Genomic DNA, 72,089 nt, shown 5'->3' on the forward strand with positions numbered 1-72,089 from the left:
CTAAAATATTTACTGTCTGGTCTTTCACACAAAAGTTTGCAATCCCTGTTCTAGAAGAATCTAACTGTGTGGCCATAGGCAAGATACTTAATCTCATCCTATCTGTTTTCTCAAATGCAAAATGGGGATCACAATACTAGAGGATTAAAAGAGTTCAATATCATGTGGGGTTTGCATCTCTTTTTTCTTTTTTTAAAAATGATTTTTTTTTTCTTTGAGTAATTTCTACACCCAACGTGGGGCTTAAACTCATGACCCCAAGATCAAGAGTCACATATTCTACTGACTGAGCCATCCAGGTGCCCTTGTGTTTTTTTAATTTTAATCCTTTTTGACTGTAATTTACAAAACCTACAAGAGGAAATACATACATACATATCTAAAACTGCACATGTTTTACAAAGCAATACCTACTCATATATTTACGTACTCTGAGGATTTCAGTATACCCTTCATGCAGCATTCCTTAATGTTACCATTTTACATCATCATGGCACATTAAACTGTTATTTTTCATTTTTTCTATTTCCGTTTTTTAAAAAATAGATAGGGAGGTGGGTAGGGAAATGGATGAAATAGGTGATGGGGATTAAGGAGTATACGTGTCGTGATGAGAACTGGGTGTCGTGTGAAATTGTTGAATCACTATATTATGTGACTTATATAACTAATATAATGCTGCATGTTAACTGTATTGGAATTCAAATAAAAAATTTAAGAATAGAGCTTAGACCTAGTTTGCCACGACATGGCTAAACGCACCAAGAAGGTCGGAATCCTGGGTAAATGCAGGACCCGTCATGGTTCCTCCCTCAGGAAAATGGTGAAGAAGACTGAACTAACAAACGGAGAATGGAATGAGAAAAATAATAACTTTATATAGAGACTTGACAGACACTACCTTAACCAAGTGATCAAGGTTAACGCAGAAGTCATATTGGTATCATGAACACCTGATCTGATATGAAGCAATGCAAAGGACACCTCACCTCTGTGGCATTCTTCGCAAAAATCTATCACTTGAGGGTAATCAGGAGAAAACATTAGATAAACCCAAACTGAGGGACATTATATAAAATACCTGAGCAGTACTATTCAAATGAGTCAAAAATCATAAAAAAAAAAACAAGGAAAACAGAAACTGAGGCACATCAAAGAGTCTAAGGAGACATGACAACTAAATCCACTGTGGGATCTTGATTTGGATCCTGGGATTTTTAAAAAAGGACATTAATGGGAAAAATGAAAAAATGCAAATAAAGTCTGTAGTTTAGTTAAAAGTTTTGTACTAGTGTTCGTTTGTTTGTTTTTTTCTAGTGTTCATTTCTTACCATGATTTCTTACATCAGAAAGCTAGATGAATCTAGATGAATAGAAAAACTCTCTTTCCTATTTTGCATCTCTTCTTTAGGTGTAAATTTATTTCAAAATAAATTTTAAAAAAACAGCAGGTCATAACCCACTAAACTGATTTCTTTCTTTTTTTTAAGGTATTTTTTAAAAAGATTTTAAAAACATATTCATTTGACAAAGAGAGTGCACAAGCAAGGGGAGCGGTGGGCAGAGGGAGAGTGAGGAGCAGATTCCCTGCTGAGCAGGGAGCCCCATGCAGGGATCAATCCTGGGACCCCTCTTTTTTTTTTTTTTTTTTTTTAAGATTTTGGGGGCGGTGTCTGAGTGGCTCAGTCGTTAAGCATCTGCCTTCGGCTCAGGTCATGATCCCAGGGTCCCCGGATCGATCAAGCTCTGCATCCCCGTTTCCCTGCTCAGCAGGAAACTTGCTTCTCTCTCTCCCACTCCCCCTGATTGTGTTCCCTCTCTCCCTCTCTCTCTTTCTCTCTGTCAAATAAATAAATAAAATCTTAAAAAAAAATTTTTTTAAGATCTTTTTTTTAAAGTAATCTCTACACCCAACATGGGGCTCAAACTTAGAACCCCGAGGTCAAGAGTAGCTCATTGACTGAGCCAGCAGGTGCGCCATGATTTCTTGACTCTTTAATGCATCTGAATCTTCAGGTTGAAAAAGACTAAATTAATTAGTACAAGTAAAATGTTTAGAACATTGGCACATGGTAAATGGACCATAAATATTAGCTATTATCAATATCCCATAATGTTAATTTTTTTCCAATGGGGTGCCTGGGTGGCTCAGTCGGTTAAGCATCCAACTTTCGATTTGGGCTCAGGTCGTGATCTCAGGGTCCTAGGACTGGGCCCTGCATGGGGCTCTGTGCTCAGTGTGGAGTCTCCTTGCAAATTCTCTCCCTCTCCTCTGCCCCTCCTCCCACTCACAGGCACTCTCTTTCTCTCTCAAATAAATAAATTCTTAAAAAAATTTTTTTCGGGACACCTGGGTGGCTCAGTTGGTTAAGTGTCTGCCTTCGGCTCAAGTCATGATCCCAGGGTCCTGGGATCAAGTCCTGCATCAGGTTCCTGCTCAGGTGGGAGCCTGCTTCTCCCTCTGCCTGCCGCTCCCCCTGCTTGTGCTCTCTCTCTCTCTCTCTCTGACAAATAAATAAAATATTTTTAAAAATAATAAGAATAAAAATAAATTAAAAATAAAATACAATAAATTTTTTCTTCCAGTTTCTCTTTTTCTTTTGTTCAAAAGAGACCTGCCCTGAGGGCAGCTGGCTGGCTCAGTTGGTAGAGCATGGGACTCTTGATCTTGGGGTCATGAGTTCACGCCCCATGTTGGGCATAGAGCCTACTTAAAAATAAATAAACTTCAAAAATAATTTAAAAAACCAGAGAGACTTGCCTTTAGTGACTGAAAATACATAGACCTCAAGATAGACTGTTATGTATCATCTGTACCAGTCAGAGTAAAGAGTCCAGGGTAAAATGGGAAGGAGACACTGATTTAAGGGGTTAAAATAGTTCATTACAACTGTATTTCCATGCTGTCCAAGTTGTTATGCCTAAAACATTGGGCCTGAAATATCCCAGTTTCAAAATATACACTTCCTAGCATTAAGATACCAAAAAGAACCTACAGAAAAAGACCCAGAGGGAAAGGAAAAATTTAAATAGTCTAAGCTAGACTTCAAAAACATCTGCCACCATGACAGTAGTGTGCTTGCTGTCAGTTCATAAGAACACAGATTCTTGCCTTGCAGATAATAGTTAAAAGTAAGTAGGGAGTAGGGAAAGGATGGGGGCATGGGCAAAATGAGTGAAGGGGAGTGGGAGATTCAGGCTTCCAGCTATGGAATTAATAAGTCACAGGGATGAAATATCAGTATAGGGAATATAGTCAACGTTATCGTAATAGCATTGTATGGTGACAGAAGGTAGCTACACTTGTGGTGAGCACAGCATGACATATAAGCTTGTCAAATTACTATGTTGTACACCTGACACTAATGTAACATTGTGTGTCAACTGTATTTCAAATTTTTTACGTTTATTTATTTATGTTTAATAATCTCTACACTCAACATGGGACTCAAACTCATGAGCCCCAAATCAAGAGTCACATGCTCTACCAACTGAGCTAGCCAGGCACCCCTTAAAACTTTTTTTAAAAATAAAAATTAGAAAGACAATTTATTAACAACCTGGGGGAAAGCTTTAGAGCCATACTGCTCTCCTTATACCAAAATGATTTAAAGAGGGTAAGGGTTTACACTGACTGTAAAGGTAAACATTTACTGTCTATTAGGCACCGTGCTGTTCATGTCCATCTTATTTTTATCCTAATTACAAGTATGCAGGCAGGTATTCTGACTTTACAAAACAAAGAGAAGAGAACACATTAAATAGCAGACCCAGAATTCTAAATTTTGACTAGAAAGTCTGTGCTCTTTCTACTCACTTAACCGGGCTGCCACTCTATATAAAACTGTTAAATAGTTTTTTAAAACATTGAAAAGCTTGGGGCGCCTGGCTGGCTCAGTCAGAAGAGCATGTGACCATGTGACTCTTGATCTCAGGTTCATGCATTGGAAAGCCCCATGTTGGAGGTGGAATTTACTTAAAAAAAAAATCTGAACAGCTTGAAGAAAACAGAAATGGCTATAAGTAATGGACAGGCAAAAAAGGAAATAATCAACATATGAAACTACTCATTTCTATTCTTAAAAATTTTATTATTTATTTATTTATTTATTTATTTATTTATTTATGAGAGAGTATAAGGGGTGGGGAGAGGAGCAGCGGGAGAGGGACAAGCAGACTGGGAGCCCAACTTAGGGCTAGATCTCACAACTCTGAGATCATGACCTGAGCCAAAATCAAGAGTTGGATGCTAAGCCACCCAGGTGCCCCTGAAACTACTCTTAAATAGAAGACTTTTGTATGTAACATTAAAAAAATTTTTTTATGGGTGCCTGGCTGTCTCATTTGGAAGGGCATGTGATTCTTGATCTCTGGTTTATGAGTTTGAGCCCCATGTTGGTGTAGAGATTATTTAAAATTAAAAAAAAATTTTTTAAATAAAAATAAATTTCAGGGGCGCCTGGGTGGCACAGCGGTTAAGCGCCTGCCTTCGGCTCAGGGCGTGATCCTGGCGTTATGGGATCGAGCCCTACATCAGGCTCTTCCGCCATGAGCCTGCTTCTTCCTCTCCCACTCCCCCTGCTGTGTTCCCTCTCTCGCTGGCTGTCTCTACCTCTGTCGAATAAATAAATAAAATCTTTTAAAAAAAATAAAAGTAAAAATAAATTTCAAGGTAAACAGTAGATCTGGGGGGGAAAACAAAACAAGTTTTTGAATGATAGATATTTTTACAATAAACAAAATCTCATACAAATTGACAAGAACAGTGACATTTCTATGGATAAATGGGCGTGCCTGGGTGGCTCAGTCAGTTGAGCTTCCGACTCTTGATTTTGGCTCGGGTTGTGATCTCAGGGTCGTGATCTCAGGGTAATAGACTGAACCCCGCATCAGGCTCCGCATTCGGCAGGGAGTCTGCTTGAGAGTCTCTCCGTCTCCCTCTGCTGTTCCCCTGGCTTGCACTCTCTCTCTCTCTCAAATAAATAAATAAAATCTTTTTTCAAAAAAGAAAGAAGGAAATTTCTGTAGATAAATGGACAAATCTTATTGATGATTCCTAAAAGAAGAAGTAGAGGTAATCAACAAACATGGAAAAATGTTTTGCCTCACAATTTTTTAAGCGAGCTATAGCAATAACATGCATTTTGTCTATCAAATTAATAAAGAGTCAACATATTGGTGTTACCCAGTGCTAATTAATTTATATCTAAAGAGGCACTCTCATGTATCTTCAACCAATGGTGTTGGGAAAACTGGACAGCAACATACAAAAGAATGAAACTGAACTACTTTCTCACCTCATACACAAAAATAAGTTCAAAATGGTTTGAAGACCTAAATGTGAGACCCGAAACCATAAAAAATCCTAGAAGAGAACACAGGCAATACCTCTTTGACATCAGCCTCAGCTACTACTTACTAGGTGTGTCTACACAGGCAAGGGAAACTAAAGCAAAAATAAACTATTGGGACTACATCAAAATAAAAAGCTTCTGCACAGGGATGCCTTAAAGGGATACATGCACCCCAATGTTTATAGCGGCATTATCTACAATAGACAAATTACGGAAATACCCCAAGTATATCATACACACACACACACACACACGCACACACACACACACACACACAGGAATATTACCGAGCCATAAAAAAGAGCAAAATTTTGCCATTTGCAACAATGCGGATGGAGCTAGAGAGTAGTATGCTAAGCAAAATAAGTCTGTCAGAGAAAGACAAATACCATACAATTTCACGCATATGTGGAATTTAAGAACAAAACAAACAAATAAAGGGAAAAAAGAGAGAGAGGCAAACCAAGAAACAGACTCGTAACTATACAGAACAAGCTGATGGTTGCCAGAAGGAGATGGGCGGGGGGATGGGTGAAACAGGTGATGGGAATCAAGGAGTGCACTTGCTGATGTGAGCACTGGGTGATGTACGGAAGTGTTGAATCAGTATATTGTACACCTGAAACTAATATTACACTGCATGTTAACCAACTGGAATTTAAATTAAAACTTTAAAAAAAAGGGGCACCTGGCTGGCTCAGTTGGTTAAGGGTCTGACTCTGATTTTGGCTCAGGTCACGATCTCAGGGTCATGAGAGCAAACCCCACATCAGCATTGGGCTCTGTGCTCCTCAGGGAATCTGCTGGAGATCTCTCTCTCCATTTCCCTCTGCCCCTCACCCTGCTCACACTAAATAAATAAATAAATAAATAAATAAATAAAATCTTTTTAAAAATTTTAAAAATAAAGAGGCACTCTCTTATTTGGCTAATAGAAATACAAATTGGCATAAACCTTTTGGAAAACAAAAAGTCATTATGTATTAAAACCTCTTCACTATTCTTCACAAGTCTAGTACTCTGCCCCAAGGAAATAATTTTATTTTTTAAAGTTTTATGTATTTAAGTACTCTGTGCACCCAGCCTGGGGCTCCAGCTCACAACCAAGATCAAGAGTCTCATGCCCGGGGCACCTGGGTGGCGCAGCGGTTAAGCGTCTTGATCCCGGCGTTCTGGGATCGAGCCCCACATCAGGCTCCTCCGCTATGAGCCTGCTTCTTCCTCTCCCACTCCCCCTGCTTGTGTTCCCTCTCTCGCTGGCTGTCTCTATCTCTGTCGAATAAATAAATAAAATCTTAAAAAAAAAAAAAAAGAGTCTCATGCCCCTCCAAATGAGCCAGCCATGTGCCCCAGGAAATAATTTTAAATAAGGAAAAACTGTCATGCAGAAAAGAACATTTCTCACAACTTTATTTATAATAGTAAAAGATAGGAATCTCCTTTCATGTCTGAGTGTAGAGAAATGGTTAAGCAAATTATGTCATTCTTACTAGATCTCATATTATACAGCCTTTATAAATAACATTTACATTCCCAGGACATGGAAAGACATTTTTTTAATACTCTCAGATATAAAAAGCCAAAACCAAATCACTGAGTGAATATAACTATGTAAGAACACTATGCATAAGAAAAAAAGACTAAAAATACATCAAAAGTATATTAATATGGGCCACGTATCAATAATGGGATTATAGGTAACATTTTCCCATTTCACTTCTATATTTTCAAAATACATTTATTTTATTTTAAAGATTTTATTTTATTTTTTAAAGATTTTATTTATTTATTTATTTATTTATTTATTTGAGAGAGACAGAGAGAGAGAGAGCACAGATAGGGGAGGAGCAGAGGGAGAAGAAGGGGGAAAGAATCTCAAGCAGACTCCATGCCCAGCATGGAGCCTGACTGGGGGCCCAATCCCACAACCCCAAGATCACGACCTGAGCTGAAATCAAGAGTCAGACACTTAACTGACTGAGCCATCCAGGTGCCCCTAAAGATTTTATTTAAAAAAAATTTTTAGGGTGCCTGAGTGGCTCAGTCAGTTAAGTGTCTGCCTTCAGCTCAGGTCATGATTCCAGGGTTGTGGGATCGAGTCCCACATTGGGCTCCCTGCTCTGCAGGGAGCCTGCTTCTCCCTCTGCTTCTGCCTCTCTCTCTGTCTCTCATGAATAAATCAATAAAATCTTTTTTTTTTTAAGATTTTATTTATCAGAGAGGAAGCATGGGAACAAGCAGGGAAAGCAGCAGGCAAAGGGAGAAGCAGGCTCCCCCCTGAGTAAGAAGACCGATGTAGGACTTGATCCCAGGACCCTGGGATCATGACCTGAGCCGAAGGTGGATGCTTAACCATCTGAGCCACCCAGGCATCCCATATCTTAAAAATTTTTTAAAGATTTATTTATTTTAGCACCTGGATGGCTCAGTTGGTTAAGCATCTGCCTTCGGCTCAGGTCATGATCCCAGAGTCCTGGAATCAAGCCCCACACTGGCTCTTGTTCAGCAGGGAGCCTGCTTCTCCCTCTCCCTCTGCCTGCCACTCCCCCTGCTTGTACACACACTCTCTCTGTGTGTGTTAAATAAATAAAATCTTTAAAGATTTATTTATTTTAGAGAGAGAGTAGGGGGAAGGGTCAGAAGGAGAGGGAGAGAGGAATGCCAAGCAGACTCCCCACTCAGTGTGGAGACCCATGTGGGTCTCAATCCCAGGATCCTGAGATCATGATCTCAGCTAAAATCAAGAGTCGGACACTTAGCTGACTGAACCACCAAGGTGCCCAATGAGGATTTTATTTTTAAGTGATCTCTACAACATGGGGCTCAAAACCACAACCCTGAGATCAAGCATTGCATGTTCCATTGACTGAGCCAGACAGGTGCCCTTCAAATTACCTTCAATACTCAGGTTTTATATAATTTTAAAGACGTTTAAATTAAATATTTACAGCGGTACTAAAAGTTGTATGCTCTAAGAGAGGAATCTAAGACATATGGTTATAATAACCTATGGGATGAATTATGTCACCCTCAAATCATATGCTGAAGTACTAACCTAGTACTACGAATGTGAGTGTATTTGGAGATAAGGTCTTTAAAGAGGTAATTATGGTTAAATGCGGTCATTGGTGTGGGCAGGAATCCAGTATGAGTGAGGCAGAAAAAGGAAGGACCATGTGAAGGCAAAGGGAGAAGACAGCCAACTACAAGCCAAGGAGAGAGGACTCCGAAAAAAACCAATCCTGCCAACACCTTGATCTTGGACTTCTATTCTCCGGAACTGCCAGAAAATAGATTTCCGTTGTTTAAGTCACCCAGTCTGTGGTACAGTCTTAGAGTAATGCTAGCAAACTAATATAGATGAGATGTTAGGGTTTACTAAGCAGGAAGAATAGGGGCTTGCAAAGAATTATCTTCCTTCCTCTTGGAAGACATTATTTTAGTTCGGGTAAGTCCATAGATTGTGAAGTAGAACGACCTTGGACATTACTGTCTGATTAAGAACAGAATACCCCTTAAATAAATACAATACAATACAATACAATACAATACAATGAATAATTAAAAAAAAAATAGAACACCCTTACCCCTTCACTTTCTACCCAACCTTCAGTGGTCAAAGACCTCTTTTAACATATGAATGTTTTCTTAAAAGATGTAAGCCTATCTGTCTTTTCTTTTTTTTTTTTTTTAAGTAGGCTCCATGCCTAGCGTGGAGCCCAACGTGGGGCTTGAACTCATGACCCTGAGATCAGGACCTGAGCTGAGATAGAGTCAGACACTTGGGGCGCCTGGGTGGCTCAGATGGTTAAGTGGCTGCCTTCTGCTCAGGTCATGATCTCTGGGTCCTGGGATCAGGTTCCTGACTCACCAGGAAGTCTGGTTTTCCCTCTCTCTTTGCCTCTTCCCCTGCTTGTGCTCTGTCTCTTTCTCTCAAATGAAAAAATAAGATCTTTAAAAAAAAAAAAAAAAAAGAATCAGACACTTAACCAACTGAGCCACCCAGGCACCCCAACATATGTCTTTTATAGAGCGAGTGGATTTTTTTTTAAAGATTTTGTTTATTTATTTGAGAGAGAGTATGGGGGGGTTGCAAAGGGAGAGGGAGAATCAGCAAGGAGCCTGATGGGGGGCTCCCCGAGTAAGTGCAATTTAAAGATGTTTACAGGGGCTCCTGGGTGGCTGAGTTGGTTAAGCAACTGCGTTTGACCCAGGTCATGATCCCAGGGTCCTGGGATCAGGCCACGCATTGGGCTCCCTGCTCAGTGGGGAGCCTGCTTCTCCCTCTCCCTCTGCCACTCCCCCTGCTTGTGCTCTCTCGCTCTCTCTCTGTCAAATAAATAAATAAAATCTTTAAAATAAATAAAGATGTTTACAAAAATTACTTTTACTTTCCCACAGTAATTCTGAAGTACTATTATATTTTTAATAATGATATATTTTACTTCATTTATTAATTTTTTTAAGTAGGCTCTGTGCCCAGTGTGTCACCCAACACAGGGCTTGAACTCATGACCCTGAGATCAAGACCTGAGATCAAAGTCAGACGTTTAACTGACTGAGCCACCCAGGTGTCTCTTATTTCATTTTTTAGATTTATTTCTTTTTTTTTTTTTTTTTTTTTTTTTTTTTTTTAGATTTATTTCTAAGTAATCTCTACACCCAGCGTGAGGTTTGAACTCACAATCCAGAAATCAAGAGTTACATGCTCTCCCAACTGAGCCAGCCAGGTACCCCCTGAAGTATTATTTTTATAATCATCACCACCCCTCAGAAAAACTTAATTCAAAAATCCTAATGCTACCAAGTTGCAGAGTTAGTGGTCAAGTCCAGGTTTCCCTAATTCCAAACACCGTGTTTTATTTTCTCCAGCATCATTAGTGTTTCTGCTTGTCTCTTCCCCCTGGACTGTAAGCTTCTTGAGACAGGGACTGTGTCTTTTCACCTATGTATTTCCAGCACTTAGCATAGTATCTAACAAATAATAAGCATACTCAATAAATATTTTTAAAATGAAGAGTGATGGGACGCCTGGGTGGCTCAGACAGTTAACCGCCTGTTCATGTCCTGATCCCAGGGTCCTGGGATTGAGCCCCACATCAGGCTCCTTGCTCAGTGGGGAGCCTGCTTGTCCCTCTGCCTGCCACTCTGCCTGCTTGTGCTCTCTCTGTCTCTCTGACAAATAAATAAAATCTTTGAAAAATAAATAAATAAAAAATGAGGAGTGATGCTTTCACATAGTTATCTTGTAAAAGTCTGTTTTTCATTTCTACATTTTGCTTACAAAGGAGACACGGAAACCTATACACACGCACCTGTATATCCAAATCAGGATTTAGCAAATTCTAGAGATGAGAGGAATAAGAGGCAAATTTTACTGGATGCCTACTATGTGCCCAGCTCTATTCTGGCTGCCGTGAATAATTACCAAAATAAATAAATAAATAAATCCCTGACACAGTGCTTCACTATAGTAGGTGATAAATAAACATCTACTGAGAAAAGGAAAAGAGACAGGCTAGAGGGTAAGTGGCCAGAAAGGCAGGAATTCCAGGCAGGGGAAATTGTGTGAACAACAGGAAGAGGGAAACAAGTGCAAGCAAGGCAGGCTCAAAGACCAGTTTGGATGAAGGGAAAGTTCTTTGGGGATCAACATAGCGGAAGACAAAGTTATAAAGGTCAGTAGCGTCTGATTGTATAATGTCTTGAATGTTAGGCTGAAGAATTTGTTCCCTCCTGTTACTAATCCCTCCTAAAATGCTCTTTCCTCAGGAACTGGAATGTCAGTAGGGTCTCTAGCAGCAGAAAAGCCTCCTCAGAGACACTGAAGAATTAAGCTCTAATGGTGGAATGACAGGTGGAGGGGTGGATATTTTAGATGAGGAGGCCACCCCCTCAGATCCTCTGCTGATGTGGCGCCAGTTCTGCCAGCTCGAGGGTGGGCCAGCTGTGGTCGCTAAATAAAGAATATTTTCACTGAGCACTCATTTGCACGTCAATTTTTTGTAAGTAAGCTCTGTGCACAACATGGGGCTTGAACTCACAACCTGGTTGTGAAGACTCTCACGCTCTACCGACTGAACCAGCCAGGTGCCCCACATGTCAGTTTTTTAAAAAAGATTTATTTATTCATTAGAGAGAGCGCGCGCATAAGCGGGAGGGGCAGAAAGAGAGGGAGAGAGAATCCCAAGCAGACTCTTCACTGATCCCGGAGCTCCATGCAGGGCTCAATCCCAGGACCCCAAGATCATGACCCCAGCAAAAACCAAGAGTCGGGAGCTTGACCAACTATGCCACCCAGGCGCCCCACCCACATACCATTTTTTAATTACTGAGTGAACTTAAAACTTTCTTGTCGAGCTTCCAAGAACATACACGTGGTAGTCACCAGGACAAATCTGCTGTGATAAGCATGAGTAGAATTCCCAGCCTGGCTATGGAAGAAAGTGCACCTCCCACAGCACGCTAGAGGAGGGAAGGGGGGCGCTTAACAACCTGTTCACCTCAGACCTTCCCTGACATTCCTCCAGCCAAACGCTAATCTCCCAGCAGCTTGGGCCATGTTCAGGCCAAAGATAGTTGCTATGGCCTTTTGCAGGGACAGAATGGCTACACCTGTTGGCTTCTCCCCTGCACGCCCCCCACCCCGTTGGCTTCTTAAAGTAAGATCAAATGCCTTCGGGTTGAAGGATAAAACCACAGTGCTTCTCAACATTTCGGATACCAGGCTCTGCCCTAGGGGAAATTGTGAAGTAGGTCATGTATCTGGGAAATGACTATGAGCTCATCAACTTCGACTTCCTGGCAGGCAAGGAAACATTAGCCTTATTTTAAAGAGGAGCTCTGAGGCCCAGGGAAATTAGCTGCTAAGCTTTTCTCTCCCTAAGCCGCCCCTTAAATAAAAATTGTTGTTGCCTACTAGATAAATGCTTGAGACTATATTAAGTGATGGGAGACAATGAATCAGATTCTGCCTTCAAGACTTTCATAATCTAGCCAGGCGACAGATATGTCAGTTATTTACCCCCCCTCCAGCTTTATTGAGATCTGGTTGCACATATAACATTGTGCAGATTTAAGACATACAATATGATGATCTGATACACATACATTGCTAAATATTTACCACAGTTAGGTTAGTCAACAAATCCTTCATCTCATGTAATTACCATTTTGTCGTTGCTATGGTGAGAACATTAAAGCTTTCTTCTCATAGCAACTTTCAGGTATACAATACAGTATTGTTAACTGTAGTCACCATGCTCTCCCTTAGATCCCTGGTATTTATTCGTCTTATGACTGAAAGTTTGTACCCTCTGACCAACATCTCCCCAGTGTAGATTCTTTAAGTGTACGGACATAGAGAATCAGTTATGCCAGAGGGGACGGGGCACCAGCTAAGAGGTCAGAGAGGAGAAACTGTACAAGCAGAACGTGAAAAGATGTAAATTTGTCTAGGTTAGGAAGGAATAGAGGGCATTCCTGGTAGGGACTGTAGCATAGGCAAAGCTCTGCAGACAGGATAGTGCAGAGCAAGTTCAGGGAAAGCGTGAATGGCCTGGTAAGGTTGGGCATGAGGGTAAGAATGTAGCGATAGAGATTAAGCTGGAAACATGAAGGACCTAGATAAAATTTAGAATTTTATCTTTTTTTTTAAAAAAAAGATCTTATTTATTTGAGAGAGAGAAAGCATGAAAGGGGGGAGGGTCAGAGAGAGAAGCAGACTCCTGGCAGAGCAAGGAGCCCGATGTGGATCTCGACCCCTGGACTCCAGGATCATGACCTGAGCCAAAGGCAGTTGCTTAACTGACTGAGCCACCCAGGAACCCTAGAATTTTATCTTGAGAGGCGCCTGGTGGCTCAGTCAGGTAAGCATCTGCCTTCTACTCAGGTCATAATCTTAGGATCCTGGGATAGAGCCCTGCGTCAGGCTCCCTGGTCAGTGGGAAGTCTGCTTCTCCCTCTGCCCCTTCCCCCACTCATAAATAAATAAATAAAATAAATAAATAAATAAATAAATTTTTTTAAAATAGAATTTTATCTTGAAGGCTGGGAGACATATCAGAGATGTAGGCTGAAATGTGTTTTTTAAAAATAATAATGATGGCAGCATTGCGAAGAATGACTGAAGTGATAGTGTTACAGACATTTCCACTCTCCTCATTCCCAATCCGGAGATTTCAGGCCCCCCTGACCAATTTACCCCTCTCATCCAACCTTCTTCCAGATTTCTTTAGACAAGACGAAAGAGTCTAACAACAGCTCAAATAGTGCCCAGCCCCTACTTCCCCTTACCAAAATGTAGTCAGGCTCTTTAGGTGTCAAGGAACTAAATACCAGTAAAATCACATTCATTTATTTATTCAAGAAGCATTTACTGAGTTCATTACATGTTATCTTCACAGAGCTTATAGTCCAGTAAGGAAACCAGGGTGTGCTGGAGTGGGCTCTTGGGGGCTCATGACAGCCATTTGCTAAATTTTCAGGAATTCTGCAGGTTGTCAAGAATTAAATAGCATACACGCAAAATTAAATAACTTACACTAAAAAAAAGGTGAAAAATACTCAGATTCATTCTGTTGTAATAATTTCACTATTATCTATGCTATTTTATCTGTACGGTGGAAAACTATATACTGTGCATTTCTCCCTAATTTGTGTTCAGTGACATCATGCTGGTAGCTTGAAATAGTCTATGTTGGGATTATTTACACGCCAGGAATCAGCAAATGCTACAAATCAGGCTTGTTTCTTTCACTGTCTGGACTTGGGAAAGTGACAGAAAATAGGTTAATAATGCAAATTAAGGGGCGCCTGGGTGGCACAGCGGTTGAGCGTCTGCCTTCGGCTCAGGGCGTGATCCCGGCGATCTGGGATCGAGCCCCACATCAGGCTCCTCCGCCGCTATGAGCCTGCTTCTTCCTCTCCCACTCCCCCTGCTTGTGTTCCCTCTCTCGCTAGCTGTCTCTCTCTCTGTTGAATAAATAAATAAAATCTTTAAAAAAAAATAATGCAAATTAAACTTAAAAGTGTGTCGTGCCTGTAGCTATTACACTGTGAATACAGCAAAAATTAAATATTTGTTTCCAGTATTCCAAAACTATTATTCAATTCAGCAAGGAAGTTACTCACTTAACTGCCGACTAAGTTCCTACACTTTTCGCGCACTCTGCTGTGTAATAAGGGATATATTTGGTCCCTGGTTCCCGGCACAGAGCTCTAAAACCTTTGTTTTTCCCAAGTGATAGGAATGTCTTTTGTTATTCGTAACAAGCCTTTTCTCTTTCAACTGAGTTTATGCTAATGGTGAATTAGGATGGGGTCCCTACGTAGCCGCAGGATGGGGCTGGTTACCCGAAAGACCCAGTGATTAGAGGGTTGGAACTTTTGGTTCCACCCACCGACCAAAGAGTCAAAGGGAAGATCTCTGAGCTTCATCCACCTGCAAGGTAGCCCGCTCCCGTTCCAGTCCTGTACTCAAGGACCCTTCTGGACCTCACCCTGTGTACCTTTCTATCTGGCTTTTCATCTGTATCCTTTAAAATATCTTCTTTTATAATAAAACTGATAAATGCAGGTAAAGGCTTCCCCGAGCTTTGTCAGCTATTCTAACAGATCACTGAACCCAAGGAGGAGGTCCTGGGAACCGCCGATTTACAGCAGGTCTGTCAAGAGCAGAGGTGACAACCTGGACTTGCAGTTGGCATCTGAAGTGGGGCAGTCTTGTGGGACTGACATAGGTAGACAGTGAGTGTCAAAACTGAGTTAAATTGTAGGATACCCAGTCCGTGTACACCTGAAAATTAAAGAATGGCGTGGTGGTGTTGGGAAACACTCCACCTGTAAGTGAAACTCTCAGCCCCATTTATGTTGGAATACATTTATTAGTTGCAAAAACAGATTGGCTATGGTTACAAGAATTTGGCAAATATTAACAAAAGCACTCAGTGAAAATATGGAATTTACAATAAAGAGTATGTTTTGCTATTATTTGCGAACTGTGTTGAATACATCTTTATGTCAGTGAAATTTATAAACACGATTATGTGTGTCTGTCTGTGCATTCCTACTTTTCAGAGAGCTAGTTGCCAAACATTTTACCAGCACAACCACTGGAAGAAACAGACAATAAACAAACATAATTTAATGTGAGGTGTAAGGACTAGGAAGAAATCATAAACAGTCTGGGGCCAGCGTGCCAGAAGAATATGTTATTTAGCATGCGCAGGCGATCTCTGTACTAAGATAGCAAGTGGGCAGAAACCTGAAGGCACTGAGTGAGCCACGTGCAGAGCGTCGTAGGTAGAGGCACCAGCAAAGACGAAGGCTCTGAGGTAGGAATGTGCTCGTGTGTTCGGCCGAGTCTGGTTTAGCCAGAGCCTCGTGAGCCACGGAAACGGAGTAGACGGAGATCCAAAAGGTGGAGAGGACCTTGCAGGCCAAGAGCAGAGACTTTGAGGTAAATTTTACTCTAAGAGACAGTCAGCATTGGAGAGCTTTACACAGTTGTATCATGCCGCGGACTTCACTTTTTTTCTTGAGAGAGAGCGAGCACACATGAGTGGGGAGGGGCAGAGGGAGAAGAGAGCGAATCCTAAGCAGGCTCCATCTCAGGACCCTGAGATCATGACCCGAACAGAAATCAAGAGTCAGGTACTTAACTGACTAAGCCACACAGGTGCCCCTGAACTTGACGTTTTTAAAAGATCACTCCAGGCAGCTTTGGGAACAGACTGTAGGGAGAGGGCATGTGAATGTGAGGAAGCTGGAGACCAGTCAGGTGAGAGATGATGTGGCTGGGACGATGGAGGCAGCAGTGGAGTTGATGAGAAGCAGATATTTAAATTTTATTTATTTTATATATTATATACATTTTTATATATTATATATACATTTTATACATATACATTTTTATATATTTATATATTATATATACATTTTATATATATTTATACACTCATTATATATATATGTGTGTGTGTATGTATATATATATATTTTTTTTCTTTTTTTAAGCAGTTAGATTTTAGATATATTTTGAAATCTACCTGACAGGAAATACTGATGGGTTGGATGTGGGATGTGAGAGAAAAAGATGAGTTAAGGATGACACCAAGGTTTTTGGCCTGAGCAACTGGAAGACTGAAACACCATTTACTTGAAAGAAATGAGAAAGTGGTTGGGGAAGGGCAGGATGGGAGCCTTGGTGAAAATGTATTGGTTAGAGGCTTGAATGAACTTTCTGAGGTCAAGGAAATGTTCTATGCCTTATCTGGAGAGGTGGCTGTCTGGGTGTATACGCTGTGAAAACGCAATGAACTGAGTATTTAATAACTGCATTTTATTTTACATAAATTATGCCTAAACACAACCCCCCAGTGGAATTTACCTTTTTTTTTTTTAAAGATTTTATTTATTTATTTGACAGAGATAGAGACAGCCAGCGACAGAGGGAACACAAGCAGGGGGAGTGGGAGAGGAAGAAGCAGGCTCATAGCGGAGGAGCCTGATGTGGGGCTCGATTCCAGAACGCTGGGATCACGCCCTGAGCCGAAGGCAGACGCTTAACGACTGAGCCACCCAGGCGCCCCACCATTTGTTGATATGAGGAAGCCTTAAGAAAAAAGGGGTTTACTTTATTTTTTTTGTGTTTTTTTTTTTAATAATCTCTACACCCAACGTGGGGTTTGAACTCGTGACACTGAGATCAAGAGTTGCATGTTCTTCTGAGCCAGCCAGGAACCCTAAAAGGATTTTACTTTAAAGGTTACACATGAGTGGGAATGCCATCCATCTGGAAGCTATTGAGGTCCAAGGCTGCTTTGGGGGCAATCCTCCCATCTCTTTCATGGGGTCTCTGCATCTCCCTAAGCCTCTGCATCTACATCACTTTTTTTTTTTTTTTAAGATTTTATTCATTTATTTGAGAGAGAGAGAGAGAAGGAGCCAGGGGAGGGGTAGAGGGAGAGGGAGAAGCAGACTACCTGCAGAGCGTGGAGTCCAACTTGGGCTCGATCCCAGGACCCTGAGATCATGACCTGAGTCAAAATCTAGTCAGACGCTTATCTGGCAGATCCACCCAGGCGCCCCTACATCACTTTCTTCAGGCTTGATAATCAAGAAAACAAGCCTGATTTGTAGCATTTGCTGATTTCTGTGATATAAATATTCCCACCACACCTATTTCAAGCTACAGGACACATTAAGCTACATCAAGTTACAATATAATCCTGATGGTGGTAAAGTGAGGTAATGGAGAACACAGACTCCAATGCAGGCAAGTTTCTTTGCCCAGTGAGCCTCGGTTTCCTCATCTGTAAAATGAAATGATAATAACTAATGCTTCCTCCACAGGGTTGTTGTGAAGATTTAATGAGTTGATATATGAAAAGCACTCAGAGCAGAGCCCAGCATTATGTACCTTTTAACTGTTATTAGCTCTGCTCTTAATTTATTTGTGTGACTTCGGGCAAAACCATTCGTCTCTCTGGATCTTAGTTCCTTTATTTGTAAAACAAAGAGGTTTATTATGTATAATCTTTGAAGTCCTTCCAGCTCTAGAAATCTTAGGGCCATCTATGACTCCAGTTAAAGACAAATCTCAGCCTCCCTTTCTTTTCTTTTCCTTTTTTTTTTTTTTAAAGATTTTATTTATTTATTTATTTGAGATAGAGTAAGCAAGAGAGAGCGAGCATGAGCGGGGCGGAGGGGCAGAGGGAAAGGAAGAAGCAGGCTCCCTGCTGAGCGGAGAACCCGATGTGGGGGCTCAATCCCAGGACCCTGGGACCACGACCCGAGCCAAAGGCACATAGACACCTCGCCAACTGAGCCACTCAGGCGCCCCATCTGGTTTTCAAGCACTTTCCCTGAAATCACAGGTATAAGGCACCTCAGTGGTACAAGAGACAGCCAGGTGAATTCTGTCCAAAATAAATTCAGCCCCATGTGTAGAGTTAAAATTAACGGTCAGCTTTGGTCTCAGCGTGGGAAAACTTCTTCAGGCCAAAAGTTTCCAGCATCTGGGACTTCTTCACTGCAACTGGCAGCTCCAGGTGCTGGTCAGGCTGCCTCATTTGCATGCGGGCCAGGTGCCTTTGTTTAAGAACTTCCTGATTCTCGTATGGTGACTAACATAATATAATAAAAAATCATTAAAAAAAAAAAAAGAACTTCCTGATTCTCCCCTGCTAAGGAGGTGCTGAGGGAAATGTTTTCTTTTTTCTTTTTCTTCTTTTTTTTCCTTTTCTTTGTTTTAATGGAAAGAAACAGAAATAAAAAGAAGGAAAAAATACAGAGAGAGACTAGATATATAGAAATAGATGAAAAGAAACAAATTGAGAAAAAAGCATTAGGAGAAAATTCTTTTTTTTTTTTTAAAGACTTTATTTTGAGAGAGAGGGCATGAAGTGGGGGGACAGGGAGAGGGAGAGAGAATCTCAAGCACAGTCCATGCCAAGCACAGAGTACAAGGGAAGGGATACCTGACAGGGGTCTGCAGGGACCCTGCTTTTAGGAAGGTGGACTGTACCATGGGGAATAAACACTCTCACATCCCTCTCCTTCTTCCCCCTCGTCTCCATTGGCTAAATATAATCAAAAGCTAGGGTCAAGGAACCTTGTTATTAAGAGACAAAATAGAAGCACTGAGGAGCACAGAAAGCAGATCTTGAGGGGTACAAGGAAAGCATACCTCTCATCATTTTATTTACTGGAATTTCTTTTTCTTTTCTTTGTTTTAAGATTTTATTTATTTGTCAGAGAGCGAGTGAGCACAAGCGGGGAAGGGGCAGAGGGAGCTGGAGAAGCAGGCTCCCTGATGAGCAAGGATCCCGATGCAGGACTCGATGCCAGGACCCGAGCTGCAGGCAGATGCTTAACTGACTGAGCCACTAAGGCGTCCCTGGCATTTCAAACAATGCTGTTTATGCCCCGCTGATTTCGCTTGAAAGTGCAACAGAGCAAACCACCAGGAACTAAGACACAACAGGAGTCAAGAAAACTATGGGTGGCGCTCCTGCTCAGCAGGGAGTCTGCTTCTCCCTCTCCTTCTGCCGCTCCCCCCACTGGCGCTCTTGTTCTCTCAAATAGATAAATGCTTCTCCCTCTTCCTCTGCCCCACCCCCTCGTGATCTCTCTCTCAAGTAAATAAATAACATTATTTTAAAAATGTAAAAAGCAAGCTCAGTTCCTGACCTTAAGGAGCCTGAGTCAAGTGTTACGGAGAGTGAGTCCTGACCGTAGGTGACCACTCCTGGAGAGCTGTGCAGTGGTGCCGGGCGGGGAAGACTTCTCTCAGAGCACAACTTCCTGCACGATCAGAAGTGACCCAAGCTATAGGAGAGACTGGAGCCTCTGTTCTGGGACCTGTGACGAGATAGGTTGGTGGAATCTGAGGGAAGCCTGGAGCTCCACCCCCCACCCCCTCCAGAGTAGTTACCTGTCCAAGGATTTCTTGACTTCACGGTTCCCTTTGGCGGTATCTTGTCCCCCCTCCCCCACCCCTCCAACTCCCTTCCCTGAAGCTAAAGGAGTCTGGGGTGGAGCCAAGACTCCCAGAAGCCAGTTAAACCAGTTCCTGCGGGCCTGAACACGCCCTGCTGAGGAATAGCCCCTGCAGAGGACTACTGTCCCCAGCTGTAGCCACAGCCAGCAGAGACCTGGGGTGGGCAAAGAACTCAGGGAAAACACAAATCAGCACTTCCTCCAAACACAGGTGGACCCAACCTGGACCTATAGATGCCGAGGCCTTGCGGGTGGGGCAGAGCTGATGCTGGTCACCCCCTAACCCTGGTCAGCAATGGCAGAAGTAGGACTATGAAATGTATGAGTACCAATGTCTCTCTCTAATTCTCCCAGCTCAGCTCTTAGCAGAGTTCTTAGTGTTATCTGAGAAGCTGCCTGTCAAGGTCTCAGAGAGCCCAGAGCTCTCTCCAGCGTTGCTTAGGCCCCCTGTGTCTTGGGGGAAGGGCCACACAGGGATTCTTTCTCCAGCATGGGCAGTCTTGGCTAAGCCTCTCTCCTCTCTGGTTAAAAGCGGAGGTGGCAACCAGGAGGGATACAGAGGCTTATGGTTCCTGCTTTGGTAAAATCCTGGCTGGATGCTCGAGGACTTGAAGCTTTTTGTCAAAGTAAACACCAGCTAGTCGCTATGCTCCTGGCTGCCCCAGAGTCACAATCATTTGGACTGAGCTTAAGTGAAGGAGACCTGCCATATCCCTGGGCCTGTGAAATCTCAACAGATGGCTCAGGCTGTTGGGAGCCGTGGGAACGCTTTACAGTTGTGCTCTATTTCAAAGCACCTTCGGATCCCTTATCGGGGAAGTTCACAATCAACCCAGACAGATTCAAACACCTTACAGCCAAAGAGCTGGTTAATCATTAGAGACAGGATTTAACGAGAACAGACCCAGCACTTTTCCTCCAAGCTGCCTCCTACCTGACTTTTAACTACACACACACGCACACATGTACACATACCTTTGAGAAGTTGTGTGTATATCTTTTTGTAAAGAATCTGTTCATAAATGTAAAGAGGAACTTGGTTTAAGGATTGCTACTCCGAAAAGTTCCTTAGAGCAAACCCACCCCCAAACAAATAGCAAAACTCTCCTTCAAGACTGATACTAAAGCTCTGCCTGCCCCTTCTCTTTCCCTGCNTTGGTCAGCGGGAAGCCTGCTTCTCCCTCTGCCTGTGTTCCCTCTCTCGCTGTCTCTCTCTCTCTGTCAAATAAATAAATAAAATCTTTATTACCGAAAAAAAACCCCAAAACCCCACTTACTAAGCATATCTTGGCTCACACTGTACTGAGTTAATGCAGGGGTGGTACCTCCAGAGTTTGGGAACTAAGTTCTGGCTCCCCCTACTGGGTGGATGATGGATTCATTGGCCCAAAGGAGAATTTACCCAGTCTCCTCAGAAGTTTCTGGATCTCTCAGGAAAATCTTGTATTTGCCTGTGCTTGGAAAGACCCCAAAAAACAAGGATCCCTGTGAAGGAGTGTGATCATGGAAGATTTTCTAGAAGATTAGGACCTGAGCTTGAACGATTTTGACAGGAGTTTGTTGTGAGTAATTTCTTTTTTGATTGGGAGCAGTTTTGACAAGGAAAGTGCCCTGTGAGTTGAGAGGATGAATGAGCTAGCTGGTTTAAGCAGAAAGTTCATACCAAAGGAAAGGAAGTGAGGGATTTTTGTTTTAGGTTTTTGTTTAGTCTTGTTTTAAGTAGGCTCTATGCCTAAAGTGGGGCTCAAACTCATGAGCTTGAAATCAAGAGTTGAGTGTTTTACAGACTGAGTCAGCCAGGTGAGTGAGTGAATGAATGAATGAATAAAAACATGACCACAATATCATTATCATACCTAGAAAAAGTAACAATCACTACTTTTAAAAAGTTTTCTTTCTTTTTTTTTTTTTTAAAGTAATCTCTATGCCCAACATGGGGCTTGAAATCACAATCTAGAGATCAGGAGTTGCATGCTGTACCGACTGAGTCAACCAGGTGCCCCAACAATCATTATTATTACCTAATAACCTAATATCCAGTGTTGATTTTCTTTTTACAATAGCATTGTTTTGCATTGTTTTGAATCAGGATGTAAACACCATCTACACATTACATTTGCTCGATGTCTGTCTCAAGTCTCCCTTAATCTATTGCAGTTGTCTTTCTTCTTGCTATTTGTTTGTTGGAAAAAAACAGGTCATTTCCCCTACGTCCTGGATTTGATTGTTTGCATCCCCATTATGCCATTAATATGTTCCTCTAGCCACTGTATTTTCTTTCTTTTTTTTAAAGATTTTATTTGTTTATTTTTGCGAGAGAGAGAGAGAACGAGTAGGGGGTAGGGAGAGAGGGGCAGAAAGGGAGAAGCAGACTTCCCACTGAGCAGGGAACCCGAGCAGGGACCCTGGGATCATGACCTGAGCCAAACAGAAGCTTAACTGACTGAGCCACCCAGGCACCCGCCACTGTATTTTCTTAGAATTGATGGATCGGTGCTTGTTTAGATCAAGTAACAAGATTACTTGTTAGTGATGCTGTTAACTTCCTATCACAGGGGTGCCTGGCTGGCTCAGCTGGTGGAGCATGTGACTCTTGATCTTAGGGTTGCAGGTTCAAACCCCATGTTGGGTATAGAGATTACTTGAAAATAAAATCTTAAAAAAACGAAAACAAAACTTCCTATTGCAACCCTTCAGGAGGCACATAATATCTGGTGGTCTCTCTTTCAGTGATGAGATTAACCAGCAAATATATTTTTTTGAAGATTTCATTTATTTATTTGTCAGGGAGAGAGACAGACCATAAGCAGGGGGAGCAGCAGGAAGAGGGAGAAGCAGGCTCCTTGCTCAGGAGCCCAATTCAGGACTCGATTCCAGGACCCCGGGACCATGACCTGAGCTGAAGGCAGACGCCTAGCTGACTGAGCCACCCAGGTGTCCCAACCTGCAAATATTTTAAGTAGGCTCCATACCCAGTGTGGAGCCCCACATGAGGCTTTAACTCACGACCCTGAGTTAAAGACCTGAGCTGAGATCAAGAGTCTGATGCTTGGGAGCGCCTGGGTGGCTGGGTCCATTAAATGATTGACTCTTGATTTTGGCTCAGGTCATGATCTTAGGGTTGTGGGATTGAGCCCTCCATCGGGCTCCCCACTTGGTGAGGAGTCTGCTTGAGATTCTCTCCCTCTCACTCTGCCCCTTCCCCTGCTCGCATGTGTGTGCATTCTCTCTCTCAAATAAATAAATCTTAAAAAAAAGAAAAAGAGTTGAATGCTTAACTGACTGAGTCACCCAGGTACTCCATGACCTGCAAATACTTTACATTTTCTTTTCCTTTTCCTTTTTTTTTTTTTTTTGGATTTTATTTATTTATTTGACAGAGAGAGACAGCCAGCGAGAGAGGGAACACAAGCAGGGGAAGTGGGAGAGGAAGAAGCAGGCTCCCAGCCGAGGGGCTCGATCCCAGAACGCCGGGACCACGCCCTGAGCCGAAGGCAGAGGCTTAACGACTGCGCCACCCAGGCGCCTCTCCTTTTTCTTTCAATTTTGCATTTAGCCATTTCCTTATTAATAGACTTAGGATACTTCCAGGTGTTTTTATTTTTTATTTTTTATTTTATTTTATTTTATTTTTTAAAGATTTTATTTTTTTATTATTTATTTGAAAGAGATAGAGACAGCCAGAGAGAGAGGGAACACAAGCAGGGCGAGTGGGAGAGGAAGAAGCAGGCTCATAGCGGAGGAGCCTGATGTGGGGCTCGATCCCATAACGCCGGGATCACGCCCTGAGCCGAAGGCAGACGCTCAACCGCTGCGCTACCCAAGCGCCCTCAGGTGTTTTTTTTTTTTAATTAATGCTATGACAAACCATCCTTAAACATCTACCTGCATGCTTGCCTAGAACATTTCCTAAAATTCCCAGAAGTGAAACTGCTGGGTCAATGGATATAATCAATAATTTTTCAACACGATAAATCCATTTTGATAGGCTAAGGGTTCCTAATAAAGACCACAGCCACCAGTGAGATTAACCAATAGCCTAGAAACAATAAAGTCAATGCTAACTTTATCTAATGACTCACGCATTTTCTATCTTTGACTCATGCACGCATCCTTGATCCTTGGGGATCTTTCTCTCACTCTGGCTCGTAACTCCAGGTCTGCACAGGCAGGCACCAAGCAGACCCTATAGTAGAGCAAGTTTAGGTCTGACAGGACTTACTTAGACCTATTATCTCCTGCTATCAAGGGGGACTGCAGAGAGCCGCTTGTGTTATCGCCAATAAACTCAGGATGGGAAAGCATCCTGACTCTGTAATGTGCACTGTGAAAAGATGACCTTAAGCAAAAGTTAAAAATATTTAGACAGTTTGTGATAGGTAGGAAAAAGCAACCAGCAGTGAGCAGTTTGGGGATTACTGCCTTGGCCCTAGAAGGAACAGATCTTCCAAGAAGAATCAATTCAAGTGTGGTTCTGGGCTTTAATTTTTCTTTTACAAGTCTTAGCACTATTATGTGAGTACCATTCATCTTTGTAGTATCACAAAAGAAAATTTTTTCTTAAATCTCAAATGTGGTTTTATAAAAATTGGTATCTGAAAATTCCTCAGAGTATTCCTATATTAGTTTGCTAAGGCTGTCGAAACAAAGTCCCACAAATTTGGTGGTGTTAAAACAACCGAAATCCATTACAGTTTTGGAGGCCACGAGTCCAAAATCAAGGCATTAGCATGGACACCCTCCTTCCCAAGTCTCTAGGGGGATCTTTCCTGGCCTCTCCCAGCTTCTGGTGGCGGCTGGTGTTCCTTCGCTTAGAGATATATCACTCCAATATCTGTTTCTCTCTTCACATTGTCTTCTTTGCACGTTCCCATATGTCCTTTCCTATCTTTTTTTTTAAAGATTTTATTTATTTATTTGCGATAGAGCGAGCACACGTGCAAGAGAGAGGCATTCTCATTGCAGTTAGGGCCTACCCTAACCCAATACGATTTCATCTTGATCCTTAACTTAGTTATATCTGCAAAGACCCTCATTCCAAATAAGGTCACATTCTGAGGTTCCAGGTAGACTTGAATTTTGGGGAGACACTATTCGACCCACAATTCTCAATGTTTTATTGGAAGCCATTAAGAAAATAAGACACATAACAAAATTTAACAAGCCCTGCTATAATATATTACCTGCTTTGAGGACAAACTGCTTGAGGGGAGGGATTGCTTCCTATTCTTAGACTTCGCTGCACTAGAATAGTTGTGGATGTTAAGGACTCAGGAAATCATCTAATGTCTAATCTGAACTCCTCTCCTCATTGTAGAAGACGAAAATCTAAAGAGAGGAAAAGACTTGTTCAGTCATGGCCAAAGCAGCTGCAGAACTAGAAAAGAACCCATACCCTGCCCTTTTGGTCCACACACACCCTGAGTGGTTGGTCAGCACTTGGGGGGTGGCATGGATCCCCCTTGAGGAAACAGTAACAGTATCTCTAATCAGTGATAGACTACACCTCTCCCTCAGTGGGGGAAAAAGATCTAATGGGGGAAACTTGAGTATGGTGGTTGGGGCAATAATTCTGTGTTTTTAGCAAAAGAGCCTGGAGGAGCAGAGAGTGTGGTGGTGGTGACGATGAAGGATGTTTCTTACATAAGCAGTACATTACCACCACACCTCAGGCCATGGTACCCAGGACAGTGTTATCTGCAATGGGCAAATGGCCTTGACCCTGGAGCCTCATTATTATTTCTAGTCCTCTGTTTAAGCTGCCACCAGTTAAGAAAAGAAAGTAGCTACAAGTGAGGGAAGTTTATTTTCTTTAAGGCAGAAGTTGATCATTTGTTTTCATCCTGTCCATAGCACTAGGGATGTTAATTACAGCTCTGAATGGTGCTTAACAAGAAATGCAGTAAACATGTGACTCTGAGCTCAGTTAATGAGTATTATTATCCTTTAAAAATTCTGACTTCGGCAATTACACACTAATCAAGAGGAGTGTTCAGATGTGAGGCTCAACCCAGCAGGAATTTGAGAGGACAGCTCACAGCCCTGTCTTGGAGAGATGAATCATAAAATGGCTTACAACCCCATCTGGAGCGGCTTGGTTCACACCTCTCTCTCTAGGAGTAGCATAGAAACAAATTTCTCACGTTTCTCTGGATTATTCCTCAGAGGAGTTGAAGTAAGGGCAGAAGAACCAAGCTAAGAAACCCAAACTTTCTTGTCTTCATTGGTGGTTCCAGACTTAGCCTGTGTCTCTATCCTTGAAAAGCTCCAAGCTGCCTCAGCACACTAGCATGAAATGAGATGTGGCTAATAGCAAGTAACATTGAGTGATTCCTCCCCAACCCCCATCCATTGTTGACTCCCAGACATCAGCCAATTGGAAAGGATGGGTCATAGGCTGACTCTTACAATTGACCCCAATGCTAAGCCAGGGGTCTTGACACCCTGACTTGTTATTTTCTGTGTGGCAGCTGCATCAGAGAAGCCTAGATCGGGAGTCTTTATTAGAAACACTGGAGGCCAGATTAGTACTAATCAACTCTTGGAGTGGCAAGGGTAGGGAACCCAGAGCATAAATTAATTTCCAAAGCCTTCTGCAAAAGGACCCAAAAGATGACGGGAGGAGCCAGTAGACCACTTGGAATGAGGCATATGGCCTGAGGGATAACAAGGAAGTTCTTTCATGGCCTGGGAATAGGGACTGCTGGAAGGAAAGGGAGGGACCCTATAAAGTCCACAAAGCTTTTCTGTGAGATACATACTTTGCTGGAAAGTCTGGCTGGAAAAAAGAAGCAGGGCCAAGATTCCATGGAGGACAGCATCCTAAGCCCGGTCCCCCCATATCCCTGTCACCTTTCTCTGAACATGTTCCAGGAACATGAGTCCCATAGTAACTAAAAACCTGAGGTTGGGAAGTAAAGAAGCATGTCTTTGTTTAAATTTGCATGTCCCAGAAATAATTTGACCATGGCACATTCTGCAAACACCCATCACTATTCCATGGCTTGGGTATTCTCAAAACCTCATTTTGGGAAAGGCTCTTCTCTAGGAAGCCCTCTCAATTACAACCAATTCACTTCCCCCTTCCTGTTTTATCGCCTTTGATTATACAGGTAAATACCTGTATGAATCATTCTGAACTAGTCAGCCTCTGAGGCAGGTGCAAAGGGCAGCTACATCTAGCTTTCCTGAAGAGTAAGTACCATATGACAGAGGAAGGTACTGCCTTGCCTGGCTCTGTGGCCCAGCCCCGATGGGTCCTCCAGAAATGGCTGTGAGGAAGTTGGTATGATTCAGCGGTCTGCCTTTCTCTCAGCCAAAAACAAGCTCTGGGAAGAGCATCACTCACCATGGTCGCTGTTTCCTCCCCCTTATAAAGGGCAGCTAGGAGCAATGGTGCCAACTTAAAAAAGATATCCTATTCTCTGGGCACTGTGCAGCCACTTTCAGGGAACCCTCCACTGAAGGAGACAGAGCCTATCACCAGCCCGTCTAGGTAAAGGAGCTGGACACCTTGCTCAAGTCCAGTCATTCAGAGCAGGGACTAGCAGCCTTCCTGCTCACATTCAGCCCGCGCATACTCATCCTCCACTGGACCCCAGAGCCACTGATCTTGGTCCAGGGCTGGAGACGAGGCACAAGTAGGTCTTAGTGTTTGTGTGTTTGCACTTGACCTGTCTTTAACTGTGAGGGAACTCTTGTGTTCCTCTTCTGTTCCAAGCAATCCTAGCCCCCCAAGGTAACCCTCCAACCAGTCATTTCCTTCTGTCTCTTGGCTATACATACTCACTCAAACCACTTTGCAACTGGAATAATATTTATTTTTTTTTAACTTGGCAAAAAGTCAAGTGCTACATTTTTAAAAACAAAATCTCAAACAATCAAACATATTGCCCATCACAGAAGAGGGTCTGGCAACAGTACAAAACGTCCTACTTAAGATTTTTTTTTTTTTTTAATATACAAGTTGGTTTAAAATGATAGAAGTTCTGTGAGAACTAAGAAATCTACAGCTTGTAGTTTAATAATAGAAAAAAAATTAAGACAATTAAAAGATCTATCATATCCAGCATTTTACTTAATTCCCTGTTTATAGCACCTATTTCTCTAGGTTAGAAGATAAGAATTCTAGAACCTGTGGTGTGCACCTGGGGTATCACCAAGATAGGGTGGACTTGCTGTCTCCCTTACCCACCAGCCCCCATTACCGAGGAGAAGGCACTCTTTTTTTCAATCTCCCCACTTAGACCCAGAGCAGAGGGAGATAGCTGGGACAGCAATTTAGAAACTAGAGTGCAGGAATAAATATGACTTTTCCATTCCCCAGGATGGGCTGTTGACAGAAGCAGAGTATGTGCTTAGAATGGAGGAGCAATCTGTGGGTGGGAACAGCTGCTATCTGCAACATGATGCGTAAAAAGCAAGGAATAACTGGACATCACGGTCAGTCAGTTGCCTGCAAGTTTCAAAACCTCAGACTAAACACAGTTCAAGGGAAGAACAAATTACTAGTCACATCGATGCTTTTACATGCACAATGTTGCTGGCTATAGGCCACCCACCACCACCCCAGGGCTGAGCCAACAGAGTGGGAGAGGTGGCTTCAATTCCAGCCCCACTGGAATAAGAAAATGAACATTCCACGCATGAAGCACTCGATACACACAGATAAACCCCCTGCTTACCCCCACCCTCCTGGACTGAACTCAATTTAGAAAAGAAAAGCAAAACCCACTGGGGAGATGAGAAGAAAGGCAAAGGAGAAGTTTCTCCCCAAAGCCAAGGGGACTGAGTATTTGAATCTTAGCAGACTTAAGGCCCCCTGCTCCAGGCCCCTGAGATACCAGATCAGGTCTTGTTTGAGGAAGGAAAAGAAAGGCTGGGATGGGGATTCTCTTTACCAAGTTCTACCAAGTCTTCTGCAGCCTCCAGAGCTGCATCCGGATGGAGACCCTGATGTTTTCAGGGAGTGGCCACTGGCTAAGCAGATGGGAAGTTAAAGTGGAAATGACACACAGAAGTATTCTCAGCTGGTGAACACAAAGTTGGGAAGTTAGGTAGAGGATGGATCACTCTGGAGTCCTGGGATGAGTGTCACCAGGAAGCCTGCAATCTAACTCAAAGGGTTTTCCTGATGGTGATTGTTTTTCTTTGTTTTTACTTCCTATAATCAGTGCTGTTAGGCTTTAAAAAACAAGATAAAGACTAGTGCCAAAGCTGACTCTGTGAATAAAGTTGTTTTTTTTTTTATAAATATTTTAATTACAAGTAATTCTTACTCCAGGTAATTTCAGTGACACACGGTGTTTGCAGGCACCCAAGTTTTCTCTCTCTCTCTCTCTCACACACAGACAGAGACACACACACACACACACACGCAGCCCCCAAACTTTCACAGAAAGTCTGACAGCAACCACATAATTATAAAGGAGCCCCACCTCTCAAGAGTGAAGTAAGGGTGAGAATGAGTATGCCAGCCTAAAGAAGCGAAAGGGGAGAGTGTGTGTCACTTAAAGAAAAAATAAGAATTAACAATGTTTGGTTGAGAAGCCAGAAAGAAAAAAAGACAGTAAAATTCTGATTACCAAAAGCAAAAAAAGGAAAAAAAACCAACAACAAAAAACGCTTCAGAATTCTGTACAGAGCTTCCTGTCAAGTGCCTAAACCATAGGCAAACTCTTGTGTTCCCACTAAAATGAGGGCCTCACACAACTGGAAGAAAATCAAAAGAAACAAGAAAACTAAGAATGGAAGTTAGTGTAAATCTCTGCATTTTGGGAGAGAGTTAGTTGTCATTAACTCCAGAGCCCAGCATAGTTTCCATGGAGCCCTGAAGGGAGGGGTCCTCCTGCTACAAAGAGTTTCGTTCCCGACGAGTCGTAGCAGTGGGTGTAAACAGCATTGGGGAAGAAATCAATGTCCGAAAAGTAATTCCTCCAGGTTTCATCATGATTCTATGGGAAGAAAAAGAGACTCTGTTAGCACCTCTAGGCTAAGGGGCAGAAAAGAGACAGAAAGGGACANTTCTGGTCTTAAGAGGAGGGGGTTCTGCATCTAACCTGATGTCAGGAGACTCTGACTGGTGCTCATGGGAATTGGAGCCTCATTTTTCCAAATGAACATTAGGGAGGAAATGAACAGGTTGAAGAACTCTATACAAACCTAAGGTCTCAGGACAGCTGGAAGCAAACTCTTTAGTAATTCAATGGCAGCCACAGTGGGGGGGAGGGGTTCCTTCTTCACCTGGGGGAAATCCCAAGTCAACTAGCTTATCTTACTGGGCCTAAGTTTTCCCACGGACATGTAGACACAGAAGCAAAATCAAGGGAAAGTGCCTTTCTCTGCTCTAAGGAGTGCCTCTTTCCATTGAAAAAGTATGTGGGTAGCTGATGTATCAGTAGGGGTGGGAGCAGGTGGGTAGACTGAAGACAATTTTTCTGTCACTGTTCAGTAACCGTATCAGGCAGGGGCTTACTCACCAGCCAGCCTTTGCCAGTGGTTAGTTTCAGATTCTCCCCTGCTAGTCTGGGCTTGGACCCATAACAAGCTGAGAGCCTCTCTTCCAGGAATCTCTGAGCTCGGATGTCATAGAACAGCAGGGAACCCTGCCCTGTGCCCACAGTGATGATGTGCTCGTAAAAGCTCACTGACCGGATCCCTGAGAGAGAGAAAAGTAAAGGGCAATGAGTAGGGAGAGCACACACTGACAGTCTATTAACCTGTACTCCTCTGGCACTGAGTTCACATGGCACCTCCAAATACCAGACAATGCCTCTCCCAGGTGCATATGGCAGGTATAGCTCATGTGAAAGCCTGAGAACCCTGGTGCCACAAAGCCCATTCATACACTAACAGGAACCCTTCCATAAGCCTCAGAGAAGTGCCAGAGGCCTGATGATGCCTAACATGCCTTTGGCCTAAGACCTTAAGTATACTCAGAACCTCCCTCCCCTAGACTCACTGTGAAGTCATCTTTTATAACTCTAAACTCTCCTTCAGTATGTCACTGAAACAGGGTAATCTGCATATTTACAAATCATTATATTAAAAAGGACTTCTTTCTACCTGACCTAAAACCACTAACATGGCACTGCAAGAGGTCTTTATCTGGTATTGCATCTGTGGATCAAATAAGTGCACGGGATACAAAGATGTCTCTTGGCACATAAGAGGTGCTCGAGAATATCTGTGCAATTGGTATTTCCTTATTAGGCATGAAAGCTACTCCTGTAATAGTAATCAAAATCTCATAAAGCTTTTTTTCTTCAGATTTTATTTTTAGGGGCTCCTGGGTGGCTCAGTCAGTTAAGCATCAGACTCGTGATCTCAGCTCAGGTCCTGATCTCAGGGCTGTTAAGTTCGGGCCCTGCATTGGGCTCCACGCTGGGTGTGGAGCCTACTTAAAAAAAAAAGAAAAGAAAAAAAGATTTTATTTAATTTTTCATTTTTTAAGATTTTTTTATTTTTAAGTAATCTCTCTACCCAACATGGGGCTCAAACTCACAACCCCAAGACAAGAATTGCACGCTACATCGACTGAGCCAGCCAGGTGCCCCAAAGATTTTATTTTTAAGTACTCTCTACACCCAACATGGGACTTGAACCTATAACCCTGAGATCAAGAGTTGCATGCTCCGCCAACTGAGCCCAGCAGACACCCCTCTTAAAAGTTTTTCATTGCAGACATTATTCCAGCCAAACCTATTTATTATTCCCCTTACAACTCTCATTGCACACATTATTCTCTCTGCTCTGAAACATGAGTGTCTTAGAGTAATTGAAAACAAACCCCAAACAAAAGCCACTTTTACAGTATCTGCATGAAAATAAACACTACTTGAAAGAGAGAGGCTAAATTCTAATCCATATTGTGCCTTTTAGGACCTCCAGGATAATATAGCTACATTTTTGCATGAGAATGGGAACAGTGAGATGAAGAAAATACACTTTGATAACCTGAATGATCTGGATTCTAGTCTACAGCTGTTCTCCCACCAATCTGTATTATGTTGAGCACATTATTTAACTGCTCTGGGTCTCAGTCTTCTCATCTATAAAATAGGGTAAACACTAACCTTACCTTTTCCTACCTGCTTCCCACAGGGTTCTGGGTAAGATGATGTAAGATGGCAGAAAAAAATATTTTGAAATCTTAAAGTACAGTACAAACATAAGTCTTTTTATTCCTTGATAAAGAAAGAGTGCTCTCAGAGAAAATATGTTATAAAAGATGGGAGGCTGAAGCTGAATTCACCCAGTGGTCAGAACTAACCTACGTTATTTTCCTCAGCCTTACTGAGGTATAACTGACAAACAATACACTGCACATATTAAAGCTACAATTTGAAGTTTTAACATATGTATATATCCACGACACTATGACCACAATCAAAATAACAAATATACCCACTACCCTCAAAAGTTTCCTCATGCCCTCAGGAAACTCCTCCTCACTGCACATCATCCCTTAGCGTAAATGAGTTTTACAGTTAAGGCAGGGCATCAGCAAAAAACTACCACAGGAAAGTCAGGATCTATAAAAGAATATGAAAACCACCAATATCCTCGCTATTGGTTTCCACTAAAGGCTTCACGAGGCCACAAATCTGCCTGTGGTGCTTGAAGCTCTGCTGCCATTTGCAGGTTTTTAAGCTCCATTCTTGTGTCACCAAACACCTCCACCAGGTTTCATAAAGATCACTATACTTGTTTGGAAACCAACGTAGAAACTGAAAGTGAAAACCCATCTGTAAGGCAGCTATAAGCCTCAGGGGCATACAGGGACTTTTTTTTTTTTGGTGCAAAATGGTGGTTTATTAAAGCACAGGGACAGGACCCATGGGCAGCAAGAGCTGCTGCCCCAGGGTCTTGAGGAGTGGCTGACTGATTATACACTCTGGAGTTGGGGGGGAAGTAAGGAAAAGGGAGGTTTCAAAAGAACCTTCATCTACTAAAGAGGACTGACCTACAAGATGCCTACCTACAAGATACCAAAGGTCTTGCCATTGTCAAGTTAAGGCTGTTTTCCCTTCTAGCAAGGTATTAACATTAAGACAGTTTGGAGATCCCTAGAAGAATGTCACACATGTCACACCCAGGAGTGGCAGGTGGAGGGAGGTTGTGGGGTGTCGGCTTATGCTTTGTCTTCAGCTAGCCTTCTGCTCCCTTGTCATTTCCCCCCTGAACAATTGTGACCCTTCCATCTTCAAGGTTGTTGAAGGTGGAAGGTCTCATCTTCTGTAACGTCTTCCTGCTGAATAGGGGCCATACCAGGACTCTTACCACTGCCTCGCTCCCTGGAGCAAACAGACTTGACGTTGTATGATGGCTGCCGCGGATCCAAGAAGGAGACATGAGCTTGGGAGCCCACTGCATATACTGACCATTCACTACCATAGGCCAGGCACACATTCTCACGGCAATATGGCAGTTTGGTGGAGAGGAGCTGAAACAGAGAAAGGAGTGATGCACCCATGGCAATACCAGACAGCATACTACAGGGCAGTGTTCTTAGTCAGATGCCCAATTCTGTAAGCGTCCTTCATACACAAGCCACACAGAGACAAAAAGACAAAAATAATGCCCTGTTCCACCACTAAGTAAATAAGAGAAAGAGAGAGTGACTGTAATACACAATGAGATCTCAGTACTGAAGAGGACTAATCAGAGAAAAAGATGAAGCTGGAATTAAATAATCAGAAACAGAAAGGCCTAGACCTACAGGTTATTTGCAGGGATAACCCCAGGGCACTAAAGCCAAGGTCACACTCTGATCTCTGCCATGACCCTCTTTGCTACCACCCTCCTTACTGCTCTTCAGACAAAGGGGCAGATTTCTGGCTACCCTCAGCCTAGCTTCCCAATTGTATGGGAGCTGTACACTACAAAAAGCACACTCATGGGACTGGCTCAACCTCAGCTAACACCACTCAGCCTTGACCCTGGATCCTTGTCATTCAGCCAACCTTTAGTGTAGTGGGTGCCTACTGCATGTAAAGCACCAAGAAAGGTCAGTGGAGCTCAAAGGCTGCTTGACATGAAGGAGTCAGTAATTCCTAGAGCTCTGCTTCCTCATGAGAAAGAGTATCACAGAAGCAATAAGCAGCAAAGGCCTTTGGGACAAGTAGAAGGATCCACACGTAGGTTTGACTTTATGTAAAAGTTGCTTGTAAAGATTGTAAATAGTCTCATTACCTATTATTTCAGAGATAGTTTATCTTAGTTTAACTGATTTTTTTTTAAAGATTTTATTTATTTATTTGACACAGAGAAACACAGCCAGAGAGAGAGGGAACACAAGCAGGGGGAGTGGAGAGGAAGAAGCAGGCTCCCAGAGGAGCAGGGAGCCCGATGCAGGGCTCGATCCCTGGGATCACGCCCTGAGGCGAAGGCAGACGCTTAACAACTGAGTCACCCAGGCGCCCCAGTTTAACTGATTTTTAGTTGCCGGTGATTTCTAACTTCTAGGTTTTCCTGCCCTTTCAACATGCCAAATGGTCAATAATCCATAAGCAAACACTTAAATGCCTTGTGGACTGGAGGACTGCTAGTTAAAGGAGTCTCTCAGCAAGTCCTTGCAATGTGAAAGATTCTTCCCCTCTGATCTCTTTAAAAGACTTAAGATAGGCATGTCACACTCAGAATTCCACGCACTGTGCGGTAACATCAGACCCTTGGAAAACCGGGGCTTCAGACAAGAATGAAAAGGCTCAGGGAGAATAAAAGTATTTTAACCAAAAGGTGAGTTTTTAGATAAAACCACTAAGTCAGTTCATCACACCTTAGACAGTGTATTTTCAGCCTTCCAGAGATGAAAATAACCATCCAGAGATACTGCTCCCAGTTCCTACAAGAGCAATGAAAAACAGGTTATATTTCAATCTGTAGCAACTAATATAGGGTAGTAAGCAGGGGAAGACCCTGAAGGTTGGGGTCCTCCCATTCTTCATTCTTATCCCATGATGATTCCAACAGGGGGGCCAGGGATTGTCAGCCCATCATCTCCCTCTATGGAATGCAGCTGGACAGCGTATTAAATCAAGGTTCTTTTTGGGAGAACTCAAGAAGGAAGCCAGGTTCTAGCAGTAATGTAAACACCCATGATTCAAAAAGCTCTTACTATGCAATCATTCCCACGACATCCCGTTGGATAGTTCCAGCAAACACACACATGAAGGGCAGTTTCATAAATGGCTTCTATGGGTGGAGGATCTCCATCTATCTTTAGGCCATAATTTTGGCCAGGAGATACAAGACTGAGGGAACTACCCTTCAAAATGTGGCCTGATTCAGATTTTGGGAGCTTTTCTACCCTTTTGGCTCTGAGTCCCCACCCCAACATTCTACTTAATACCCCCAGTTTCAGATCTGACTCAATGATTAGGTAAGACCTGCTGGTAGGTTAAGAAGAGGCAGTGAAGAATGAAAACAAACTGAATACCAAAGAGAAAAAAGCGATCGTTTTCAGAAGCATGTATGAAAATCACACCCAAAATAAAGCACCTGCAAAGGCATGTGCAAATGAGAGACAGTCAAATCAGAGTGGCCCTACGGTAACTCTGAGAGGCTGACACACAAATATGGACCCTCCAGAGAAATACTGCAGAGCTCAATGCAAGGGATGGGTTTCATAATCTCAGTTATAATTTCTCACCAGCAACCCTCAGCCTTCAATCCTCCATGGGCTCAGACCTAAGCTATGTTAGCAAGGACTGACTTGGAAGGAGAAGCCAAGTGCCAAGATATAAGCCAAGAAGCTGAAGCAAGAGAAAGAGGCTTCCTCTTTGGCGAGCTCATACCTTGTTCTTGTTGTTGAAGGCCAGAGCCCGGACCTTGCAGTTGTCAGGGTTTGTGTCCTCCTTGGGAATGTCCTTTAAGGCCTTGTGAGTGATGTGAGCATACACAGGGACCCGCGACACATTGTGCCTGGCATCACTTTTGGTCAACACATCGTCTGTCACCTCCCAGAGTCCCATAGAGCCATCACGTGAGCCTACGGGGCAAGGAGACCACAGATGTCAGACACACCCACTCTCTATGGGACAGTTCTACAGAAACCAAGATGTGCTTTCTTAGTCTAGCTCTTTGTACATCATCCTCATATGTGCTGAAGCTTGGTCAGGTGGTCCACCGCAAAACAGCGAACAGTACACATTAATAGCTACAAGAGGAATGATTCAACTAAGATGTAGGAGTTAAAATACAACCTTTAACCTTTGGTGAGATTTTTTAAAAGAGACTATTAAATAGTTTGAGAAAGCTCAGTGATTTTCCAAGCCAAATGCTTAGGTCAATTGGGCATGCATGCACAGGCGCTGTCTGATGGGTAGCAGGGTTTGGGACCCTCCACCTTAAATCAGTGGTGCTATGCCTCTGAGAGACCTAGGAATGTTAAAGACCCCTTTCTATAGGAAAATACACAAAACACCACATTGTACATTCAATTTCAGGGAGGTTCATGAACTTTTTTTTTTTTTTTTTAAAGATTTTATTATTTATTTATTCGACACAGACAGCCAGCGAGAGAGGGAATACAAGCAGGGGGAGTGGGAGAGGAAGAAGCAGGCTCATAGCAGAGGAGCCTGATGCGGGGCTCGATCCCGGAACGCCGGGATCACGCCCTGAGCCAAAGGCAGATGCTTAACCGCTATGCCACCCAGGCGCCCCGGTTCATGAACCTCTTAAAGGCTTTCCATGGACCCACAGGGACCATAATTCCAAGGTTAGGGATACTGTAGGGCACCTGGCTGGCTCAGTTGGTACAGCATGCTACTGTTGATCTTGGGGCTATAAGCTCAAGCCCAGGTTGGGCATAGAGATTGCTTAAAAAAAATAAATAAAAAGACTGTTCTACAGAAAATGAATACTTAAAAAGATAGTTTTCCTTAGCAAACAATAACGAAGCAGTGAATTCCTTTCTAGGGGCACCTGGGTGGCTCAGTTGGTTAATCCCAGGGTCCTGAGTTCAAGTTCCGCATTGGGCTCCACACTGGGTGTGGAGCCTATTTAAAAGTAATAAATAAATAGATGGATGGATGGATGGATAAAATAAATAAAAATAAAATTCCTTTCCAGTAAAGTTATTTGCCAACTCTCCTTTAGACTAGAAGGTGTCCTTCCCACACTACAAATCTCCTGAATGCTTCGTAGTACAAATTATCTAACAGGAAAGAAATATCATTCAATTTGTTTGTATCATAAGGCTTATGGGCAGGGTTTCAAAGCAGAGGTTTTATTACATGTGAAATCTAGAAAAGGCCAGAGAGAAGGACACATCTGGAGAACTATGCATGGTTTATTATCCAAATTAAAAAATAAAGCTACACAAGTTTTATTATGAAAAACTCAAGAAATATTCAAAGAATTTTATAATGAACTGTTCAATTACATCTACATTCTACAACCAACATTTCATTATACTTGGCACATTTATCTATATATTCATCCCTCTGTATGATCCCATTTTATTTATTTTTTTAAAGATTTTATTTATTTATTTGTCAGAGAGAGCACACACACACAAGCAGAGGGAGAGACAGGCAGAGGGAGAAGCAGGCTTCCGGCTGAGCAGGGAGACCGATGAGGGACTCCATCCCAGGACACTAGGAACACGACCTGAGCTGAAGGCAGACGCTTAACCGACTGAGCCACCCAGGCATCCCTGTATGATCCCATTTTAACCAACTAAAAAAAAAAGTACTGAAAAATGACTGGCAAGATATATTTCAAAATATTAACAGTGGTTATCCCTGGGTAGAGATATTGAGGATAATTCTTATTGCATTTTTGTTTATCTGTATTAAAAAAATTTCTTATGGGGGTGCCTGGGTGGTTCAGTCGGTTAAGTGTCTGACTTCCTCTCAGGTCATGATCTCAGGGTCCTGGGATCAAGTCCTGCATCAGGACCCCTGCTCAGCGGAGAGCCTGTTTCTCCCTTTCCCTCTGCTACTCCCCCTGCTTGTGCTGTCTGTCAAATAAGTAAATACATCTTAAAATATATATATATATATATATAAAATTTCTTATGATAAACACATATTACTCTTATAATAAGGAAAAATTACTAAGTTTTCTATTATTTTTTAAATATTGTATACACCTATTTGCCAGAGAGAGAGACAGACAGAGAGCGCACAAGAAGGGGGAGCAGCAGGCAGAGTGAGAAGCAGGCTTCCTGCTGAGTAAGGAGCCCGATGTGGGACTCGATCCCAGGACCCTGGGATTACGACCTGGGCCGAAGGCAGACACCTAACCAACTGAGCCACCCAGGCACCCCTGAGCATTTTCAGTATGCTTTATTTCCTTTAATCTTCTCAATGACCCTGTGAAGTATCCAAGTTACAGATGAGGAAAACCAAGGCTCAAAAAGCTTAAGTAACTTACCCAAGATCACAGTGCTAATAACTGGTAGGGCCAGGATTCAAATTCAGACCTCTAATATCAGTGTTCTTAAAACCTGCTATACTGGTTCAGAAAATGTAGACTTGGGAATTATCTGCCTGAAAACATAGATGTTGGCAGGGTATCTGAAGGAGATGGGAGGCTCCCAAAGCAAAGCCAAGTCCTGGCTCCCAACAACCACATTTAGTACAGGTTACTGTCATACAGGTAATCCCTATTATAAAGGTGACATGGGGGTGCCTGGGTGTCTCGGTCGGTTAAGCTTCTTTCAGCCTTTGGCTTGGGTCATGATCCTGGAGTCCCGGGGTTGAGTCCCCCATTGGGCTCCCTGCTCAACGAGGAGTCTGCTTCTTCCTCTGCCCCTTACCCCACTCTTGTGTTCTCTATCAAATAAATAAATAAAATCTTTAAGAAAAAAAAAGAAAAAGGCCTGACATGACTAGGCCTTTGCTCTCAAGCAGCTCTTGTTCCTTGGCGAGACAAATGACAGAGAATCCAAAAGCTTCTGAACCACTTCTGGGTAATGCTGACCTCTGACCATGCTTATTCATTAGATTTATTTTCCCTCTTGGCTGCTTTCTACTGCCTTGGAAAGAACTGAAAGAAGAAATATTTATGTTCCCTTAGCTCTGTTAGTAGTTTTTGTTTGGTTTTTATTTAAAATTTGTTAGTTAACATACAATGCAATATTGGCTTCTGGTGTAGATGTTTGTTTTTAAGTTTCATTTGTTTAAGTAATCTCTACACCCAATGTGGGGCTTGAACCCATGGCACCAAGTTCAAGAGTCAAATGCTCTTCCGATGAGCCAGCCAGGCACCCGTTACTGCAGTTCTAAGTATGGGCTTTGAAATCAGATCTGGATTCAGATCCTGATTCCACCTGTCAGTATTTGTGTGGCCTTTGGCAGGTTATAATAACCTCTCAGAATTGAACTCTTTTCATTTGTGAAATGAGGCTAATAATGCAAATCTTTTAGTACTACTCTGAGGATTATATGAAATAACATATGTGAGGGACTTAATTTAGCTACTACTATGATTATTTTTATTTGGGAATCTAGAACTGGGGGGCTGTATTTTTACATATAGGTCTCAAGCCAAACTCGTTAGCACTCTCAGCCTACTTTCTAGGCTGCTGTGGGAATCCAGAAAGCATTTGTGTATCTCTAGATTACCTTCTCTACACTCACTTCCATGTATTTTTTTCTGACGTCTACCACTGGGGAAGAAATTCCCCCAATCCTATACAGCTTTTATCAACAAGAAACACACTAACTATATAGTTGTACAGAAAATAACTGCTCCTAACACTTTACACATATTCCAAAACACTTTCACAACCACTGTCACAATGAAGCCCCGCAAAAACGTTGTGGCTAACACACTGTCACACATACTTCTGGGAACAAGGCAGAGTATGAATAATAAATGAAGAATGCTAAGGAATTCTTCCAGATCAGGAATATACAGGGGAAATGACTTACCCAAGGACACACAGTAAGTCAGAGAAAGAGCCAATATTGGTAATAAGATCTCCTGGCCAATGGTCTGTTTACTGGGCTATTTCCAATCAATTGCTACCCCTTTCAACTTCTAGTCTCCCTCCCACCCTGCCACATCAAAACCCCATACAAAAGGTCAATTTTACCAGACACCGCCATAGTATCACTGATCCATGCAATGGAAAAGATCCAGTCCTTGTGTCCATCCTTGGAGAGGAGTGACAGGTAAAGAAAGAGAGAGAGAGAAAAAAAGAAATGAGTAAAAAAGGATTACAACTCACACTCCTGAAAAGCATATAGCCTGACTGAAAATATATCTGTAAAAATTACAATTCTGATTTCTGATGATCTTAACCCATAGGGCAGGATCCCACAATTTTTAACTTCTGTCTTGAAGAGCTCAAAGGTGGAATGAAATTGGCATTCCTACAGGCAATGAACATGTCAGGTAGACACACAGCTCTGGCCTTCTACCTCTGGATGTTTTATTTTGGGCTTCTACACATAATCACCCACGTCTTATTCCTCTAACCTCATCCTACCACTCTCCTCTGTGCTTCCTGGTACAACAGCTATACCCGACCTCTTCCCTGTTCCGTCCGTCTGGAACTCTTTTCCTCCAGACTTCAGCATGACTTGTACTCACTCTCATTTCCTCTATATCTCCCTACTCAAATGTCATTCTTATCAACGAGGACTTCCCTGACCACCCTCTGAAAAAGCATTCTCCACCACTCTCTCTATCCCTTGAAACTGCCTTTACTCTTCTCCATGGCACTTATCACACTCTGACATACTCCTGGAAAATATTTATTGGTCTATGTATTGGTTTATATGTCTCCCTCCACTAGAATGCAGGCTTCAAGAGGTGGAGAACTTTATCTGTTTTATTCACTGCATGTCCCCAATGTCTAAAACAATGCCTGGGGACGCCTGGGTGGCACAGCGGTTAAGCGTCTGCCTTCGGCTCAGGGCGTGATCCCGGCGTTCCCGATCGAGTCCCACATCAGGCTCCTCCGCTCCAAGCCTGCTTCTTCCTCTCCCACTCCCCTGCTTGTGTTCCCTCTCTCGCTGGCTGTCTCTCTGTCACATAAATAAATAAAATCTTTAAAAAAAAAAAAAAACCAAAAATAAAAATACAATGCCTGGACAGAAAAAGCTCAATAAATAGTTGAATGATTTAATAAACTTTGCTCTCTGACTACGGGCAGTGGGAGTTGTATGGACACTGGATTCAAACACCAACCCACTGATGCTGGCCCCTGAAGTATGCTGCTCACCCCTTTATCAAACACATGCTCTCTGTCAATATACCTCCCTATAGGAAGGTCAGTCCCCATTCTGATATTTCTACCCTCACATCTCACCCCCATGCCCTGTAGTCAGCAGAAATCCAGAGGAAACTATTCTTTCCCAGGGAGCATGTGGGAGGGGGGTCCATGTTACCTATCAGACTCTGCTTAAAAACAAAGCTACCTCTAACTACAGTTACTGGGGAAACTTACATCACCCACACACACAGGATCTAGTGTAGGTAGCCGGTAGATGGCAAGACTGTTGGGGTTGTCTCCTCCAGTGGCTAACAGAGTTCTGGAGGGATTCAGCTCGATGGCATGGATGCCACAACCCTGCTGGGTCACACCTCCAGGCTCCCGGTCCTTCAGAATGGGAATCTTGGTGATCTGGCTTGTCTGCACGTCCACTACAAACAGCTACAAGAAAAGGGACACAGAAGCTGACAGTTTCTCTTTCATGTGGCTAACCCTGGGTAGAAACACCGATTCACTCAATTAACCATGAAACTTAAATTAATGTCTACTACATGTTAGAGCCTGGGAATTGTTAAAGGCATAGTCAGGGCTATTAGTCAAATGAAATATGAAAATAAGAAAATACAACCGCGATAGGCATAATACGTTACATGAACAGATTAGCAAGTAGTAAATTCTGCCTGGGATTCAAAGACAGCTTCAAAGACGAAATGCATTAGACTATGGACCTAAAGAACCCAATTAAAGCTTTTCTGCCAGTTTGGACATATTTTATATATCTAATTCTCATTTACCCATGCACAGAAACAAAACAATTCCCAGAGCCCATCACAACTACTATTAAATGTACTATAAACATTAGGTTTGCTGGAATGACTGGAGACATATGACAAGGTAAGAGTTATCTGTAGCACACACGCCATTCTCTGCTATGCCTCCATGCCTTGTTCATGATGCTGCTTCTGCCTGAAATGCTCTTCTCCACCCCTTTTCCAACTTAACCCCTTTCCACTCTGCAAGATTTAACTCAGAAAAACATTTTATGGGAAAGATCAGTCTCAGAGAAAGAACACTCCTAGAGTGTTTAATTAAACTCTTTATGGGATTAAATGATTCACTCTCTCATTCATTCAGCACCAACTAAAATACCAAGTACTGTTCCAGGTGCTAGCAATGTGACTATGAACAAAAGAGAAATAATCTGTACCCTCATATACCTTAGCCTAGGAAGTTAGCTTAAAATCCTCTCAGCAATTCTTGTGATGGAGCCAAATCATGTCGGATCTTTGTATAAAGTAACCTACTGCTTGCACAGGAAGGATCTATGAAAGGAGAAACTATTCTTTCAGATGGCTCCTTCCTCTCATCCTCTTTCTCATCACCTCTCTGGACAATTGCAACTGGTCTCTGCACCTTCAGGCAAGAGCACCATCAAAACTATTCTCTATATTCTATCAGTCATCTTCATAAAAATGGCAATCTTCCCAATGTCAAATATCCGTAGGTGGGACACCTGGGCGGCTTAGTCGGTTAAGCGTCTGCCTTTGGCTCAGGTCATGATCCCAGGGTCCCGGGATCGAGTCCCATGTCAGGCTCCTAGCTCAGTGGGGAGCCTGCTTCTCTCTCTGCACCACCCCCCACCCAGCTCGTGCATGCTCTTGCATACTCTCTCTGGCAAAAATAAATAAATAAATAAAAATACTTAAAAAAAAAAAAAAGAAAAGAAAAGAAAAGAAAATCCATAGGGGCACATGGGTGGCTCAGTTGGTTGAGCAGCTGGCTCTTGATTTCTGCTCAGGTCATGGTCTCTGGGTCACAGGATTGGGCTCTGCATCAGGCTCTGGGCTCAATGGAGAGTCTGCCTGGGGATTCTCTCTCTCCCATGCCCTCTGTCCCCCGCCCCCACCCTCACAACCTCGCCTGCACATTCCCTCTCTAAAATAAATCTTTTTTTTTAATTTGAGAAAGAGAGAGAGAGAACGAGCAGGGGGAAGGGCAGAAGGAGAGAATCTTTCAAGCAGACCCCCCACGGAGTGAGGAGCGCGCCGTGGATGGGGCTCCCAGGAAATCACCACTTGAGCTGAAACCAAGAGTCAGATGCCTAACCGAATGAGGCATCCAGGCACCCCATAAATAAAATCTTAAAAAAAAAAAATCCATTGGTTCCTCTTAACCTAAATCTAAACTCCCTAGAGTTTTGGCATCAAGATTCCTCAACGTGGCTCAACCTATCTTTACATCCTGCCACGGACCTATGATCTAGAAATATCAGCTTATTAACTATTATTCACACAAAAATCTTTAATGGAATATAATTATTTTGTTTCATGCTCATGCTATTCACAATGCCAGCAATGCTTTCTCCCTCTTTTCTATACCTGGCCAGCATGTACTTATTTTTCATGATTCAGTTCAGACACGTCCTCTCTGAATATTCCCTAAATATCCAGGCTGGCTAAGTTTCTCTCTTATAGGTTTCCCAGTCAGCTCTCTACCCACAACATTTAGACTGTATCACCGCTTTAAAATCTTTGTCTCTCTCCCCCAATAAGCTAAAATTCAAAGAGCAGGGGATTTATCTTATTTGGCTCTATAATTCTGCCTCAACAATGCAAGGCTACATAGTAAGTGCATGTAGAAGACACCTTTCAGGGAGCCTGCCCAATAATGTTAGGGGGAACCCCACATCTAGGTGTGTTTGATGTAAGCCCTGGTCTCCAGATAAGAGAACTATCCAGAGATGGCCTCCTGGCTCAGGGAGAACCAGTCCAGAGTCTATACTGGACTGATCAAATTCTCTTAGGAATGTGAAACTGGCTTGGTGGTACTAGACCAAACTGGATGGACGGCTAATTTCTACCAAAGCCAGTCTCCAGAGAGAAGGAAACAGAATAGAGACAGCATGAGCATCCTTAGCTTCTAATGGTTTTCTAAGACCTAGTTCTGTTTCATTCTGAGATCCAGAGATACTTCCTGCTCTTGGAGTTTGCAAACTATCCCTTCCAATAAACATGAGTGGGTTTCTTACTCTTTTAGAGCAAATAATCTCTATACAACACAGCCACTCAAATGTTTAATGAAGCAAAATTAACTGCCCACTTACACCTTGGTGGTTTTGTGGGACAATGCATCTATAACATGTTACTTTCTAGACTAATGATTCCCAAACTGATTATCACAATAACTTGGGGGAATTTTCTTTCTTAGAAAAACTATAAAACAAAAACAATTCCCAGGCCCTACCCTAAAACTCCTCCAATTAGAAATTTCTGACTTTGGGGCCTGTAAAACTGACCTTTTTCCCAAGATCTCCAGGCCAGTTAAGTCGGATGACTGCCCAGGTTTAACAATCACTAAACCCTTGCTATTCAAAAGAGCACTGAGAAACTTGTTAGAACCCAAGAATTTCAGGCCCCGCCCTAGACCTATTAAATCAGAATCTGGAGTTTCCCGAGATCTCCAGGTACACTGAAGCTTGAGAAACACTGATGCAGAGAGAATCTGCTCTGTATACTAAGAGGAATGAATGAATCTGATAAGATACAAGAGTAAACCGACCGGCAATCTGGAAAGATCCAAGTTTCTCCTATGAAATCTGAGGGTTGGCTAAAGCTTATTTTAGTCCACTGTGTTAGGCCATTCCTTTGCCTTTTTTTTTTTTTTTTTTTGGGCCATTCCTGTCTTAAAACAGGGCTCCATTTCTGCCATCCAGAAAAGATGTGAAGATAAGGTTTCATCTATTCATGTCCAAGAAAGTGTTGAGTTCAACCTCTCCAGTTTTAGGACTGGGAGAAATCTAGATTTGAATTTCACATTTGTTATCTATTAGCTGTGCGATCTTAGGCAAGTCAGTTAACCTTTTTGAATCCTGTTTCTTATCTATAAAACTAGAATAATATCTGCCTCTAGGGTCGCTAAGAGATCTAATAAAACATAAAGCGTCTAGCACAGGGCTCAGCACAGAATTGGTGCTGAACAAGTAACAGTTAATAGTAATACATTATTCCAATGTTTGTTCAGTTTTGTATGGTGTAGTTTCATCTACTCTTGATGAAAAACATTTGACACAAGGAAAATGAAAAAGCTGGCAACATTTGGGTCTCCAGAGGGCCCAAGACACCAGGAGTTTACCCCAACCTCACTCTTGCAGAGGAATGACAAAGCACCATGTGTAGGACAGAACCTTTTTGCTTTTTCAAAGGAAGGGAAAGGGATGTGAATGAGCTGCCACAGAATATCTCCCCAAGCTCTCTGACAAGGGACCAAGGCTTCATGCAGCTTCTGTAACAAATCCCAGAATGGGGCTGTTCTACATTAACCTACTGGGATCCCTGCCAGGAACTAGCAGCATGGCAAGGTAAGTTTGAGTCTTAATGGCTCCCTGCAGCCTACATTCTAGAATAGATGGGAAAAAAATAAAGCAAAGTCCTTACAATCAGGAAGCTTATAAGACTAGAGTACATCTCTGAATGTATGTATAGTGTATGTAGGGTACACGCAAAATGTGTACACATAGAAAGATCAAGGTAGCTTAATAAAATGGAGGGGCTCACAAAGTTACTTAAATTCCAAAGTGTTTTAGCTCCAGCCTAATGAAGAAAGTAAATCCACATAGGTCACACAGACAACAAGGTAAATTATACTGGGGCATCTGGGTGGCTCAGATGGTTAAGCTTCTGCCTTTGGTCCTGATCTCCCAGTCCTGGGATCGAGCCCCATGTCAAGCCCCATGGTGAGCTCCATGTGGGGCTCCTGGCTCAGGGGGAATCTGCTTCTTCCTCTGCCTCTCCCCACTGCTCATGCTCTGTCTCTCTCAAATGAATAAATAAAATATTTGAAAAGAAAAATAACAATAAGCACTTACTAAAAAAAAAAAAAAAAAAAACAGATAAATTATTCTAAGCCCGACAGGAAAAGGCAAGTGGACAGCCTAAGTCTCCTGAAAGTTGGGTAAAGGGAAGACAACTGAAACTGAAGCAGAAGAATCCATTTCCTATCCCAAACCTAGAAGATGGGTAAGAGCAAAGAAGAAAGTCAAGACAAAGAAAACAATAGAAAATGGTCAGACAGTATGTATCAAAAATTAAACAGTGTAAACCCTACAATTTTCAATTTTAGGAACTTAAGCTAAGGAAATAATGATGGATGAACAGTTTTAACTAGAGTGCATTAATTTTGGGGCACCAGGCTGGCTCAGTCAGGTGGAGCATGCGACTCTTGATCTTGGGATTTTGAGTTTGAGCCCCACAGTGGGCACACTGGGTGTAGAGATTCCTTTAAAAAAATCTTTAAAAAAAAAATAAAATGAAGGGGTGCCTGGGTAGCTCCGTTGGTTACGCATCTGCCTTTGGCTCAGGTCATGATCCCAGGGTCCTGGGATCAAGCCGCACATCAGACTCCCTGCTGAGCAGGGAGCCTGCTTCTCCCTCTCCCTCTGCCCCCTGGTTCGTGCTTTCTCTCTCTCTCTCTCTCACACTGTGTCAAATAAATAAATAAATAAATAAATAAATAAATAAAATCTTAAAAAAAAAAAAAGAGTATTTATTTTTTATTCACTTACTTAGAGAGAGAGGAAGAGGGAAAAGAAAGAGGGAGAGACAGAATCTTAAGCAGTTTCCATGCCAGTGCAGAGCCTGACACAGGGCTCAATCTCACAACCCTGAGATCATGACCTGAGCCTAAATCAAGAGTTGGACGCTTGAGGGGCGCCTGGGTGGCTCAGTTGTTGGGTGTCTGCCTTCGGCTCAGGGCGTGGTCCTGGAGTCCTGGGATCGGCCCCGCGTCGGGCTCCTCCACTGGGAGCCTGCTTCTCCCTCTCCCACTCCCCCTACTTGTGTTCCCTCTCTCACTGGCTGTCTCTATCTCTGTCAAATGTATAAAAAAAATCTTTAAAAAAAAAAAAAAAAGAGTTGGACTCTTGGGACGCCTAGGGGGCTCAGTCGGTTAAGCAGCTGCCTTCAGCTCAGGTCATGTTCCCAAGGTCTTGGGATCGAGTCCCGCATGGGGCTCCTTGCGAGCCTGCTTCTCCCTCTGCCTGCCCCTCCCCCTGCTTGTGCATGCTCTCTCCCTCTCTGACAATAAACAAAATCTTAAAAAAAAAAAAAAAAAGAGTTGGACGCCTAACCAACCAAGTCACACAGTGCACCTAAAATAAATTTTTAAATAGTGAAACACCACAATATAACCACATAATAGACTATTATAGAGCTTTTAAGAATGGGGTGCTCAGGCGTGCCTGGCTGCCTCCAGTGGAAGAACATGTGATTCTTGATCTCCAGGTAGTAAGTTTGAGCCCCACACTGGGTGAGATTAGTTAATAAAAGCTTAAAAGAAAAAAAAAAAAAGAATGGGGCGCCTGGGTGGCTCAGTTAAAACATGTGACTCTTGATCTTGGGGTCATGAGTTTAAGCCCCTTGCTGGGGGTACAGTTTACTTGAGAAAAAAATGGAGTAGAGGTATTTATTAACCTGGAAAGCTGTTCATGCTATGGTATTAAATGAATAAGCTTTTTATTTTATTTTTTAAAGGTTTTATTTATTAATTTGACAGAGAGATAGCCAGCGAGAGAGGGAACACAAGCAGGGGGAGTGGGAGAGGAAGAAGCAGGCTCCCAGCGGTGGAGCCTGACGTGGGGTCAATTCCGGAACGCCGGGATCACGCCCTGAGCCGAAGGCAGACGCCTAAAGACTGCGCCACCCAAGCGCCCCCGAATAAGCTTTTTAAAAAAGATTTTATTTTTAAATAATCTCCACAACCAACATGGGGTTTGAACTCATAACCCTGAGATCAAGAGTTACATGCTCTACTGACGGAGCCTCCAGATGCCCCCAATAAATTGATTTCTAATCCCTGATTCTGGAGGTCTCTGTTAAAAATGAAATAAGTCCTGAGGCACCTAGCTGACTCAGTTGGTAGAGCATGCGACTATTGATCTAGGAGTTGTGAGTTCAAGTTCCATGTTGGGCATAGAGCCTACTAAAAAAAATAAAAATAAATTTAAAAAACCCATAAAAATAAGTCTCAAAGTCACTTTTAGCACAACACCTAAGATTCTGCCTAGTACCCACCCCAAAGTCAACAAGTAAAGAGCCTCTGACAGCATACCACAGAGGTTTAGCTACTTGAAGTACCTTGACAAACATTTGGTTAAAAAAAACTCCTCTTTGGGGCGCCTGGGTGGCACAGCGGTTGAGCGTCTGCCTTCGGCTCAGGGCGTGATCCCGGCCTTATGGGATCGAGCCCCACGTCAGGCTCCTCCGCTGTGAGCCTGCTCCTTCCTCTCCCACTCCCCCTGCTTGTGTTCCCTCTCTCGCTGGCTGTCTCTATCTCTGTCAAATAAATAAATAAAATCTTTAAAAAAAAAAAAAAAAAACTCCTCTTAAAACTACAAAATCAGAACCCAACTGAGTATTGCTTTCATATAATTAGAAAATCTGTGTCCTCCTTCCAAGTGGTACCATCCAATCAGAAAAAATAGAAGGGCACAGGGACCCTGGGTAGCTCAGTCAGTTGAGTGTCTGACTCGATCTCAGCTCAGATCTCGATCTCAGGGTTGAGTTCAAGTCCTGTGATGGGCTCCACGCCCAGCTTAAAAAAATAAATGAATAGGGGCGCCTGGTGGCTCAATTGGTTAAGTGTCTGCCTTTGGCTCAGGTCATGATCCCAGGGTCCTGGGATCGAGTCCCACATCGGGCTCCTTGCTTAGCAGGGAGCCTGCTTCTCCCTCTGCCTTTCACTCCCCATGCTTGTGTGCTTGCTCGCTCTAACGAATAAATAAAATCTTTAAAAAAAAATAAATGAATGAATAAAAATTTTAAAAAAAGAAAAATAGAAGGGTAAATAAAAGAACTGACCTACTGTCTTATTTTACACAAGTCCTCACTTCTTTCTGTGGAAGACAGAAATTGATTTCTGTAGCACTCAAAGATGCGAATATTTATGTACAGATTACTCAGAAGAAAACAATTTCTATACAAGACATTCTCAGCTTTTTCTTCCCCTACAGCATTTTTAGGTATAAAGCCATCTACTCAGAATTAGCAGCAAGTCTTACTTATCTCTAAGCCACAAATTACTGGAGAACAGAGATTATAGTCACATATTAATTACTTATCTGGTATATTAAGAAATTATAAGCTTTCAATAATAACAGTATTAAAACAATGATAATACTATATAATCCTTTTTCTTTCACTTTTATTTCCTGAGCATTATAGCACAAAGACTTAAGGACAATATGGTTGTGTACTTGCCCACTGAGAAGAAAGATCTCTCTCTGTTATTTTGAGCTCCAAAAAACTCCTTGTGTGACTCAGAAAGGAAACTCCTTTTGTTATATATCCTACCAGTGTATTTTATTCCCTCTCCCCAAAGGAGGTATATAATACATAACTGTGTTAAATCTTTGTCAGGAGACAAGCAATGAATGGTAACTGAGCAAGGCCATTTCCGCCACTGTTTTAGGCTAAGAAAAAACAAGAGTCATTCAGCTGAAGTAACATTTAAAGAAAAAACAAGTTTGGGGTGCGTGGGTGGCTCAGTCGGTTAAGCATCTGCCTTCGGCTCAGGTCATGATCCCAGGGTCCTGGGATGGAGTTCCGTGTCTGACTCACTGCTCAGTGGGGAGTTTGCTTCCCCCTCTGCCCCTCACTCCACTCATGTTCTCTCTTCCTCTGTCTCAAATAAATAAATAAAAATAAAATCTTAAAAAAAAAGTTTATTAACAATATTTTATCAACAATAGAAGTAAAAAAAGCAAGACAGAGCACTCAGAATCCTCTTTTAAACAAAAAATTTTTTAAAGATTTTATTTATTTGTGAGAGAGAGAGCGAGCAAGCACAAGCAGGAGTAGTGCCACAGGCAGAGGGAGAAGCAGGCTCCCCGCTGAGTAGGGAGCCCAAGGAGGGGCTCAATCCCAGGACCCTGGGATCGTGACCTGAAGAAATGGCAGACGCCCAGCCAACTGAGTCACCCAGGTGTCCCTTTTTTAAATTTTTATTAAGTTATCTCTATGCCCAATATGGGTCTTTAACTCATGATCCCGAGAATCAAGTGTCACACGCTCCACCGACTGAGACAGCCAGGTGCCCCCTCTCTTTTCAAATCTGTTTTTTCATTTGTCCAGTTCCTGTTTACTCCTTAACCACATGCATGCATAAATGTGTGTAGCTATAATAAGCACAGATAGAATTTTGTATCTTGGGGTGCCTGACTGGGTCAGTCAGAGGAGCGTGCAACTCTTGATCTCGAGGCTGTGAGTTCCAGCCCTATACTGGGTGTAGAGATTACTAAAATAAATTAAAAAAAAAAAAAAAAAGAATTTTATGCCTTGTTACACTTATCAAATACTTTGTGTGTTTGGCCTCCTTGGTGGCTCAGTTGGTTAAGTGGCTGCCTTCAGACCAGGTCATGATCCCAGGGTTCTGGAATCAAGCCATACCTCAGGTTCCCTGCTCACTGGGGAGTCTGCCTCTCCTTCTCCCTCTGCCTGCCCCCAGCCCCAAGCTCTCTCGCTTGCTCTCTCAAAGAAATACAATAATTTTTCATTTTTTTTAAAAAGATTTTATTTATTCATTTGAGAGAGAAAGCATGGGGGGGCCCGGGGGAACGCGGAGGGGCAGAGGGAGAGGGAGAAGCAGACTCTCTGCTCAACAGGGACACAGGGCTGGATCCTGGGACCAGGAGATCATGACCTGAGCTGAAGGCTGCCGTTTAACTATGGGAGTCACCCAGGTGCCCCAAAAAATGAAATCTTAAAAAAAAAAAAAGCTTTGTGTGCGATTAGTATTCATAATTATGTTAATTTCTGCATAATATCATGCAGATATGATTTACCATAAAATACTCAAGTATTCTCCTTTTATTAGTATTTTTTGTTTAAGATTCAATTTATTTATTTCAGAGAGTGTGTGTGGGCAGGAGCAGGGGGAGGGGCAGAAGGAGAGGAAGACGGAGAAGTAGACTCCCCGCTGAGCAGGGAGTCCATACAGGGTTTGATCCCAGGACCCCAGGATCATGACCTGAGCTGAAGGCAGATGCTGAGCCACCCAGGCATCCCTCCTTTTGTTAGTGTTTAGATAAAATAGCTTCCAATGACTATCTTGTTAAAAAAGACTTCTCTTGGGGCGCCTGAGTGGCTCAGTTGGTTAAGCGTCTGCCTTCGGCTCAGGTCATGATCCCAGAGTCCTGGGATGGAGTTCGGTGGGAGCCTGCTTCTCCCTCTGCCTCTGCCTCCCTCTCTCTCTCTGTCTCTCATGAATAAATAAATAAAATCTTGAAGAAAAAAAAAAAGATTTCTCTTCCTTTGGATAAATTCCCTAGTCTGAAAATATTAGGTCAAAGGGTATAATACTTTTAGGCTCTTCATTCAACAAGTAATATGTACCAGATTTTTGAAATATAATACCAAATTACTGTCAATAAAGGGTTTTAGTGGCAATGTATATATGTACCTGTTCCACTACATCCTTATCACAACTAGATATTATAATTTGTACACAGTAAATGTTTTGCTTTTATCTGTATTCTTTCTATAATGAAATATAATTTCTTAATTGTACTTTGTTATATAATTATATAATAATAGTATATGATAAATATATTTTTTTTTATTTGAGAGAGAGCGAGTGGATGAGCAGGGATGGAAGGGCAGAGGGAAAGGGAAAAGCAGACTCCCCGCTGAGCAGGGAGCCCGACATGGGGCTCGATCCCAGAACTCCAAGATCATGACCTGAGCCAAAGGCAGACACAACTGACTGAGCCCCCAGAAGCCCCTAGATGAATTATTTAAACGTGTTTAAGCTACTTGGGATGTGACTGGCATACAGAAAGAAGCCATTTATAGGATACAGCAATGTTCACTATTTACCTTAAGCATACCTGAGTCTGGCCAGAAATACACCTAAAATCTAGAATCATCAAATCGCCACCACGATTAATTACATCAACAATTTACTAAACACAACTTTTTTTTTTTAAAGATTTTATTTATTTATTTATTTGACACAGAGAGAGAGACAGCCAGCGAGAGAGGGAACACAAGCAGGGGGAGTGGGAGAGGAAGAAGCAGGCTCCCAGCGGAGGAGCCTGATGTGGGGCTCGATCCCAGGACTCTGGGATCACGCCCTGAGCAGAAGGCAGACACTTAATGACTGAGCCACCCAGGCGCCCCAACTAAATACAACTTTTACACACTGTGCTAACCAACGTTTTATTTAATTCTGTTTATGACTCTGCTGGGCAGGTACTACTCTCTCTCCATTTATTTTAAAGGTGGGAGAAGAAAGGCTTAGGAGAAGGTACCTGGGGCTTGTCTATAAGCAGAACGTTAATAAGAAATGGGGCTCAGAATCAACATAGCAATTCTATCATTTCTACATCTAAAATCTTCCTCTTCAAGAGTCAAATATTCTGAGGTGCGCCTGGGTGGCTCAGTCCATTAAGCATCTGCCTTCAGCTCAGGTCATGATCTCTGGGTGCTAGAATTGAGTCCCACGTCAGGCTCCCTGCTCAACACGGAGTCTGCTTCTCTCTCTCCCTCTGTCCTCCTTCCTGCTCATTCTTTCTCTCAAATAAATAAACAAAATCTTTTTTAAAAATAAAGTAAGAGAGTCAAATATTCTGAAAATAACATAAGACTAATTCTGGGATAAATCTGCACATTTCTTACTAGGCAGAGAATAATCAGGTCATTTGAAAAATGGCTAATTTGGGCACCTGGGTGGCTCAGTCGGTTAAGCGTCTGCCTTCCGCTCAGATCACGATCCCCGGGTCCTGGGATCGAGTCCCACATCAGGCTCCCTGCTCCGCGGGGAGTTGGCTTCTCCTTCTCCCTCTGCCTGCAGCTCTCCCTGCTTGTGCGTGCATGCTCTCTCTCTCAAATAAATAAAATCTTTAAAAAAAAATAAAAATAAAAGGGTATAATCCCTTTGGGGAATAAAATAGTAAAATGAAGAAGCATGAATTAAAGATCTGGTCAGAGCAAAACTCCCACACTTCACCATATTTTGTTTTCCCGTGTATCAGACTGGATTTCATATTCTGCTTTTATCATTCATATGGAAACTCAGGGACAACATTACAGCTATTTCCTCAACCCTGATGTCTACCATTCCTCCCCACACCCAATATCAGGCTCCTCAAAGTTCTCCTTCCTCCCATCTGACTGCAAATCGCAGCCCAAACTCATTTTGTCTGCTTCATTTTTTTTATTTTTTTTTTAATTTTTTTTTTAAAGGTTTCATTTATTTATTCGACAGAGATAGAGACAGCCAGCGAGAGAGGGAACATAAGCAGGGGGAGTGGGAGAGGAAGAAGCAGGCTCATAGCAGAGGAGCCTGATGTGGGGCTCGATCCCATAACGCTGGGATCACACCCTGAGCCGAAGGCAGACGCTTCAACCGCTGTGCCACCCAGGCGCCCCTGCTTCATTTTTTTTAAACTTTATTTTTAAGTAATCTCTATACCCAATGTGGGGCTCAAACTTACAACCCTGATATCAAGACTCATATGCTCTACCAACTGGGCCAGCCTGGCACCCCTTTTCTGCTTCATTATAATCCACCAACTCTATCTGTGAAGTCAGCAGTATACCCCTGCCCATCACTCTGGGAAATGGTGAGAAAAAAGAAAGCAGCCCTGACATCTAGGAGTTAACCTAGTACTCTCAGCTAGGCTTTGGTGTCTTGGTGAAAATAATTTAACAGGAAATTTTCCTGTGAAAATCCCATTTCTTTAAGCATTCCCCCCAAATCGCCCTTTTAAGTTCTTTCTAACACCCTCTTACTGGGAGGTCCCATGGTTCCCTTTGGTGTAGGTTCTCTGGAGCTGCAATAAGCAGTTGTATCTACTATACTAAGTTCTTGATAGTCTTTGGCTGAAGGGCATTAGTAAATGAGAAATAAGAATCTAAAATTATATACCTCATACTCTACATATATTACCACTCTATCACCATCTTTCTCTTCAAATTGCCCCCTCTCAAAATATTCCCTTTCCTTCTCTTTTTTAAAAATTATATTTATTTTGGGGCGCCTGGGTGGCACAGCGGTTAAGCGTCTGCCTTCGGCTCAGGGCGTGATCCCGGCGTTACGGGATCGAGCCCCACGTCAGGCTCCTCCACTATGAGCCTGCTTCTTCCTCTCCCACTCCCCCTGCTTGTGTTCCCTCTCTCGCTGGCTGTCTCTAACTCTGTCAAATAAATAAATAAAATCTTAAAAAATATATATATTTATTTTAAGTAATCTCTACACCCAATGTGGGGCTTAAACTTAACGACCCTGAGATCAAGAGTCACATGCTCTTCTGACTGAGCCAGCCGGGCTGCCCCAAAATATCCCCTCCTAGTTCTCTGACGTTCCTACTCCAAGGTTCTATCTTTAGGTACCCTTTCAATATCAATGGTTCTTACCCATTTTTGGCTCACAGTACTCCCTTTGAAAATGTAATGAGAACTATGGACTGCTCCCCATACCACAACCCCCTCATTGTGCCCAGAAAATACTCATGTAATGAAATTTTTGCAATTTTAGGGAAGGTTTATGGAACTTAAGAGTGTCTTCTTTACCCTCTCCCCCATGGTAGTACACTAATTTCAATAATCCCTTATATATAGATGACTATTCCCAAACCACTAACTTCAATCTTTACCCCCACTTAAATTTCAACTAAGTGAAAGCAGAAAATTAAACTCATTTTCTTTTCAAATCTGTTCAATACTCCTTCCTCTTGCCATCTTTCCGGTTACCCAGGTTTTCAAGACATCAGTATCAATTTTAACTTAATCCTCTGCATTACATCTGAGCATATCACCATCTACAGATTGTATACCTCTTAAAATGTATTAAAATTTTTTTTTAAGTAGGCTCTATGCCCAACATGGGGCTCAAACTCACAACCTCGAGATCAAGAGTCGCATGCTCCACCAACTGGGCCAGCCAGGCGCCTCTCTCAAAATATATTCTCTATGTCTTCTCCTCTCTCTCCCTGCACTATCTTGCTTTTGGCCCTTATTACCTCATTTATACTATAGCACTAGCATCCTGTAACTGCTTTCCCTAAAGCACTACTCCAAAACTGCGTCACTCCCTGCTTAAAATCCCTGGGTCTTGTCTCTCCATTCCCCACCAAATAAAATCTTAGCTTGACACTCAATGGCTTCCATAATTTGATCCTAAAGAGCCTTTCCAACGTTAATCTCCCAATTCTCTTCCAGATACCTAAAGCTCTTGTCACACCAGATCCTAAATAATCTTCATAAGTGGTTGATACTTCCCCCATAAAAATCCAGATTCCCAGTTTCTCTTTAAAAAAAAAAAAAAAGAGAAAGAAAGAAAGAAAGAAAGAAAGAAAGAAAGAAAGAAAGAAAGAAAAGGAAAGGAAAATTAACAATAGGCTCAATAGGCTCAAATTCTTGCATGGCAACAACGGCCTGGAGCCAAGAATACCTTCTCTGGCTCTTTGCAGTCCCCACAACTTACTGTCTTGTGCTTGGCAAGCTTCTCTCTTTTTTTTTTTTTTAAAGATTTTATTTATTTATGTGACAGAGAGACAGCCAGCGAGAGAGGGAACAGAGCAGGGGAATGGGAGAGGAAGAAGCAGGCTCATAGCGGAGGAGCCCAATGTGGGACTCGATCCCGGTACGCCGGGATCACGCCCTGAGCCGAAGGCAGACGCTTTAACGACTGCGCTACCCAGGCGCCCCTGGCAAGCTTCTCTTATTTAGTTTTTCTGTCCAGCTCTGTAGACAATCTGACTTTGTAACCCTAAAACAGGGAAATATACCTACCCATCCTGGTTTCCAGGCCCATGTTCCAATTAAGGCTATTACCCCTTTTTCTTTTATTAATTTAGTAAAATATAACCATACAAACATTATTAATGATTAAAACATATGCTGGACATTTTCACAGTCCTTCTTGTGCTTACTGGGCCCAGAAAATTCAAAGGTTGAATGACTGCTCCTAGTTTAAGTGTTAGCCCACAGCAGAGGGCAATTCTCACCTCAGGTATCAAGCTACAGAAAGGTTTACAAAATCTATCTGCTGCCTTTTTTTTCAAAAAGAATGATCTAATGCCTCAGCAGAGGTTTCAATACTATTGCCACAAGCTAGTTAACTTGAAAATAACCTGGTTTTTTTTTTTTTTTTTTTTAAGATTGTATTTATAGAGAGAGAGCACAGAGAGGGAGAGGGAGAAGCAAACTCCCTGCTGAGCAGAGAGCCCAACAGGGGCCTCGATCCCAGGGCCCAGAGATCATGACCTGAGCCAAAGGAAGACACGCAACTTAGCCACCCAGGAGCCCCATAACCTGGCTTTTTTAGCATTTGTGTACCTTCAGTTAAATGCTGATGAATACCAATAGCATCCAAGACAAAAACAGCTTCTGAGCTGCAGGTACATTAATTAACAGGCTATTTTAGGATATAAATGGTTGTGGTATACTTTTCCGACTTAATACATTAAAATTGCTTCATTGATAGCAAAATTTCAATACATCGAAACTTCATTTATTACTGACACTTCATTACTACTGACATTCTTCCCCCCAAATCTTCACATACTATCCAAAGACAATTCTAATTGTTTAATTTTCCTTTCTTTCAAACTGAGGGAAGTCCCAGGGAATGCAAAGAACATTGGAAAAAGCTTTGCATTCATTATCACCACTACTATTTTTGCATAAGGAAGATATTGTTAACTTCAAGTATTTCCCGAGAAGTGCACAGCCACCTTCTCAGCTCTGGATATTACCACTCCCACGTTACAGATGGGGGAAAAAAGGCGCAGATAAGGGAATCATTTGTCAAACCTCACAAAGTTCAAAGAGCAGCATTCCTGGTTCCCTGCTTTGGTTCTGGAAGCTAAACAAATAACAAAACAAATTATAAAGAAAACAGGCCCTTATGTAAACATGTTAGGTTATGAGGAAACAGGATGACAGAAAGAGGTAGGTATTAAGAGTACATTAAATTATTACTTAACATTATGCAAACTTTTGAAATAGGGCCAATAAAGTCAAGAAGAAGGAGACTATCATTAACTTAGTTTATAATTCAACAACATTTGCCGGGCAAAACACTATAATGGTATATATGGAGAGTGGAATGAATTTCTCCAAATGGGAGACTCTTCTTCTACTCCAAATGACAATAATGACAGTTCTCGTAAACCAGAGTGGTTGCCTGAGAGACTAGGAAAAGGAAGTTTTGTTGAGGCTTGCCACCACTATTCAGTTTCGAAAGGCTTCTGTATGACAAGTAGCAACCTTCAACAGAAGAGGAAATGCCAGCTGGGCCCCAACCACCACGATGATTATTTCCTTAAAACTCATGTTTAAATCTTTGCCTATCTCCTTTATAAAAAAACACTTCTAGTACTTATGACACTCTTGATCTACAGCAACCTTCCCTCTTTCAGTTAATCCAAGACGTGTTTCCGTTTAAGGTGAATTTACCATCACGACATGTCTATTGTCTGTTCACCCAGGGTGAGCTGAAAAATGGAAAGAGGAGTTGGGGCTCTCTCCTATCTCTTCTCATGCTTCATTTGGAATCGTTTCCCACCTGCAGGCCCTGCCTCTTGCTATTCCTCTGACATCATATTTGTGTCCCTCCGTTCCAATCATATCTGCAATATCCAATCCTGGATTGACATATTTTATCTATGCCTTTAATTGTGCTTATTATATAGCTGATAAATTTTTCCCTTCATCCACTTATAGCTATTTTCTAATTCATTCTGTGTAAAAACACTCTCCTCATGGAATACTTAATTTTTCTCTCTTTTGAATCCTTTTCAGGAGGCTACTTTGCAAAGAACCTGAAATATACCACCAAGCACACATTCTTTGCCCTTTCTTAAAGGAAATCTTTAATTCTACTTTAAATTCTACTTCCTAAAAAAGAATGTTCGGGAAAAAAAAAAAAAAAGGTTTGCTTTATTCCTCTCCTGAACCAAGTGATACTTTTTTTTTTTTTAAGATTTATCTTAGCACGCACACGCAAGTGGGAGGGGCCGAGGGAAAGAGAGACAAATCTCAAGCAGACTCCATGCTGAGGCCAACACCAGGCTCAATCTCATGATTCTGAGATCATGACCTGAGTCAAAACCAAGAGTCGGACGCTTAACCAACTGCGCCACCCAGGCACGCTCCAAGTGCTACTTAAAATATTTTTATATATGCCCTTAGCTTAGTAGATAAGACCTAGGTTTCCACTTTTATGTATCCTGACTGATGCCCTGAGCATCATTCTTTCCTAAGTCTTTCCTCTAAGGTCTCTGACTTAAGCAACATAAAAAGGTGAGGCCAAAAAAATTCTAAAAGCAGTGGAACAGCTGTATGGCAAGAGGCCTAAAGAAACAGTCCTCTGAAGATTTATCAGGAAAAGGAGGAAATGGGAAAAGGGACAGAAAGACAGGAAGAAGTTAACAACAGATAGGGAGGGAATGGAAAGCAGAGTGAGGCAATCTCCTCCCAAAAGAAACTGATGGAGAAAATGAGCAGTGAGAGGTTCCAGAGCATGTGCAGCCCAAATGCATCCAGGCCCTAAGATAAGGTTCACTTAACTCCCAGACACTTACCGTGTTGCATTTTGTGCCACACACCACTTGCCTATGATTCAGCCACTGAGATGCAAACACTTTATTAAGGGTCCCAAGGTGAAACTCTCTCTCCTTCAGGAGACTGGGAAGTTGCTGTGCTGCATAGCCATGCAACACTCGAGTATAGCTGCTTTCATTCTGAAGCCTGACTTCTCGATTCTTCAGGTAGTACACTAAGGATCTCTTCACTGGGGGGAGTCTTTTCCTTTTGTGAAGTGAGTGATCCCAGCCAAACTGTGGAAAGCAACATTAGAAATTAGGGCTTTGGCTACCTTTCTTCAGAATAAATCAAAGAAATCACCAAGAACTCATCCTGCAATTTACGTACAACAGAAATACAAGTACAAGAGAATAGGAATCTCAATATAGAAAGTCCAGTTTAACTCTTCCAACACTGAGAAGATGCTGCTCATAGTCAAACCTACCTACAAGAAACAAGGACTGAAAGACAAGGGAAAGGAAGCAGAAAAGAGGTCAAAAGGTTTACTAGCCCTGTTAGGGGTGAAGGATTCAGAGCCCCTAAAGTTATCCTTGATAGGGAAGGGAATGAGGGACCAAATTATTACCATGCCGAACTGGGCTGCATCTCTACCCAGGACCCTTCTTCCTCTCCAGTCTGTACTCCCCGTGGAGCATGGAGAGAGCAGCTGGGGCCAGCCTGGGGTTCCAGGACTTCCAGGGATGCGCTATCAGGGCGACCCCCTGTCACCAGGCCCACACTCCAGGCGGTTAAAGAATTGGAAAAATCACACACTAACAGGGTAGGAGGCACGGGAAATCTGAGTCCGAATAGGCGTTCAACAAGGGCGTTATAGGGATGATACCTGAGAACTGCTGTTTTTTATATGGGTCCTAAGGGCCAAAAAAGCCCACCTCAGGGCTTTAAGTATCCAGACGGAAACTCCTTCCCATATAAAGGACGCAATCATCTCCCCTTCCCGGGGCCCAGGAAGAGGGACTTCACTCTCCCTCCCAGTATCTTCTGGGAGGTTTTCTGATTCCCCTCGTCGGTTTTCCTTCCTCCAAAGCCAAGATTCTAGTTTCCCCTCAAGCCCCATTACCAGCTGCTGGGCTTCCGCGGAATATGTCCCGTTTCCAAGTTTCCCTTTAGCTCCTCATTTCTCCGGCCTTTCTGATCTCCTATGAACTCCTGAGGGCCCGTCCCTGTCCCAAAAGCCTGGGGTTCCGCTCTTGCCCCACCTCTGCCTACAGACCTCGGTCTCCGGTTCCGGTTCCCTGACCTTAAAACCTATCCCCCTCTGGGTGCCTCGGAGATATAAGGGTCCAGGCCTCTCAACCCTCACCTGCGGGCACTGAGCGTCGCTCCCAGCTCCTGCCGAGGCGGGCGCTTTCCGCTTCCTGCTAACTGCTTTCCGGGCCATAGTGGGCAGCGCCGCAGCGGCCCCGCAGCCACATGGGGCGGGGGTAGCGAGGGTTAGCAAGACGGCGGGTCATAAACTGGGCCCCGGGGCCACGCACTTTTGTGCGCCTGGCCCGGAAAATGGCCCGGACCCGAGAAGACAAGCACAGGGAAAGGAGGGAGGGAGGACTGGGGCCGGGAAAGGGAAAGGGAAGGGGCAGGGGCAGGGGAGGAAGGAACGAGAAGCTTTCAGACCAACGAGTCTGAAAGGACGGCGAGCGGCTAGAACCAAAACACCCCCTCCCCCTCGCCCGCGCTCCGTCACCCTTGCGCAGCCGCACTTCGCAGCATGTCGCCACGGCGATGCTGCCGGGCCTTCAGGGGTGGGGTTTAGGGCCTGCAAGTGGAGAGTCCGCGGCGGTTGTTTTGCTGCCGCCCGCGCATTTCCAACGGTCGTCAGACGGCCGCTGGAGGTGGAAGACCTGGGGTCAGAGGACTCTGCGTTCTGGCGGCCGACCTCGGACCCCCGCCCGCCCATCCGCAAGTACCCGGAAGTGAGGACGACTATCCTCGCTCCGCGTAGGAATACCGCCCAGCACACGCCTTTACCCGGCAGCGGCCACTGGTTATCTCTTATTGAGCGCCGCACTTTCCCCGAACCTATCACAAACGGAGCCCTGCCACCAAGGGCTGGACTCTGTGTCAGGAGGCAGGACCTCCTTCCTTCACCCTCGCAAGGTGTTGTCCGGCTCAGAATCCACGCCCGCGTGGCCAGACTTCCCCTCTGCGGAGTAGGTGCCCTGCCTGGCATTACCAGCCCAGACTGCTCCCTGGGCTTTCGGCAGCCTTCTTCCCACTCCTCGGGAGCCCTCAAGCTCCATTCTCCACTCAGTCTCCAGCCTCCCTGCTGGCCACTGGCACCGCCTAATCCTCCTGTCCTAACCGCAACAGCCCCTCAGGTCATTTTCCCCTCAGCTGTGGCCTCTCCTCCCTTTAGATTCTCCTGACCTGCCGGCCGCACTGTCTTTTGTGCTTTATGAAACAGACCTCACGCCTTAATTTAAATGTTTCTTACGTCCCCCATGCGGTTCTAAATTGAGGACAGGAACAGGGGACTGCCACTGTCTGCCTCTCACTCAGGACCCTGGTTGCATCTCCATGAAGGCAGATTGAGTGAAATTCTGAACCACAGAGAGTGGCCGTTGCTTGTCCATCAGTTAGATAAGGGGGCTTCTTCAAGATCACCCTTGCCTCCATTTTCAGAAGATCTTGTAGGAATTTGAGTGCTGGCTTCCACTTTCCTCAGGCAAAGAAACCCTTTGAGGAAGCAGGATGCTCTTGCTTAGGGTTGACCGGCCTCGGGCTGTAGTGCCCAGTTACCTGCTGGTTGCTTCAGGCCTCATACCTCCAGGGAGTTCTGTTGACCCATCTGAAGTTCTGCCTACAAGATTTGGATTTGTTTTCCAGGTCGAAACAAAGACCAGATTGAGACAGGGTCCTCTGCCATCCCAAGTGGGCACTGCCGCTAATCTCTAATGCCACCTTGGGAAAGGCGGCACCATCTTACTTGGTCAGGCCTATCCCTTCAGAGACATGCACAGAGCGAATGGGTCAGAAGTGGTTCAGCTTCCTTTTTGAGCCTATTGTTCCAGTTCTGTCTTGCCTCACAATGCCCTTGATGACCCAGAAGCCCATTGGGCAAGAGTCTGGAATTCCTTTGAGAATCTCTAGGCTCATGCTGGGCTGCACTTGGATCCTGGTTATCTGCCCGTGTCAGAGGCTGCAGGCTCATCCTTAAGGTTAGTGTACTTCATCTTGGCATCCCAGGAACTAGCCCCAAATGCACTTCCCAGCAGAGCTCACAATTTCTGTGGAATGAAGATTCACCTGGAAATTTAAAAGTCCACAATTGCTTTTATTTTATTTTTTTTTAAGATTTATGTATTTATTTGAGAGAGAGCACACAGGTGCAGAGGGGCAGAGAGATAATCTCAAGCAGACTCCCTGCTGAGTGCAGAGTCCAACATGGGGATAGATCTCGCCACCCTGAGATCACTACCTGAGCCGAAACCAAGAGTCAGATGCTTTAACTGACTATGCCACCCAGGCACCATGATATCATCAGTATTTTAAAAGCAATTGTCGGGGGAGCCTGGGTGACTCAGTTGGTTGAGTGTCCGACTCTTGACTTCAGTTCAGGTCATAATCTCAGGGTTGTGAGAATGGCCCCATGTCAGGCTCCTCTCTCAGTGTGGAGTCTGCTTGGGATTCTCTCTCCCTCTTTCCCTCTGTCCCTCCCACTCATGCTCTCTCTGTCTCTCTGTCTCTCTCATTCCCTTTCACTCTCAAATAAATAAATAAATCTAAAAAAAAAAAAAAACCCACAAAAAACCATTGATGATACCAAGAATTGGTAAGAAGGTAGAATGACTGGAACGCTCATACATTGCTAGTGGGCATGTAAATTGGTACAATTTGGAAAAATCTATGGCAGTACCCACTATAGCTGAGTATGTGTACCTTATGATCCAGAACTTCTATTTCTGGTTAAATTACAGAAATGAGTGTTTATGCCCCCTGAAAGGCAAAAGAATATTCATAGTTTTATTCATAACAGCCACAAATGGGAAATAGTTCAAATGTCAATCAGTAGTAGATAAATTGAGGGTTCCCATGATAACCTATCTAGGTTTGCTATAATGACTCACAGAACTCAGGAAAATAAATACTATTGCCAGTTTATTATAAAGGATATTATAAAAGATACAAATGAACAACCAGGTGAAGAGGTACATAGGGTGAGGTCTGGAAGGGTCCTGAACACAGAAGCTTCTCCCCCTGTGGAGTTTGGGGTGCACTACCCTCATGGCGTGTAGATATATTCACGAACTTGGAAGCTCTCCAAACCCCATAGTTTAGGGTTTATATGGAGGTTCCATTATGAAGGCATGATTCATTAAATCATTAACGTTTGGTAATTCAATCCCCATTCCTTTCTCCCTTCCCAGAGGCTGGGGGGTTGAGGCTGAAAATTCCAAACCTGGAATCACATGGTTGGTTCCCCTGGCAACCAGCCCCTTTCCTGAAGCCATCTAAGGAAACATCTTTTTTTTTTTTTTAAGATTTTATTTATTTATTTGACAGAGAGAGAGACAACCGGCAAGAGAGGGCACACAAGCAGGGGGAGTGGGAGAGGAAGAAGCAGGCTCCTAGCGGAGAAGCCCGATGCGGGGCTCGATCCCAGGACCCTGGGATCACGCCCTGAGCTGAAGGCAGACGCTTAACGACTGAGCCACCCAGGTGCCCCTAAGGAAACATCTTGAGTCACCCCATTAACATAAATTCAGGTTTGGTTGAGACAGACTTATTATAAATAACAAAAGATGTGCTTTTCACCATTATCACTTAGAAAATCATAAGAGTTTTAGGAACTCTTGTGCCAGGAAGCAGAACAAAGACCAAATACGTATCTGATATCCCAATATTATAGTAATAGAAGTCAGAGTAGGGGCTCCTGGGTGGCTCAGTCGGGTAGGTGTCTTCCTTCGGCTCAGGTCATGATTCCAGGGTTCTAGGATTGAGTTCCACATCAGGCTCCCCTGCTCCGCAGAGAGACTGCTTCTCCCTCTCCCTTTGCCTGCCGCTCCCCCTGCTTGTGTTCTCTCTCTCTCTGTCAAATAAATAAATAAAATCTAAAAAAAAAAAGGTCAAACTACTACTAACTCTACTAACTCGGTTACTAACTGGGAGGAGAACACAAGGAGGCTTCTGGGTGTGGGACATTTTTTTCTTTAAGATTTTATTTATTGGGGCACCTGGGTGTCTCAGTCGGTTAAGCATCTGCCTTCAGCTCAGCTCATGATCTCAGGGTCCTGGGATCAAGCCCCATGTCAGGCTCCCTGCTCAGTGGGGAGTCTGCTCCTCCCTCTCCTTCTGACCCCCGTGCTGGTGCTTTCTCTCTCTCTCAAATAAATAAATAAATAAATAAATAAATAAATAAATAAATATTTTTAAAAAAATTTTATTTATTTGAGACAGAGAGAGAGAACAAACACAGGGAGGGGAGTAGAGAGAGAAGCAGACTCCCCACTGAGCAGGGAGCCTAAGGCAACTCAGGGCTTGATCCCAGGACCCTGGGTACACAACCAGAGCCAAAGGCAGATGCTTAACCGACTGAGCCACCCAAGCACCCCTACATATTGTTCTTTTTAAAGATAATTTCAAACTGTACTATTGTTCTAGCTTTAAATAAAAACCCCAACATTTCTAGTCTTCTTCACTCCCATCCCTCCAACTTAGTCCTTACAAGCTTCCTTCACAATGTGATGTACAGTAGGTCAGGGAGCCCAGGACCTGCTTACCTTTTACATTCTATTTGGCTTGGTCTTGCCAGGAAGAATAAATAACAAGAAAATAGTCTAAAATACTTTGGACAAATTTAATTATGTTATACATGCTCAGTAACAGTAATGCCTCCTGTTTATTTGCACAGTTTCCTTGGAACAAACAAAGCAGATGTTGCCACAATTCCCTGTATGACTCTACCCTTAATGTGTTGGAGCTAATTAACTATCCTTGCTAGCAAAGGGCTTGGGAAGAAAGCATTTCTGTTAGGAAAAAGGATTTGGGTTTTAATTCATACAAACCATAATAAAAACAGCAAGAAGAGACCTGGAGGACATGGGAACATGAACAGGGACAGATGGTAAGCACTCAGTAACTGCTCTCTGGTGATGTAAAGATGTTAGAGGTCTCCAAGGCCTGTGAATGGTAATATTTTTCAGATCCTGGGGCATAGATTACTAAAGATGGAAGACCCTATAGAGAATGTGCATCTCATTAAACTCATACTCTTACAGAAAACTGAAGCCAAAAAAGTCAAGTCATGCAGTGGATGAGTGAGGACTGGAACCCAGGATTTCTGCTCTAGTTTATTTTTGGTTCTGCCACGTTAAATATCTGGGTCCAGTTGAAGTTGCAAGTGGTCTTTATTTTAGCATTTTCCTAGTACTTTCATCGTTTTTCTTTTTTCAGAACCTGAAAAATTTTGTTAGAGCATCAACTACTTTGAGAGCAGAAATTCTATTTCTATATTTTATGTATAATTTGGTGCACACTGATAGATTTTGTGTTAAGTACAATTTCCAGTCCTTCAGGAACTGATTATAAAGTTTGTAAATTATCCAGTTTCCTGGTTTTTGCCTCCTGCCTCTTTTTTTTTAAATTTATTTTTTAATTTAATTTAATTTAATTTGTTTTTTTAATGATTTTATTTGAGAGAGAGAGAGAGTGAGAGAGAGATCATGAGCAGGGGGGAGGGTAGAGGGAGAAGCAGACTCCCCACTGAGCATGGAACCCGATGTGGGACTCGATCCCAGGACCCTGGGATCATGACCTGAGCTGAAGCCAGACGCTTAACCAACTGAGCCACCCAGGTGCCCTATTTATTTATTTTAGAGAGAGAGAGAGAGTGCGAGTGAGGGGAGGGCCAGAGGGACAGAGAATCCTGAAGCAGACTCCTTGCTGAGTGCAGAGCCCTACGTGGAGCTGGAACCCCAAGATCATAACCCAAGCTGAAACCAAGAGTCAGCCACTCAACCAACTGAGACATCCAGGTGCCCCAATATTTTCTTGTAACTTGTATAAACCTAAGATTATTTAAAAATGGAAAGTTTGGGGCACCTGGCTGCCTCAGTCAGTGGAGTGTGTGAATCTTGATCCTGGGGTTGTAAGTTCCATCTCCATGTTGGGTGTAGAAATTTCTAAAAATAGAAATCTTAAAAAAGTAAAAATAAAAATGGAAAGGTTAGGGGGTGCCCAGGTGGCTCAGTTGGTTAAGCATCTGACTCTTACTTTCTGCTCAGGCCATGATCTTAAGGTTGTGAGATCGAGCCCCTTGTGAGGCTCTGCAGTGGGTGTTGAGCTGGGTTAAGATTTTCTCTTGCTCTCTCTCTCTGCCCCTCCCCCCACTCTCTCTCTTTCTCTCAAAAAAAAAAAAAAGAAAAAAAAGGATACTTTAGGGGTGCCTGGTTGACTCAGAAGAGCATGTGACTCTTGATCTTGGAGTCACCAACCAGTTCAAGTCCCACATTGGGTATAGAGATTGCTAAAAAAAATAAACTTAAAAAATTTTTTTAAATGGGAAGTTTAAAAAATAAATAAATGAGTCAATTAAAAATTCAGAAAAGCATTTCCTAAAATGGAAAGGTACAGCTGTTGTTACCGAGTCCAAGCTTGTTCTGTTCACCACAAGAAAGGCTAAGTTGAGAAGCAAGATGTTGCCACAAGGAAAGCAACTTTATTCAGAAAGCCAGCAAACCAAGGAGATGGTGGACTATTGTCCCAAAGAACCATAACCCCTCAGCATGAAATTCAAGTTTCTTTTCTTCTTTTTTGTTAGCAAAAGGAAGAAGTGGGGCTGGGGCAGGTTTGAAATCAAAAGGTGATTGACATCTGTAAACAAATGAGGAAGGTCATGTAACTTCTTTGTCCCTGGTCAGTTGATCTTTGTGTACAGACAGGAATCTGGTCATGTCATTCCTATAAATCTTAAATATAGCGCAGTCTTCTTTTTAAAAGATTTTGTTTATTTAGGGCGTTGGGTGGCTCAGTTGGTTGGGTGACTGCCTTCAGCTCAGGTCATGATCCTGGGGTCCCGGGATGGAGTCCCGCATTGGGCTTCCTGCTCAGCAAGGAGTCTGCTTCTCTCTCTGATCCTCCCCCCATCATGGTCTCTCTTTTTCTTAAATGAATAAATAAAATCTTTAAAAATATATATATTTTATTTATTTGTCAGAGAGAGCAAGAGGGAGAGAGTGAGTGTACAAGCCAGGGGAGAGGCAGACAAAGGGAGAAGCAATCTCCCCGCTGAGTGAGGAGCCCGACATGGGACTCAATCCCAGGACCCTGGGATCATGACCTGAGTTGAAGGCAGCCACTTAACCAACTGAACCACCAGCCGTACCTAATTTTTCAACATTCAAATGATATTTCCAATTTACTCTCAAAAGGTCCATAAAAGAGAAGAAGGTTTACTAATTTAGTATTCATTTCTTGGGCCCTATTGTGTAATAGTTATGGTAGATGGCAGAGATCTGACTTGGACCTTATCCCTGCCCTCAAGGAACTCAAAGACTAGTAGGAGAACCAATTTAACTAAATACCAGACAGTCTAAGGACTTACGGGAGCTCAGTGGAGCAAGAGGATGTGGAATGGCTTCTTAAAAGAGGTCACATTGGGGCACCTGGGTGGCTCAGTTGGTTAAGTGTCCAGCTCTTGATTTCGGCTCTGGTCATGATCTCAGGGTCCTGAGATTGAGCCCAGGGCAGATCCATGCTCAGCAGGGAGTCTGCTTGAGATTCTCTTTCTCCCTCACCCTCTGCCCCACCCCCCTGTTTGCATGAACTCTGTCTAAAAAAAGAAAAGAAAAAAGAGGTCACATAAGCTAATTCTTGAAGGATGTAGAGGGTTTCAAGGGAGAAGATGGGTAGAAACTGGCTTTGATTAGAAGGGTGAAGGACAGTGACTGCTAATTGTTCCCTAATGTGCCCATCTTCCAATTGGTAATAGATTCCCCTTAAGCTGAGCTGGGTACTTGGCAGTCAGCTATACTACATTTTAAACTTCTTTTGCAGCTGGATAGGACAACATGACTACCTTCTGGCCAAAAGAGAAGTCAGCTAAAATGATCTTGGCAACTCTCAGGTCACACCTTCAATAGGAAGCTGCTTACCCTTCTCTTCCTGTCTGTGGGATTTGGTAATGGTGAGTCAAATTCTACCTTGTGCATGAGGAAGGTAACGCCACAGGTGGAGCAACAAGATGGACAGAATTGAGTTCCAGGAGGACCTTGGGGAGCAGAGCCCCCGATCTGACGGGTCTTCATGGTCTATCAGCTCAGACTTTTACCTGGGAGAGATAGAAACTTTCACCTTGATCAAGCCACTGATATTTTTGTTTCTGTCTAGTCAATATGCTAAGAAAAGCAGGAAGAATAGGAGAAAGGCCATGAGAATACAAAACTTCCTTAGAAAGCTAAACTCTCTGTCTTTCTCTTTTTTTCCTTCCCATCCTTTCTTTCTTTCTTTTTTTTGGGGGGGATTTTATTTATTTATTTGAGAGAGAGAGAGAGAAAGCACACAAGTGGGGGGAGGGGCAGAGGGAGAGGGAGAAGCAGAATCCCTGCTGAGTGCAGAGCCCAACATGGGACTCGATCCCTGGACCCCAAGATCATAACCTGAGCCGAAATCAAGAGTCAGGCTCTCAACCCACTGAGCCACCCAGATGTCCCCTTCCCTTCCTTTCTTTTAATCCATCCTCCTTTTCCTGCAGTTATATATAAATGTATACACACATACACACACATAGACTCACACAAACGCACATCTTTGCTCTTCCATATCCTACTGGTTCCAGATTTTTAGCTCTAGCTGTATCAGTGGACTCATCTCTTCTGTGTTTTTCCTGCTAACTCCAGCCTCCAGTGAAATAACCCTAGGATGGAAACCGTGTCCTCCCTCAGAAGCTCCCCACAGAGCACAGTGAGGCAGGAGGCATCTGGCCAGGCAGTGGACAAGCACATCTCCCTTGTCACAGAGAGCAGAGGGGATTGCCTTCCTTGTACAATTGGATTCGCAGGGAATAAAGGAGCTCATCTTGTTCCCGGGAAGCTTTCTCTCTTTCCATAAAAGGGCATTTGAGGAAGTCTTAAGTGTAAGGCATCACAGATGCCTTATGTTCTTTTTTTCCATCAGAACTTCTGCTTTCTTTCCACCAAAACTTCTAACTTCTCCGCATTACCTTACGGGGTCTTGTGTTATTTTGATCTTCACAGTATCTGTGCTTTTGATAACAGAATTCTGATTTTACTCTTAATTCACGTGATTTGGCCTAAAGCTGACTCAACTGTTTGACTCTAGGATTGGATACATAATCTAGTTCTGGCCAAAGCTGGAAGTATTAGGGACAAGGTTTTCATAATGCAGGCGTTACTATACTAGAAGAATACAAGGCTGGCACCCCAATGTTCATAGCAGCAATGTCCACAATAGCTAAATCATGGAAGGAGCCGAGATGCCCTTCAACAGATGACTGGATTAAGAAGTTGTGGTCCATATATACAATGGAATATTACTCAGCTATCAGAAAGAACGAGTTCTCAACATTTGCTACAACATGGACGGCACTGGAGGAGATAATGCTAAGTGAAATAAGTCAAGCAGAGAAAGACAACTATCATATGATTTCTCTCATCTATGGAACATAAGAACTAGGATGATCGGTAGGGGAAGAAAGGGATAAAGAAAGGGGGGTAATCAGAAGGGGGAATGAAACATGAGAGACTATGGACTATGAGAAACAAACTGAGGACCTCAGAGGGGAGGGGGGTGGGGGAATGGGATAGACCGGTGATGGGTAGTAAGGAGGGCACGTATTGCATGGTGCACTGGGTGTTATACGCAATTAATGAATCATCGAACTTTACATCGGAAACCGGGGATGTACTGTATGGTGACTAACATAATATAATAAAAAAACATTAAAAAAAATAGAAGAATACAAGGCTGGAGCCACTGGAATCAGTTTGCCATCCCATGGGGAAAGACTATCTAAGAATACAGTCAACACTGAGGAAAACAACCAGGAGAGAGTAACCAACCCTGATGACTGGGAACCTCCTGCAGTTTGAGTAGTTTCTGTTACTTGCAACCAAACACGTTTTGACAATCCATGGGGGACATCAAAACCATTTCTCAACTCCCTAAGTGACCCTTTGGCATATACTATGCCTACCCAAATGTTTCTTTTTCTTTTTCTTTTTTAAAAGATTTTATTTATTTATTTGAGAGAGAGAAATAGAGAAACAGAGAGCACGATGCGGGGGTGGGGGTGGGCAGAGGGAGAGGGAGAAGCCGACTCCCAGCTGAGTAGGGAGCCCAACATGGGACTCGATCCCAGGACCTCGGGACCATGACCTGGGCTGAAAGCAGATGCTTAACAGACTGAGCCACCAAGGCGCCCCCCGCCAAATGTTTCTTTTTAAAAAAATTTACTTATGCTTTATCTTATTCCAGGAAGTATTGTCAGTCTCTTCTAGCAAAAAACATCTTCCTCTGTGTTCTGAATATTTTGTTGTTTGGGAAAAGAGTACCACCTGGAATTTAAGGTTCTTAATCCTGCCTCCACCACTTGATAACAGTGAGACTCTGAACAAATCAGGGGGATAAATCTGAACCTTGGTGATTTCTTTATCTGTCAAATGGATATACGATTATGCACACATTGTTGAACTATATTGAAGATCACATAAGATTACATATATAAATTGTAAAATGCTTTAAACATGTTCAGAATTATAATAAAATGGACTTTCAGCATCTAGGAATATCCTTCTTCCTTTCCATAGCCTGATTCTGTTGTGAAATTTGGGGTGGAGTGGAATGGGTATGGCCACATCATCCTCCAAAGATGCTACTAATTTATACTTTTGTGATAGTGCCCATTTTCTCACATCCTAGCCAACACTAAATATTATTAATGTCTAAATATTTGCTAGTCTGAAAAAGAAACCTAGCCACTTGCTACATTTTAACCTGTGAATGATGCTTCCACGCGCCTGGAGATGTTTTTAAAAATCTTCTAAACCAACATCCCAAAGCCTTCAGAAAGAGCAGACCAACAACTGCATTTCTCCTACCCAGGCACCAGCTGATTGCTCGCATGGTAGTTAGAAAAGCAGTTAGCCAGAGGCCTTTACAAGCTGTTGTAGCAACAGAAAAGAACACCTCCACTTCTGCCTTATTTGTTGTGTGAATGAGTGAAAACATGCCCCCAGTGAACCTGTGAAATCATGGCCCAATAATCTACATCTCTTCAAATCCATTTCAGTTCATGCTTGGTGCCTTCTGAAATCATTGCATAATCCAGTTCAACTTCCTTCTGTTGGGAGTAAGCATCTGGGTAAGGGATTTATTCATACATTCAAAATATAAAAGAATGATTAGGGGAGAAGACAGATAAATTCATACTCTATTATATTTTGTAACCCTTTATGCTTTTCAAAATATCACAGCACTTCTCTACTTGAGCCTTTCAAAAACTCTGAAGAGTATTATCCCCATTCTAAAGAGGAGGAATTTGAGGTTCAAAGAGGTAAGGCAACTTGCAAAAGACACAGCGAATTACTGGCAGAGGCAGGACTAAAACTTCATTAATTGCCATCCAATCTTCCCCCTATATCACACTGTTAGGGGCATCATTCACCCTCTATAGTGATGTGATCAGTACTCACAAAGGCCCAGGGGCACCTAGCTGGCTTAGTCCGTGAGCATGCGACTCTTGATCTTGGGGTTATGAGTTCAAGCCCCACACTGGATGTAGAGATTACTTAAAAAACAAAACAAAACAGCAACAACAACAAACCCTTGTAAAATACAAAGGCCCATCACTCTCTGGAAAGTTCATTCTATGCACAGGTAGCTCTGCTAAGGTCATTTATCTCTCCTGTCCTTTGTAAAATCCCCTTTTCTTGGCCAGAGTCAAAGGGTACCTCTCACACCACATCCTGCATGCTTGCCACCATGAGCGTATAGTCAGTGCAAGTGACAACTAGTTAAGGGTGGGAGCAGTTGCCCATCACAGCTAGTTAACGGTGGGGTCAAAATCAAGTGGTAATCACCACCCCAGCCTCCTACATCAAGTTGTAACGTTACTGAGTCTGTTGATAATGGAGTTTTTCTACTGTTAATGGGAAGTCAGCTGAAATAATCAGCAAGAACCCATAAGAGAGAAATTTCTGACCACAGCCAAGAGATCATATTTCAACCAATTCTCCTTAATATATGAGCCAGATGGGAGAGGGTGGGGGGCCAGAAGAAGGGGGAAGGGATAAAATGATTCAGGAGGGGTGCCTGGCTGGCTCAGTTGGTAGAGCATGTGACTCTTGATCTTGGGGTGGTGAGTTTGAGCCCCATGTTGGGCAGAGAGTTTACTTAAAAAACAAAGCAAAGCAAAGCAAAACAAAACAAAACAACTATGATTCAGGAAATCGTAAAAAAGGAAAACAAGGGGACACCTGAGTGGCTCAGTTGGTTAAGCAT

General features: G+C 43.0%; 1 protein-coding gene across 2 annotated transcripts; it reads right to left on the reverse strand.

Moving 5' to 3' along the window:
• Nucleotides 1-27,654: 27,654 nt before the first annotated feature.
• Nucleotides 27,655-60,252, reverse strand: DCAF12 (DDB1 and CUL4 associated factor 12). 2 transcript variants are annotated; one of them, XM_008695127.2, is made up of 9 exons: nt 59,935-60,249; nt 58,610-58,864; nt 41,263-41,469; nt 39,904-39,964; nt 35,654-35,847; nt 34,636-34,701; nt 33,138-33,300; nt 30,335-30,513; nt 27,655-29,809 (listed from the first exon to the last, which is right to left on the reverse strand). In XM_008695127.2, exons 1-9 carry the CDS (start codon nt 60,010-60,012, stop codon nt 29,651-29,653), a joined length of 1,362 nt encoding a protein of 453 aa, XP_008693349.1. In that variant the 5' UTR covers nt 60,013-60,249; the 3' UTR covers nt 27,655-29,650. The 2 variants fall into 2 exon arrangements, with proteins under 2 accessions (XP_008693349.1, XP_008693350.1); XM_008695128.2 differs by lacking the exon at nt 41,263-41,469 and having other exon boundaries at nt 59,935-60,252.
• Nucleotides 60,253-72,089: the final 11,837 nt, after the last annotated feature.

Source organism: Ursus maritimus, unplaced genomic scaffold (genome assembly GCF_017311325.1).
Source record: "Ursus maritimus isolate PB19 unplaced genomic scaffold, ASM1731132v1 scaffold_17, whole genome shotgun sequence".
NCBI lineage: Eukaryota > Metazoa > Chordata > Mammalia > Carnivora > Ursidae > Ursus > Ursus maritimus.

Excerpts from the sequence above, each read along its gene's own strand:
- DCAF12 (XM_008695127.2), bottom strand. The coding sequence starts at position 60,012 with ATGGCCCGGAAAGCAGTTAGCAGGAAGCGGAAAGCGCCCGCCTCGGCA. Across the intron at positions 41,470-58,609 it reads GTGGCACAAAATGCAACACG|CTGTTTGTAGTGGACGTGCA; the intron begins GTAAGTGTCTGG and ends CTTTTCTTGTAG. Across the intron at positions 39,965-41,262 it reads ATCCTGTGTGTGTGGGTGAT|GATGGACACAAGGACTGGAT; the intron begins GTAAGTTTCCCC and ends CTCCTCTCCAAG.